This window comes from Heloderma suspectum, chromosome 4, assembly GCF_057233095.1.
Source record: "Heloderma suspectum isolate Gila_16-S chromosome 4, 16-S_ref, whole genome shotgun sequence".
In the NCBI taxonomy this organism is placed as follows: domain Eukaryota; kingdom Metazoa; phylum Chordata; class Lepidosauria; order Squamata; family Helodermatidae; genus Heloderma; species Heloderma suspectum.
The window spans coordinates 115,723,358-115,795,446 of NC_139461.1; the positions used below are offsets into that span (position 1 = coordinate 115,723,358).

The 72,089-nt window shown below is 42.3% G+C and overlaps 1 protein-coding gene across 1 annotated transcript; it reads right to left on the reverse strand.

Moving 5' to 3' along the window:
- Positions 1–11,731: 11,731 nt before the first annotated feature.
- On the reverse strand, positions 11,732–50,124 carry MYLK4 (myosin light chain kinase family member 4). Its single transcript, XM_084848129.1, has 13 exons — positions 49,459–50,124; positions 34,007–34,073; positions 32,128–32,545; positions 30,573–30,835; positions 27,760–27,865; positions 26,134–26,227; positions 24,526–24,635; positions 22,924–23,065; positions 17,430–17,500; positions 15,983–16,111; positions 15,022–15,174; positions 13,570–13,648; positions 11,732–11,779 (listed from the first exon to the last, which is right to left on the reverse strand). Exons 1-13 carry the CDS (start codon positions 50,122–50,124, stop codon positions 11,732–11,734), a joined length of 2,346 nt encoding a protein of 781 aa, XP_084704255.1.
- Positions 50,125–72,089: the final 21,965 nt, after the last annotated feature.

Consider the following 72,089-nt stretch of genomic DNA (forward strand, 5'->3'; position numbering starts at 1 on the left):
TCTGCTCTAAATATTTCTACCGTGAATTCATGCAATATTAGGCCTCACTTACACTAGACATAATCCCAACAACATTCTACTGTTAATGAAAATGATGTGTTAAGATGCAGCATCTTTTCTTTCTGAGGGCAAAATACTTTTTAAAGGCATTTGCAACACTGCTGTGAACCAGTTGCCACTGTCAGCTTCACTGCTGTGAAACAATCACCACTGTTTACCCCTGATAAATTGATCTATCTATCTATCTATCTATCTATCTATCTATCTATCTATCTTTAAAAGCACACCAGGATCAGAGGTATATAGATAAAGATGTCAAGTGTTGTTGCTATCATGTGAATATTGACACAAATTTTCTAGCTCATCCTATTGGCAGTATCGTTTTTACAGAACCATTTTGTCTTTTCTGATATAGAATTGATCAGGGCCAGTGGGAAAGGAGAGAGTAAAACTCCAGTATATGATTTACTTAGCTATTGCATCCACTGCTTTTTTACATCCATCTGATGAAAGAGCACATTATGCTATAGTGCATCTATTAGACTTCAAGACTCTTTATTTTGTTGTGACAGACTAACATGGCTACCCCTCTGGAAATTATTACATTTCCCCCCTGACCATTGAGACAGTAATCAAACATAAAGGTCCATGAGTCCTCACCAACAACTATCTGAAATATGCAAGTTTTCACAGAGTCCTTGTGGGCTTTAGGCTCTAAGCCTCACAAAAACAAGTGCAATCCCATGTTAATTCTTGACTATCCATTGAACATCCATGGGTATCATGTGTTTAGTGTAGAGGTGCAGCTCACATGGATTGTACAAGATCTTGCACAACACAGTATTTCCTCCTTTTATGGGTATTACTTCCAACAATTGTATGTGTATGATGCTTTGCTGAGAAGTGCTGAGGCTAATTAAAATCATGCCTACCTGGAGACCTAAAAGAGGCCTTAGCTCAGTGGTAGAGCACATGCTTTGCATGCAGAAAGTCCCAGGTTCATAAGAACACAGGAACATAAGAAGAGCCCTGCTGGATCAGACCAAGGGTCCATCTAGTCCAGCATTCTGTTCACACAGTGGCCAACCAGCTGCCCACAGGAAACACACAAGCAGAAAATGAGGACAACAGCACCCTTACACCCATGTTCCCCAGCAACTGGTGTGCATAGGCTTACTGCGTCTGATACTGGACACAATCCCTGGTGTCTCCAGGTAGGGCTAGGAAACCTGGGACCTTTTGCCTGAAATCCTGGAGAGCTGCTATCAGTCAATATCAATAATAATGAGCTCTGGTCTGACCAAGTATAAGGCAGCTTCCTATGTTCCTATAGTATATTTTGACCTGTGTGTGTGTGTGTATAATGACTCTGGTTACTTAATGATGAGGAAAATACATTATTATGGAAGACTATTTATATATAAAAGAGAAAAGATCTATTCTATCACTTCACATGTTCTAAGTATGGGCTAAGCCCTAATGAGCTCATTTGGGAAGAGTGACTAAGGTCATAATATCAGCATGGTAACACTGATGGGAGGGCACAGGGTTACTTAGGAAGCAGAAAGCCACTCTAAAATGATTAAGGCCCAACCATCACAAAAAGTACACCCAATTTATTTACAACAGTTTACACAGACTGTATTTGTGCCACCGCAAAAATGCTAACAGTTCAGGTATTACACCCTGCTGGATTCTGAATCTTGACACATTTCCCTTTGTATTTATTAGCAGAATTAGTGCTGTTCCCTAGTTACAAAAACAATAGCTGCAGTCAGTTCTATCCACCTGTGAATATACAGCTGAATGCAAGAACTATAGCTTGTAACGTGCCCTTCACACTCAACTTGCTTTCAGTCATGGTAATTCACATTTTCTAAAATCTCAAAGGAAATCACCATAAAAAATACAAATAAGCAAAAAACAAACAAAACAAAACCCACATACACCAACACGCTCACTCTGTTTGATTAGCCTATTATAAATTCAGAAAAATTGTGGTTTGAAACACAAGAACAAAGCAAAGAAAACAAACTAGTGGTTATATCACTGATAAAATTTAAAAAGTCAACTAGAATTAAGAACATGCTATTCAAAGTGCAATAAATACAGAATATTATCTTATAATAGTCTGCTAGATGTAATTGTCTGTGTCAAGTATTATCTTAAGAAAATCTTAAAAGTCAGAAAATAGAGTGCTTGAACCTCATTCAAGCACCCTCATTAAATCTAATATTTTGAAACCATGACTATTGCAAGCATTATGTACAGGTGGCATTTACAATCCTTTTCAACACAAGCTGAATTGTACTTAGTGACAACAAGCATGCACTTAGTTACACCCTGACTGTTGTGCCGACTGTGAAATACCTGCCAGTCTTTGTCAATGGATAGTTGGAATGGAACTGAACACTATTAGGATTACAACATGCTTTAGTGGGATTCTAAAGGCCAGGTTTACCTTGTTTTATAGAATCAGCTTTCCCACTGCTCCTACTCAGGGGCAGGCAAATTGTGGCCCTATAGATGTTTTGGTCTACAGCTCCCATGAGCTTTAGCTAGCATAGCCAGTGGTGAGAGATCATGGCAGTTGTAGGCCAAAACAGGGCCACAAATCTTTGTTTAAAGGAACAGGGTTGGATCCAGACGTAGACATACTTAGAGTACACTCATTTAAATCAATTGATTGATATCAATGGTTCTACTCTAAGTACGACTATGTCTGGATCCAGCGCATAGTTTTTGTGTGTGCCTAGTTTGCAGAAACACTGTGTTCATTTGCAGTGAATAACCAGCAACAACCTGGCTCTTATGCCACTCTGCTGCCACAGCCTCCTTCAAGTCCGAGAAGGCCTGTGCAAAAATGATTAGGTAAGAGACATAAGGCAGGACATATCTTCTGGAGAATGTTTTATTAATATGTCTCTTAAATTTAAATGGAGCTCCTCTGGAACTGGATTCCTTGCTGTGTAATGTGTGCATTACACACCAATTGCTGCTTTGAACATGTTCACAGCCATGCCGATGGCACAGGTATGTGCAGAACTTGATTTTCAGAACCTTGTGGGGAGGAGATGTGCTCTTGCATCAATGAGTCACATCATGTTTAAGCACGTTGTGTTCTTCCAGTGCTCTCTTGCATTATAAGATGCAGCAACCCCATCAGCAGATTTGGTAGCACAAGTTAGGCGATATACTAGGAATAAAACTAAATGGCTAATGATTTGGGGGTCAGCCATTGGTAAAGGTGAGCATATTCCGTATGCTGCCACTGAGGCAGACTGCAGTTTCAAAATCTCAGTAGCCACCAGTGTATCTACCTAGATCTGATTTGCTGTGTGTGGCCTTCCTCCTAGAGTTATGCTAGCAGATGGCTTGATTCCAAGGGGTGGGTGGGTCTACAAACCTATACTTCTTCACCATATCACAGCCTTCTCTATACCTGACTCTATGACTGAACTCAATGATCTCCTGAACCCAACTTACTGAAACCTCTTTGAGTTGCCTCAGGCTTCTCTGATCACCCAACGTTGAACCTACCCAAATTTCAAATCTCTATCCTGTGAAAAGCCGGGATTACCGGGGTCCTGCCACAATTTCACCCAATGACAAACACAAACGATATGGAGCTGGGGCGGGGGTGGTGGTAATGTTGCACTTTCCAACCAATACACAAAACCCCCAAACCAGTTATCCTTCAAAATGTGTACTACTCCAAACTTTGCTATGGAGTTCTCCAAATAAAAAATGTGTATATTAGGGGAAAATACATACAAAAATGCATATTTTAGTGAAAATAATGTTTAAAATGCATTATATTAGGAAAATATATTAGGGGAAATATGGACAGAAATATTTGGGAATTTTCATGCAATTTTTTAAAAAAATTATCATCGTTCGGGATGAACTGCACTGAAGTTTTGAAAAAAAATGACAAACTGAAATTGACAGATTCACCCATTCCTGCACAAAGATCATGTTCTTGTGTTCTCGTCTACCATGTGGAGATCACCATTAGCATGCAAGCGCTTACAGCATATTTTGTGGGCCAATAAAAGCCACAGAAACATTACAACCTCATTTAGCAAAGATGTCTGAACAAGTGGCATGAATGGACGTGAAGCTACTGGGATCTCCCTGGGAGACGTGGCACTGTTTCGTTTTGAGGTAGATTTGACAGTTGAAGACAACCCTGATTAAAGCTTTGACTGATCCCAGTCTATCCATGATATTGCCAGGGCTCTCACAGTTGCCAATGACAGCACAGTAGGAAATTTGAAAATGAAAATAAACTGCAACTGTTTTTACTTCTGCAGGAGTATTATTTTCTGAAGCAGCAGAAAACACAGAGGGGCTACAGAACATTGACTATAGATAGCTATGATTCTCTCATCAAATACTCATGTGTCCCAATTCTAGCATAACATTTTGAATCAATGGGATGGCTCCTGGACTGAGTCCCGTGAGCGCATATACATGAAAACGTTTCTGCAGAGTTGTCTAGGCAACGAAACAATCATATAAATGGGAGCTACCCAGGAACCCAGTCACGGATCATGGGATTATCTAGCAAGATATGTGGGTGATATGTTTGCATGAACTTTTTTCCTTCTCTATATATACACACAGGAATACTTCCATGAGCCTTCCTATGGAGGCAAAAGATTGTGCCAGAAATGGTTCCGCATCTTACGAACAAAGGCCTGAAATCTGAAGACTTGAATCCATATTATAGTGATTTTCTAGAAAGTTCTGAGTCATCCTTTCTTACCCTTTTTTTTTTTGGACCAAGGCAGTGATTAGAATATTAGGTTCACACAGATACATATACATTTATTGAGCTTATGCGTGTTATGAAGAGTAGGAAAAAACCCTTTATGCTGGCACTGACATTTAGACTGAAATTTCATTCCACATTCAGCCGGCAGGTTTAGTCAGACAAGAGTAGAATATTACAGAAACTAAGACTTGCATTGTCATGGATGTCACTCATAATCTGAACAGCAGTCTATCCCATTGCTGATAGAGCTGATAGCCCTCACGCTTATATGGAAAATATTCTTGTGTTAGCAATAACTGTATTCTTAAATGTCAATTAAACTAAGTCTTGTTTTCTTGGCAAGGCCTTTCATTCATGTAATCCCCAACAAGAGCTTTCCAGTGCCAAAGGAATGAGGACTTAAAGAGGGCAGATAAAGGGAAGATTCATCCTCAAGTTTTTATACAGGAACCCACCCACCCCAAATGGGGCAATTCTTGATGATTTGGGGTAGAGATGTTCTGTTGATACATGAATTGGGAGCATATAATAACACAGCTAACTTAGATTCCCTTCACTATTGATCTGGCAGTATTTATTTATGTATATGGAATCTTTTCTATAATGAAACATGCAGGATACCTTTAACATCTTAATGCTGATATCATAGTCGCTGAACCCTGCTGGAAAAATATCTGCTTCCCTTATATGAAATGTTAAATAATACTTAGCATTTATATAGGACTTTTTGAACATTCAAAGCAGTTCACATGAATTGCCTCAGTAATCCTTATAACAACCCTATAAGGTAGGTCAGTGATGTTATCCTTATACTGAGGCTGAATCTAAACATAACGATTTTACCGTTATCAAACTGCAATGATAACTATTGGTGTACATGACACCAGTGGGAACCAATAGTTATCACTGCAGTATGATAATGGTAAAACTGCTATGTGTAGATTCAGCCTGAGATGAGGGGCTGAGTGTAAGAAGCAGTGGTTTGCCTAAGGCTACCTAGTGAGTTTGTGGCTGAGGTGAGATTTGACTCAGAAACCTCACCCTGTTCACAGCTCACATTCTTACACTGTACCAGCTATCTAAAGCCAGGACAGTATTGTGATTCTCAATTTCCTTAACAGAGGTCATTCCTACATGTTTCATTTAATTTTATGATTGTGTGTGTGCGTGTGCACATTTGCATGTATTAAATGTGTGTAGGTGTCACACATATATTTACTGGGATGACGTAGGGCTTCTCCTCACAGAGGCTTTTTATCCTGCAATTTTACCAGGGCTTCTGCTTCCGGATTCTTTGCAGGATTAAGAACTGCCCTTTACATGCACTTCCCTTTACCCCTTTTATCTGCGAGTTCTATATGTTTCATTATACAGCCACTAGATGGCACTGTGGCATAGCTCCTATTATTGTGCGACTTCCTCTTTTCACGGAGAAATTCAATGTATTGTAATGGCTCATTATCTCTGATCTTTTAAAAAACAGGATAAAGATAAGATAATATGGGAGAGGCCCTGGAGGCTGACGATGTCATGTAAAGGGCCCTCAAACTTCCATGAGTAACCAATCTCAATCACAGGATTAAAAACCCCATCTGAAGAAACCTTTAAATGCTGATGCTTGAAGAATAAAAAAGATTCAAAGGCCAAAGGCTAGCAAATTCTGGGGGGGGGACGGGACGACTTATCTGCATTCAAAATACCTCCTTTCAAATTAGAACTTGCCTAAACGAACCCAGTTGACTCAAAATATCAGAGTACTATGTTAGCAGGCCTAGAAAAAGCATTTCAACCCCCACCCCAAAAGTAAACATCCTTTCCTGCCATTCACACATGCTGTCGTAAAGGACTTTGCTTATTACAGGATAAGAAGAAACCACCTTGGCTTAAAAATGAAACATCACACATATTTATCCCCATTTGCTACCAGCTTGTTTTTCAATGCAGTTTCTTTGAAATCAGCCATCTTCAAATCAAGTTCAAGCTCTACTTGCTGAGCTGCGAAGGAGATTTGATAATCTAAAAGAAACTCCTGCTCTTCTTTCAACAGCTGAGTCTGGAAAACCAGCGATATCACACCAAATGCAAGCAGTGATAAGAACCCCAAGCACAAATTAACACAGCCTTCGAACAGGAACACCTTCCTGGAAACTCTGGCAGCCACTGAAAAGTGATAGAAAGCAAGGGAGGAAAGCAGCTCAATACTGCTGGGACTCAGTCCTTCAGCTCAAGTGGGGTTGGTCCATTAGTGAAAGCCTCAAGTCATCATGGGGAGAAGGGTGAGTTTAAGCACCAGAACTGCTGATCTGTATTTCCAAACGTCACAGCAGCAGTGACTACATAGCAGCTTTTTCTGTAAAGAAACAGAAGAAAAATCAGCAGCATATTTTACAGCACTGCCATTTGGTCAAATGTCACGTGAAAGCCACAATGGCTGTGTTAGGACATGCTGCTAAACCATGGTTTAGCATTATCAAAATGAGCCCAGCATCCCCTGCAGATTGGAAAATTCCACTGCCATTTTGGATTAACCACAGTTTAGTATGTTTTCTGAACCGCTGATAGAACATGGCAACAAGGAGGAGGAGGTGGAAGAGGCCCATTAGGGCTGAAACCCAACCATCTCTCCCCTAATCATCCCTCCCCCTTGCCCCCCCTTGAGGAGTGGGGAGAGGGAAAGGGAGGGGGAAGGAGGTGTCTTCTGCAATTTGACATTGTCATGACAGCAAGGACTAAGCCATGTGTGTCTTTATTTTGTCTCTTTAACCACAAAAAGGGAGATGAGCCTGGTGGTCAGTTGCATAAAGTGGCATGTGTCTGGGGCAGTGGGATTCAAAATGATGATTGTGGGGGGTGGGCACTTCCTTTCTGTTTGCAAAGATTGAGTCGGCATAAGACTGCAGTATCGACTCTGGCCAGTAGAGGGTAGTGTGATGTTAGGGGTTGCACAGGATGGCAATGTCACAAAATGGCTGCCATGCTTCAGAAATCCAAATCCAAATCCAAAGCTTGCACACCCCTACAAAAATATTTTGAAGCACAATAATAAGCACAAATTACTTTTTAAAAAAAATCCCGCTGTGGGCTCTCTGGCAGCCTGACTTAGACTAATTAATTTGGCCTAATGTGGATTTTAAACCTTCTCTTTCTCTGGGCTGGGAGTCTGTAGAAATTCATGAAAGGCTGCTTTTCTGCTTTGTGGCTCTGGGAGATATCATTATTTTCATAAGATGCAAAGGGTTGGATTTTGGATACTCTCAGAACATGCTTCTGGGTTCCAAAGACTACTTTTCTGCATAGCTCTGAGAATATATTGTTGTTGTCATCATCATCATGTCTTATTTTGTGTGCCCATGTGGATTCCCCCCACTTCTTTGAGTCCTGAGCTTAAAATCACTTAAATTTCTGTGCAATGGCAGTTATTCCTAGAGTGGGACAATGTATGTCTCAAGAAGTGCTTTTGTGTGGCTGTGTGACACCCCCCCTTACATTCATGATCTTAATGTTCACGTGCTTCAGTTTCCCCTTTCTGTGGTGTGAGTTGTTGTCCGTTGGGGATTCAAAGACCACTTCATCCCTGGTGACCCCTTGGCTCCATCACTGGTGATCCCTTGGCTCTGCCCCACTAGCCATAGTGGCCACCAGGTGCTTCTGGTTGGAATTTAATTCAATTATATTTTTGTGGGATAAATAAGAGATCACAATGGCACACTTCTAATAACTAACTGGCCATATTTATAAATGGTAAAACACCCAGGCTACAATTCTAAACACACTTCCTAGAGTAATCCCCACTGTACATACTATGACTTACTTCTATGGAAACATGCATAGAACTGCACTTAGTTAAATGAGGATAAAACAAACTCCTGAATACTATGAATCAACAACTCCTATGGAACAAGCAAGAATAATTATGTCCACCCCCACTGCCAGGACCAGCCCAAGACATTTTGCTGCTTGAGGTAAAGGACAAGATGGTGTCCCCACCCATATCATGTACAGAAACTACCCTGTGGTGGACTTGCATTTTTTCCAGTGGAACAACACAATTAGGCACAATTTTTCTATTTGCTTAGGGTGCAATCTTACAGCCAGTCAAAGGCCAGCTGAGTGGCCACTGGTTGGGCATAAGTGCCACTCCACCAGTGGAGATGGAGACCTGCTGTTGGGATGCCTCTTACACCAGCAGAGGCCTTCCCTACACTTGCAGAAAGCTCCATAGGTGTAAATGTCCTACATGCCCCTCCGAACAAGCCCTCAACTATGCCAACCCTGGAGTGGCATTGTTAATGTCCTCCCCTTGATCACAATGGGATGAGGGAAAGAAAAAATAAATGGTGGTAGTTTCACCATGGGATTGCTCTGTTAGTTGAACTAAAGGGGCGATAAAATTGAAGACCTGGCAAAATAAGAATTATTGCCTTTTCCCTGTCTGGATGAGATAAGTATGTCTCTTCCCACAGATTTGACTCAGTATATGACTGAAGTGGTTGGGAACATGTGGTTTCAGTGGCTTAGACAGAGAGACATGAAATGTAACTTACGGGAACCCATTACAAACCAGGAACCTTGAAACTCTGCAGACCAGTCTTTACAAAGCAATACTTGAGCTACAAACCATCCAATTATATTCGTAATCCCACTGTGCAGACTGCATATTACCACATAGGCTGAAACTCCGTTCAAAATTAGCACGCCAAATGAAAAGTGGCAGATTTCATCTCTTTGGTCTCAGAGTTAATATTCAAGGTATTTAACAACAACAACAAGCGGCTATGATAATACAGGAATTCTCAGCCGTTGCAAAATCCAGAAGTAACCTTCTGCAGATATTCTCTCTCAAGTCCCTTGAACTAGTTCCCACGGTGCTTTATTTAACAACTAAACAAAACAGCCCCTCGGTTTCTGCGGTCATTTCAAAACAGGCTGTGCAAGAATGGACGAAGTAGCTTATGATACGATTCTGCCAGGAGAGGGGATTCTGGCGAGCTGATCAAACATACTTCTGCTCAAAAACCAGGAGAAAACAGCATTGCTCTGAATCTCTCAGGGATTTGAGGGCCTAGATGGAGAACCACTAATGGAGCCTTTGCTAATGAAAAGACCAAAGGTCTACTAATAGTGAAAGAGGCCAAAGCTCCTGGTTTAAAGCCAGGAGCTTTGTTTTCAGCATTCAGTGCTGGGAGTCAGTGGTGAAGCTCGGGGCCAGGCCTCAGTGGTCAAAGTTCAAGGCCTTGCAACCTAGGGCCCCTCCAAATGACCACCCAGATAGCGGCAGGTGGGGGGCAGTGGCAAACAGGCCTGGCGTCAGCACCTCGACTAGCATGCAAGGACTTATCAGGGATGATGCTGGTTACTGCAGCATCCTTTCATTCTTCTTATTTTTGAAAACAATGCATAGTCAGGGGCAGTCAGCCAGGTATGTACATGGTTACAGATGCTCGTTTTATTATTATTTTACTTTAAAATATATTATCCTTTTCTAGAACAAAATGGGGCTTATTCCCAAGTAAATGTGTTTAGTATCACAGCAGGAGAAGCAAACTCCATTTATTCCTGTAGTCATGATGGTATGATTTAAGTGAGTTCAAAATGCGAAACTGCACATGCTCAGAGGTTGTTTTGTTTTTAAATTAATATCAGGGTTGGTGCCATAAAAAGTCAGTAAGGGCGCAATCCTATGCATGTTTAGACATAAAAAAGTTGTACAGTCCCTAGCATTCCCCAGCCAGTCATGCTGGCTGGGGGATGCTGGGAGTTGTAGGGCTTTTTTCTATCTAAACATGCATAGGATTGCGCCCTAATTCCTTGCCTGGAGCTAATGCTTATTGAGTCTGATCTTGCGATTGTATTAATGGGTGACATTCCACCAGTCACAGTACGTGGGTAAGAGTCCTTCCTTTCATTTTGTTTAAGCTTTCACTGCAAGTATACAACAATTTTGCTCTCTTAAAGTAAAAAGTCACCAGTCACTGAGGACATCCAGCATGAGCAAATTAATTTGGTTTCTCACAGCATGTTCTCCATCTTACCCGGCCTCTGGCAACTTTGTCATCTATTCTCTCAGTTCGGAATCAGGACTCGGTGCATGGCACAATTGTATGGAAGCACAGAAATGGTTGTGGAATGTGGTCACAGCAAGAGAATCCAGATCCTTAACAACTCCAGCTTTCCTTAAAGAAAAAGACTGGGGTTCTACTAGTGGGCAATATTTGTTGAAACTTAGAAGTCAGAGGAATATAAGGTTTCCAGGAATTGGAGGTAGGTGGTGGTAGTGTTTCAGTGCCCTGTATAAGCTCTTTGAAATTATGCGAAACTGTTAACATTCCAAGATAAATTATGCAGTCCATACTGTGCACATTTTCTATATTTCTGGTAGTTGTAAAATTCAGCTGTTCTTGTGGCTAAATTCAGTGCAGAATATGCTTTCTTTTTCTTTTTTTTAAGCACAGCTTTGCTTATAATCAAATGAGTTGCAGTATGATTGTATGTATATCTTTACTTGCAAGTCAACCCCACTGTGCTCACTTACTCCCAGGAAAGTGTGTCTAGGATTTCAGCCTTAGTATCACTAATCAAACACTAGTACAGGTGGCAATGGCAACTGAACATGCCATACTAATTTGAAGCTTTTTCTTTCTGGTATTTACTGAAAACCAGTGCACATGTTATGGCTACCCTATGGGAGCCACTCTGAGTAATTGCACATGGTTGCTATTTTTTGCTCATCACAAAGATCCAATGATTTTTTTTTCTTTTCTGGCTACTTGAGGCAGCAGGAAGAAACTCACCCAAACCATGTACTGACCACGCTAACTTGCAACCACCACCACTGAGCGCAAGTCTAAGTGACCTCCACATGGTGGCTGCTGTGTGTGCACTAGGCCTGATAGCTGATACCTTCCATAGATACAGTAGAACTTGTTACCAACCTTCCATTTCTCAGAGAGGCTATGGAGCTGCAGATGCCTGAAATCCAGAGGAACTCTTAGCCTTCCTCTACAAAAGCAAGAGAGAGAAAAGATAATATCATAAAATTGTCTTGGCTGGAGTCCGAACATTGCGGAATATTTAAAGCAGAAAACAACTGTAGCTCCACCTCTTTGTATGTATGGGTATTTCTGCGTAGGTGGGCAAAACACATATAAAAGACTCAGCGCATGTAGTAGAGTTTTAGGCTTGGTTCACTTAACAAGGCAATGACAATCTTGACGTGATGGAGAAATGGGTGTACCTCTTATGTGGGATGAAGCCCTTCAGACTCAAGCCAATCATACGTCAGCCTGGGAGTGATGCAGGCAGAACTAGCCCCACGTATTCTCACAGCCCCTTCACACGTTCAGGAAAGAATGCCAGAAGAAGTGTCATGTAAACTGGGGCTTTGCATTATCAACATTCATGTGGAGAGACTGTGTATATCATGGTAGAGATGTGAGTAGTCCCTTTTAATATGAACTACTTCCCACAGCAGCCATTTTGTGAGAGCACCCACATGTTCTCAAAATTCCAAATGTGCCAAGTGACCTAAAAAGGTTGAGGATCCCATACTGAATATTGAAGGGAATTGCTCACATCTCTACCATTGCTGTTTGGGGATATGTCTGATTCTGGACAGAGCCATAAGACAAATTCCCCTTGAAAACCTTTTGGAAGAGAACTTCCTAACCATAATATATGAGAACAACCAGTGGTCCAGATAAACACAAGTTCTCAGGTGGTCCTGATTTTGAACTGTCAGAAAAAACACACACAATTGCATGGCCTTGATCGTAAATGTATGGAAGACTCTCTGTTTCTTAAAATATGGTCTGATCAGCTTTAGAATAATCAGCATAATTAGCACTGCATCACACAAACAGGCCACACACATACGTGAACAGCTTTAAGATACCAGCATTAACACAGACATAAATCCCTTCCCTCCGCATCTGGCTTGCCTGGCTGCAGGGAGGATTTTGCGGGGGGGAGGGAGAGAAAGACGAGCGGAACGCGACCAGCGTTCCCAAGTGGTACTACGGATGAAGGGGGGGGGCTTACTGGACATTTTAGGCCGAGGGACCCCTCCCTTCCACTCCTTTGAAGCATGGCTCCCTCCCTCTCACCCTGTATGCAGTGTGGGTTTTCACTGGTCGTCCTTTTGGGGGCCAAGTAGGGCTTTTTGGTTCATAGTCTGATTGGCCTTGGCTATACGTCTTTCTGCCTACTTCACACTGTAAGTGAGGTCTTGGAGTTTATTTAGGTTGCTGTGGCTTTATTTAATCACTTAGGCTAATTGGTCACATTTAAATAGACAGTTATGTGCAGGCACCTTGGTGGGTTATAGGGATGGTGAGCATTCAGAGACACTGTTTCAGGTGACTGATAAGGCCTTAGGCTTCCAGCTAAGGGTTTTGCGGCCCCAGCTGGGAGATAGGGATTACCTTTGACACCAACTCTACTCATCCACTCTGAGTTTTGTGGCTCGAGGGGAGGTGACAGGGAAAGGCTTCCTGACCCCAAATTGGGCAGTCCTGAGGGGTGGCGATCAAAGACACCACCCTACAGGCAGCAAATGTCTCGCCCAATGCAATGCCAGGCTACGCTGGCTTAGTGAAGATGCCCACCTATTTTTCCCCTTCGCAGATCTGAGCAATTTCAGTAAATGCAGCCCAAATTTCATACAAAATACTTGTGTCTCATCTCTTTATTTCCCCGTCTTTACACCTGCAAAGATGCAGCCACAAGGATTCAGCAGTAGAGTTGACTTAGGAGCAAGATAAGTGATAAATGCAGTATTCAGATCTACAGACCTTAGCTTGGAGTTTGCGATGGAGGTTTTGGTCAGATAGCCAAGGATGCTTCAAAGCTCCAGTTGCACTTATCCTCCAGCTAAAGGAGAAGAAATAGAAATAGAATATAAATATGTGAAACATATGAAATGATTTCAGCACTGGTGTTCACATTTGAAACATGTTCGATGGATCGGTTGCAATGGACAGAAATAACTTGGGTTTTAAACCCAATAAATGGCCCCATGTTTGGTCACGATGATTAGGATCAACTGAAAGGCCATCTTAAGCTTACCGCTGAAGGCAAAATTACATGTTACCTTATTCACACTTAAAAAAAAGCATACTTAAACTTATTACTTTTATTCTGGAGGAAAAGAAGCCATGCAGGACCCCCAATCTAGAATGTGCTCAGGTCCTGTGCCAGTTTCCCACCAAATATCGCTGTCCTCTGGCTGCTATTTGCCCCTGAAGGTGAGGTTTGCAATGTGGAATTCCCTTCCTTTAGAGACCTGCCAATTTTCTGAAAGTGCCATATAATATTTTTTTCTCCAAGTTGGCTTCTGGTGGCCAGGGACAGGGAAGGATCAGGTAGGATTGGAGTTTGCACACTGTAACTGGGATTTTATAATTAGAATACTGTTATCCATCCCAAGCCCTTAGGATTGGGGAAGTGGGGACACTATAAATGAAGTAAATAAATGAAGTATGGTATCTAACTATTAACATGTGCCTTGTTGTTCAGTCGTTCAGTCGTGTCCGACTCTTCGTGACCCCATGGACCATAGCACGCCAGGCCTTCCTGTCCTGCGCTCTCTCCCGGAGCGTGCTCAAGTTCATAAACAATATTGTTCTTTACAGCATCGGACTTTCTTTTCACCACCAGACACATCCACAGCTGAGTGTCCTTTTGGCTTTGGCCCAGCCGCTTCACTCTTTCTGGCGCTACTTGGAAATACCCTCTGCTCTTCCCCAGTAGTATATTGGACACCTTCCGACCTGAGGGGCTCATCTTCCGGTGTCATATCTTTTAGCCTTGTGATATGTTCCATGGGGTTTTCTTGGCAAGAATACTGGAGTGGGTTGCCATTTCCTTCTCCAGTGGACCACATTTTGTCAGAACTCTCTGCCATGACCTGTCCATCTTGGGTGGCCCTGCACGGGCCAGCACGGCATAGCTTATGGCTTCACTGAGTTACGCAAGCCCCTTCGCCACAACAAGGCAGTGATCCATGAAGGGGAACATGTGCCTAATTCTCTCCTATTGGATTAAATGATACCTAAAATGTTCTTAAGTTTGTACACCTCATACCCTGACTTGTTTTACTGGATGTAAATGTTAAAGATCTCCATGTGGTTCTGTGAAGCTTATCAAATGCCACTAATGAATGTAACACTCCATCATCTAGTACTTGTGTAAAAAAAGAAATTTTCAGTGCAGGGGAACAACAGGCTAAAGGTTACTGGCATTACCCCTTTCCCTTGATGAGAAGCTTAGTGATGAAGTCTTTGGCTTCCTCAGACACCTTTGAAAATTCTTCATCTTCAAAGTCCCACCTACAAGCCAGGATGTTGTTCAAAGTCTCATTATCATCATCACCCAGAAAAGGAGATAACCCACTAAGCCTGTGGGGGGAGGGGGAGACAAAATGTATGCAGACTATGTAAATCAAAGGGTAATATGCACCTCACTCCTGAACATCAAACAAAATCTCAGTGTCAATTTGAGCAACAACCTAAAGATGGAGACAGATACGGGTAACGTTTGTATTTGTATTTTATTTTTTAATATAAACCCCTTATTTGTTTCTTCATCCCAGCAGCCCTAGGGACAGTCCTAGGTGTAATCAGAAGCCATCATGATAGCACTTTGCAAAGCCTAATTTGAAGGTCTGCAAGCAATTCCTGCATTCAGTCGTAAGCCTGTGACTAAATGCAGACTCTGGGCTGGACCCAGGATCTGCCTTCTGCAAGAAGAAGGGAGCTTACATTAGAGGGAGGGTTCTGCTCGTGGAAAGTCCCTCCACACGACTTTTGGTGATCCCCCATTCCCCCCCCCCCACACACACACACAAGCCACAGCTTACCCCATTCTGCAAGGTCTCCTGGCTCTCTGTGTGGTATTTTCAGGGGGCTGAAAGGAGGCGTGGGTGGGAATGTCCACTTCCGCCCATGCAGCTGATCAAGCATAAATCTGGGTCCAGCCCTCTATGCCTTCAACAGCAGCCAGATTTTTCCTTCCCCACCTCAGCACATCTCTTTTGTTTACCACTGAACTTGATTAAGGGTTCTAGAGAACCCTTCAAAAGCTTGCACACTCTTTTGTGACCTTAGGGTTGGCCTGATAAAGGTGTTGCCCTAATATGGATTTTGTCACCACATCAAATTGCCATCAGAAAAACACAGTGAGCATTTAGGCCTTAGCCCTACTTACAACATGTAGGCAATGACACCTATACTCCACATGTCGGTAGGAAAGGAGACAAAGTCATAGTTCACAACTTCAGGAGCAAGGAACTCTGGAGTCCCAAAGTTGACCTTAAGCTTCTCCCTTGGTTTATATCTAATAAATAGCAATGAAATGAAATACATGAAAAACAATGGCAGCAAAGAGGACTTCTGCAGCACATATTGGTACTTTTAAGAATTCAGCACTAGAAAGTTTCAAACAAGTAATTGATGGTGGCAGGGAAATGGGCACCTGTTAGGATGGTGTCAGGATACTATGTCAATTTTCCTGCACATTATAGAAGGGAAGAACTCAGCAAGAGTCTGTGGCTTATTGTTATCAGCCCTGTGTTTATTGCAATGTGCAATTCTACCCTTAGGAAGCATAATGAAGGAGAAAGGAACAGATTCAGAACTGTGGGTCACACTATACCTTATGTTAAATGTGTAGCATGTAACTGAACCTATTCGTTTTTCTTTCCTTTTTTTTTTTTACTCCAGAGCAATTGCACACCAGAGCACTTTGGGAAGAGAGGATTAAACCTTCACCCTCCCCCTGTTTGCTTCCCAAAATTCATTTAAAAAAGAAAAAGTCTCCACTGGAGTCAATGGAGCTTTTTCCTTTACTCCCTAGGCCCAAGGGGGGGGGGGAGAATTTTGGAAAGCAAAATGTGGGAGAGGTTTAATCCTCCCCTCCTGGTTCATGCTGGTCCTGATCCAAATCAGGACCATGTGACCTTACTCTAAAGTAAAAAAAAGGAAGAAAGAAAAAGAATAGGCTCAACTACATGCTACACAATTAGCATAATGTGTTATTATAATTTAAGCCTTCTCCAACCTGGTGCCCTCTAGATGTGTTGGACCGCAGCTCCCATAATTCCCAGTCAGCCTCTGGACCTTCATCTGTCTTGTCATGCTTTTGTAATAGTTAAGACTGCTGTTTAATGTAGTACCTTTGTCCTGAACATATGATGTGAAATGAGCCCCATTAAAATCAGCCCATTGGATGTGCTGTGTATCAGAAAGTTAATCTGGAAGAGTTGCATTAATTTTGATGATCTCTCTAGCACTCTACTGCAAAGGTTCTTGTCTCTCCTTAACATCCTGCACTGAATTCTTTGGGAAGAAGCAGAATTCATTGAATTGCTCTTCTAGTTTACTAAGGCATTTTCAAAAACAAACAAACAAAAAATAGTGTTTTCAACCCTTGGTGAGAACTGGAAGCTCAAAAACTTTGGCCCACAAATATATACTATTGGATCCATCATCTAAACTAGAGGGGGTAACTATGTCCAAGGTTGACCACCTTCCGTCTAGTGGAATGATTAATGCTATTGAACCATTCTTCCCAAATATTGCTTCCAATGCAAGCGGACACTGGATTTATCATTTAGGAAAAGAGAGGTGCTGGTTGCTTGATTAAAACAACATACCTCCTTGCCAGCCCAAAGTCGATAATCTTTATTTGATTTGCCTGTCGATTCACACACAGGATATTCTCAGGCTGCCAGAGAGAAAAAAGAGCACACCCATTTATGAGAAATGGTAAATGAATTGCACTGGAATCAGCATTCAAAACACAGCAGAGCATAAAAATATGCATCTCAGTGCTGGCGTCTTGAAGCAGGTTAGGCTCTGTGGATAGCTGAGACTATAATCATGTGGCATTTGAGGCTGGGAATGCTCTGCCCATACAGCTTTTCCCTCGCTGTGGCATTTTTTGTTTGACATAATGCAGCTACTCAAGATAAAGAACTCATTAGCTGAGCTTTCAGAAAGGGAATGCAAGTACTCTGACTGGACCACAGGAAGTCGATGTTGTGATTTGCAGCCCATTATGAACTGACATGGGGACATTTAAGAAAATGCTTTCACAGTTCTTTGAAATTTATCTTTCAACTTTAGACTTCTTCATTCACTGCTCTTCTTAACCCATTATCTGCATGGGATGGGTGAATCTGTGTCTTTCAGTTTCTCAGTTTTCTGATCTTAAGTTCAGTTCATCCTGGACTTTGATTTTTTTTTTTAAAGTTTACATGAAAATTTATATACATTTTTGTATTACATTTCTCCTAATACATGCATTTTTTAATACAATTTTGTGTACAATTCACTTTGGGGGGGGGCAAGGAATTTCCCTAATATAATACACTTTAACATTAATTTCACTAGATACATAGTTTTGTATGTCTTTTTTAAATTGGAGAACTTCACTACTAAATTGAGAGAAGGGTGAATTTCGAAGAATAACATTGTATTACATAGGGCTGTGCATGGACCCCCCCCCGCTTCGCTTCGGATGTCGCTTCAGACCCTCCAAATCAACCCCGCTTCAGCTCGGACTGATTTGGGCCCCCTCTGCTTGACTTTGATCTGGATCCAAAGCGAGATTCAAATATCTGGATCACCATTGACTTGCATAGGAAAACACATATGGCCACAACTTTTTCAGTTTTCATGATAAATACATGCAACTTGGAGTCCTCTCTGCCCCCATGGAAGGGATCCCAACTGCCAAATTTCAGACAGTTTGGCCCAGTATGTTTTAAGCTATGCGTGGCTGAAATTTGATTTTTTCCACAAAAACTCTAGAAGCAAAGAGCTATACCGCTCAGTCTCGCACCTGCTTCTCTTCCTGCCTGCTTGGCCGTCGAGGACCTCTAGCTGTCTGCTGCTCATAAGGAGGAGACAGCTAGCTAGCAGCAGGGAAATGTGCTGTGCTGCTGGTCAGCTGTCAGTGACAGCCAACCGGGCAGGAGGAGGAGGAGGCATGGCACGCCCCCCCCCCACTGCTAGCTGTCTCCTGCTCATGAGGAGGAGATGGCAAGCAGCTGGGGCGTGCACCACACCTCCTCCTCCTTCCGCCTGGGCGATTCACAGAGCTTTTTGCATACAAGTCTATGTGCACACATGGACTTAAAGTATGTGCAAAAAGTGCTGTGAATCACCCATATACTCAAGTTTCATGGTGCTTTTTGCATATAAGTCTATGTGCACGTAGACTTCCAATTGCCATGTTTTTTTAAAATATGGTGATCATGGAGGAGATGGAGGGACCGGGGAGCAGAGGAGGGGCTGGATGGGTGGGTGTCCGGAGAACCTGGACGGGGTGGGTTCTCACATCCCTAAGTAACACCACCAGAATGATCTCTGTCTCTGACATGCAGCCATTTTCTCCAGTTATTTAGTCTTCCCCCCCTCCTCCACCACTGTCTCTGATTGGAGATTGCTGGTAGGGATGTCAGAGAATTCCGCGACGGATCTTGGTGAGGCCGAATGCAAGTGCATTCGGCCCCCTGAAATCCATCGCGGAACGAAGCCCCCGCCTCCCCCAACCCACGAAAGTTGGGCGGCACGAAGCCCCCACCCCACAAAAATAGTGCGAAACGGAGCACTTACCTGCTCCCATTGGCACCGACTTGCGAATGGCGGCCGCCCTGCGGCCGCCATTCGCTTCCTCTTTCATGCTGTGATAGGCTACATAGATACATACGTAGATTATCACAGCTAACGCAGGGACGCCTTTTGTGTAAGGTAATGTAAGTTACATTACAACTTGATTAGATTGGGTCGAGATCGACACTACTGCTTTATAGAGGTATTGAAGTGCACTGATGGAGCAAATTACGCATTCAATATGCTGTTTTTGTAGTGTTATTTCCTGCTTATTATTCCATATTATTTAATATACCATACCACAACACATGTCATCATGTGTCCTACAAGATATAAATGTGCAAGAGGGATATAGCGTTACCATGATGGGATTGGGATGATATGACACAAGGTGCAGCTCTGGCCTGGCTTTCGCTTGCACTAATTGCACTTGTTCTGATGGTAGTTACGCAACTGCTAGCAGAACGACACCAACTCTTGTAATTTTTTCAGTAGTGCAACATGGGATATAAACCTTATTATCTGATATATTAATGCCGGGCAAACCAGCTGCACACTGTTCTTCGATATTAACTAAGAGGGAAGTCTTATAGGTTAAATGCAGCTGGACTGTCAAAAGGCAAATTACCCAAATCCTGTTTTTATGGATCCTGCTGAATAGAATAATGAAGGACTCACCTTTTAAATCATAGAATCATAGATTCATGGGGTTGGAAGGGGCCTACAAGACCATTGAGTCCAATCTCCTGCTCAGTGCAGGAAGCCTGATTTCCAGGCAGTCTCCCATCCAAGTACTAACCAGTACTTAGCTTAGCTTCCGAGATCAGATGAGACTGTCACAGCCTCTGCTGAGATGATGCATGAGTTTGTTTAAAGGATAGCTATGTGAGATTTTTGGTTTGAGCCTTCAAGCGCCTTCCCTTGCACTGTCTCACAAATTTACACTTGCCAGAATAAGGACAAATCATGGATGTCTACAACATAGGAATACCCAAAAGTTAACTCTGGCTGGAATCCACAAACCAGATAAGATACCAAACTTGGGTTTAAAAAGATTTTAGTCCAATTACATTCATAAGACTAAATAGTATTAACTCCAGGTACAGCGACACAAATTAATGAGGCTATGTCTTCCAATGGACTAATTAGCACTTTATGCATGCTTTGGAACTAGACTGAATATTTCATCAAACAAAAGTAAATGTTAAAAGGATAATAAGGTGACATAAGCTAATTTATATGCCCATTTCAGTTTCAGACTCAGTGCTTTCTGCAGACAAAAGCTTGGCAGGACCAATAATTAGATTTTCCTCTTGGCTGAAGGCGAATGAAGTGGTCCCTCTAATTCTAATGTTACAGAACTGAAAGCAGATAGAATGTCCAAGTCATGTAATAGGCATTCATTCTCACCTCCAGTGGTCAAATTCTTTGGGTTCACTCAGTGAACTTCTCAGTGGAAGGAGAGAGAGAGAGAGAGAGAGAGAAAAGAAGCGGCAGCATACGTTGCTTTGGCTTAGGGCAGACTGACATGTTGCATGCACATGACAAAAGCCCAAGGCTGCCATTCCTAGCTAAAAGCAGCTATGGCATCAATGGCTGGGCATCTGGTAGGGCCCATGTCCCAGCAAGGAGCCCACCAACAACTGGAGGTTTCCCAAATTCCTGCTGGGGGTGGCCGGTTGCTACTTCTCCTCCTCTCTACCACCACTCTCTTGCTCACTTCTTGCCTACAGGGCTTATAGTTACCCAGATGTGCCTGGCCTGAGCCCCGCAAAAAACACTTCCATGCAGTCAGCAGCCAGCCTGCCCAGATGTCCTGCCCAGGGGGCCAAACTACATGTCACCTTTCTTCTTTTTAAAGGATAGAGGACCCAATCTGGATCAGGACCCTAGTATAGGCAGGGTTTAACCCTTTGCCCCCACTCCACTTTGGGTCCAATCAGAGCACCGCTGCTCCCACACACACACACACACACACAATTTACATTAATTAATTATGTAATTTACATTACTCCAAAGTAACCAATTAAAACAAACAGATCATGTTTTGGCAATATCAGCTGGAAACATGGGGTTCTGATCTGGATCAGGACTGCAGCATGGGGCAAAAGGTTAAGACCTCCTGCCCCGCATGCTAGGTTCCCAATCCTGATTGGGTCCTCCAGGCTTACTTTAGAGTAAAGAATTAAACAAGGTATATAAAAATGATAAAAAATATGTCTTTTGAGTAACATGCCTTTTGGCCCCAGGAATAGTAGTACCAAGGAAGGGGAACACAATGCAGAACAGGGAGGATGCATGGGATCCTGGCTGCTGGGTATGGAAACACTTAGCCCTGGTCTTGCTACTGGGGCTGAGGGAAGGCCAGCCTCAGTGCCTGGACCTCAAGCAGCTTGGTGGTGGCAACTGATACAGTTGTAGCAAGGAGGCGGAGGAGGAGAAGTGCCCCCCCCCCCAAGCTGCTTCTCCTTGCAGAGTTTCAAATGCGTTCTCCAAGTGGCAAAGTTTGCTTGTCATTCCCTCCCCCTCCCAGACCAACTTTTGCTTACAAAAAGCACTTGCAGGCTTTTGCTACACAAGTTTGTGTGTAATATCTATTTGGTTCAGCCTTGTTCATCCTGCTGCCCACCAGCTGTTTTGGATGACAACTCCCAGCATTCCTCTCCGTTGGCTGTGCTGGCTGCAGCTGATGGGAGTTGAAGTCCCAAATGTCGGGAGGACATCAGGTCAGGGAAGGTTGATTTAGCGGTCCTTCTCCGGGAGCCCCTGCCTAAGAAAGTAAGGTGGGTGGCTACCAGGAGGAGGCCTTTTCTGCTGTGGCCCCCCAGCTGCGGAATGAGCTCCCTAGAGAGGTTCACCTGGCACCTATGTTGTATTACTTCCAGTGCCAGGTGAACACCTTTTTATTCTCCCAGGCATTGTAGCATTTCAGCTTCCTAGTCTTTTAGCTTTGGTGTTTTAAATCTGTATTTTAAATCTCTGCATTGCTGCTAGGTTTTATTCTGGTTGTATTGTTATATTGAGGTTTTAATGTTTTTATATTGTTTTATCCTGTACTTTTTTCTTTTAATTTTTGTGAACCACCCAGAGAGCTTCAGCTCTTGGGTGGTATAGAAATAAATAAATAAATAAATAAATAAATTCATTTAGTCCCTAGAGCTGAGTTCTAGTTATGACAGTCTTTGTGGTCATCAGCTGGATATCCATTTACTATCAGTATTGAAACATGAGATTTTAGCTTAGTAGGGATTAAGGGCAGACGTTATCTATTTCCACTCCATGTGGGTTTTGCATGTATTTAGTCATAAATCCATTCTGTCCAATTTCCACATCAGTCTGCAAATGTTCTTTAAAAATGCATGAAAATTCACACTTATTTTCATATGCCATTTCTAACATAGGCATTTTGTATGCAATTTCCCCAAATAGATACACATTTTGTATGCAACTTTCCCTAATACGCACATTTTACATGCATTTTCCCCTAATTGTCACAGTAATCACATGGGTGGTATAACCAATGCACAGTACCTTCAAGTCTAAATGGAGAATGTACATCTGATGCATATACTGAATCCCTTCACAGATCTGCTTTATGAACAAGATGGTATCCATCTCTGTCAAGTTGCAGTTCTCATCAATAATTCGATCAAACAGTTCTCCTCCCTCCACACTGAAAAGAAAGACGTAATTCAAAATTCATTTTGCAGAAGGTGCACACAGACAAGAGTGTATGCATTCTATGTGAGTGCGTGCATATGCGCACACACACAGAGAAAAACACACGTGAATTATATGTGCAATTTGAAAAAACAAAATGTGCCTTTCAGGATTAAACTGTCTCTATGGTTTAGGGGTGTTTGTGTGTTTAAGAAACAAAGCTCTGGAAGGTGGGGAAAGCATGAAGATTTGGTTTAGATGAGCAGTGGTTCAGGGTGAGTGGAAAATAATAGTCACCAGAGATGGGCTGATTGCTGAGTAGGGTATCTTGGCTTTCCGTGTAATGGTGTTGCTTTCTTCTTCTTTTTTGATACTGTAGTCCCCTAATGTAGCAAGTGACTTTTGAAACGTCTCCGGTTTCTAAAAGTGGCTTGTGATGTAGTATGTGCAACAAGGTCCTACTGTGTCCTACTGCACACAGATACGTGGGATACATGTCTTTCGAAATGCAGTTCATTTTGGGTGCAATCCTATGGGATAGATGCCCATAGGATGAAAGGCACCAATCTGGGATCCCTACACCCACCCTAAACCCTGCTGGCAATAGCTAAGCAGGGTGGGAGGAATAGCAGAGGCACCTTTAGCCTCTCCATCTTCCAAAAATTAATTTTACATTAGATGGGCCTCTGAGGCTGTCTAATATGCTCACCTTGCTGGTGGCAGGGATGGAAACTGAGAGGCCTGATGGATCTATGGCCTCTCCCCTCCCCTGCCCCAACCCACCCATTTGCTCCCCTCTTGAAGTTGTGATGCTGACCTTGGGAGAGGGAGCTGCTGCAGAGCTTTCTGTGGCAGCTGGGAGGAGTGGGTGGTGGTGGTGGGAGGTCCACAATAGGGTTTTTTCCTCCAAGGTCCTCCGAGCTCTGTCTCTGGCCTTGGAGGAGGAGACCTGCAGCATCTGAATCCCACTCAGATAATGTGTATGGGGCATACTTCTCTTAAAACTGGAAGTACTGGCCCTATGTTGCACAGCCAGAATGGAAATAATAACTGCTATACATTTGCCCCACATAGCAGAAAATTAACTGAGATTTACAATCCGCAACACACACCATCAATGACAAATAATGCCTGATAATGATGATATGACTCTTAGGACTCATTCCTCTTCGGCCATTATGTAAACCCTGTAAACCTGTCCCAAGATAGAGGTGTTATAGCAACATGAAGATGCAGGCTGAGAGTGAAGTAATGAATAGTTCGCAGTGGCTCTTGTTGGATGCAGACTGGCGGAATTCACAGGACTTCATCTCCAGCCTGCATCCCCATGCCCCCATAACATGTATCTTGGAAAAGGTCTGCAGCAGCTGGGCACCCTGTTGACACTGTAAATAAGTAGTGGGGGAGTACGAGTACACCAGTGCAGACACAGCCAAGAAAAGGAAGCAAAAGAAATATTAGATGGACACGTACTATTCCATGACAAGAATAATGTCATTTTTGGATTCAAAGGCATCATACAGCTGAATGAGGTTCACATGGTTCAACTGATTCATCACGGTGATCTCATTCTTTACTTCATCCTATGTAGAACGAAAGAACAACATTAAGTTGTAGTAGAGATTGGGTCCATCACTTAACCTCACTGCTGCTACTTCTGGTTTATTTTATTTGATTTATTTGATTTGTACTATGCCTTTCTCCCAAAAATGGCACTCAAGGCAGTTCCCACCATTTCATTTGAAAAGTTCAATCATATACCCTTTGAGTCAAAACTTTAAAAGCTTGTTGCTACTCAAGCATTAGGATGGATTTGAATGAAATACCCATTGAGCTAATTTTATGTAAAATTATATGGGACCATTTACTAGAATATGAATCTGTTAGCATTGGATGTACAAAATGAGCTATTGATAAAGAAAAATGAAGATGTAGCCAGAATGTTAAGTGTCTGGACCCACGCTCTGGTATTCACAAATCCTATACCAGTTCCCAAACACATGGCTGCATACTGTATACAGTTAGGTACATCCAAAATACAATGCAAGAAAAATGCCTGAGCCTTTTCCAGAACAGAATTGTTCAACTCAATCCATATAAGGAGACCATATAGCAATTGAGCCATCTTTGCAAGACAATGAGTTTCAGTATCTCCCTGCAATAGCAAAGCAAGATTGCACACATTCTGTGGGGGAAACAGCTTTGAGCTGCTAGAGAAACCAGCAGAAGGTATTTGGTATATGGAAATGGCGAGTATATAGGGCAGAATCCAATAGGGCACTTATGACCCCTCCAATTCTCTTCTGCCTCACCAATTCTGTTGCACAAGTGGCCCCTACCGCTTGCACAGTGTCGATTTAGTGCTTCTGAGGGCAACCTGAAATGAGCAGAAATGCTTGTTTCTGGAAGGAGGTAGGTCGGCAGAGCTCAAGTAGGGGAGCTCCGCCAACCTGCCTGCTTCCAGAAATGAGTGTTTCTGCTCATTTGGGGGCTTCTGCTATGAAGTGCTAAATCTCCCTTACATGAGTGGTGAGTCCTACTTGCGCAATGGTATCAGTGGGCCCCACCACTTGCAGAAGGGAATCGGTGGGGTGGAAGGGAATTGTACAGAATTGTTCGGAATGCTGGGCAAGATGTACAAATAGCCTGACCTAGTATAAGGCAGCTTCCTAGCAAAAAGTAGGACCAATCCCTGCACTACAACGAGTCTTTGATAAAGATGCTTTTAGGTAAAAAATAACAGCTGAGAAAAATGAACTACATAAGGAAACTTCTGAAATAAATAAATGGAAAGAAATTAGAACAAGACTGATTGTGGATTTACAGGCAATCTAATTATAGTCTATTGACCTGGTGGAACTGGGATTCAGATGGGTGGAAGTGGGGAAGAAATAACTGTCCCCACAGTTGTTTGCACAAATGTGCAAGTACTGGCACAATAAACCAAGGCAGATGGGAGTCGGTAGCACTAACAGCCGCCACTTGGAAGAGCTTGAGCAGGCAAAACAAAATCTCTCAGTAACAAAACAGCATATTCCAGGTTCTGCCACAAGCTGTTGTTCACACTGTAGCTACCCTTACCTTTTCCTTGACACCTCTGGCTTTAATAATTTTGGCTGCTAATTTGAGACCTGTTGACTTTTCTTCACATTTATGCACCTGACCAAATCGTCCACTGGAGAAAGAAAAGAGGAAAACATGGGTGAATCTATCCAGGACCCATTTGGCTTTAAATTGTCTTTGGGACAAGAGAATGGTAACATTAGGACAAACTGATCTAGCAAGTCTCACATTCTAATGAAAGGGGATTAGATACATTCATGGGGGATAAGGCTATCAGTGATTACTAGTCATAATGGCTATATACTACCCCCAGGACCAGCTGTATTTGTTGTTGTTCAGTCGTTCAGTCATGTCCGACTCTTCGTGACCCCATGGACCATAGCACGCCAGGCCTTCCTGTCCTCCGCTCTCTCCCGGAGTGTGCTCAAGTTCATCCAGCTGTACTACCTAGAGTTTAATGATGCTGTTGCCATCATGTCCTGCTTGTGGGCTTCCCAGAGACATCTAGCTGGCCACTGAGAAACAGGATACTGGATTAGATAGGCCTTTGGGCTCTTCCAGGGACCTTCTGATGTTCTTAGCCTGTTCTGTTCACTAGAACCCCATTCCCTGAAGCAGGACAACATATAGCAATTGTTCCTTTTTGGTATTGTTTTTCTGACTTCATGTGGTTGTGCTAAGGGGTTTCTGGAGCTAAGAAGACGACAGAAGGACATCAGGTCTCATCCTCTGTCTCAAAGCAGAATCCTCCATACCTCAACTGTCTGCTCAGTCCACCAATTAATGCATATAATCTAAATCACAAGGGCTGGCAGCATTCAGACATTTGATCCGCTATCTGCAGTCTGTACATTCTAACAGTAGATATACCATGTAGGACAGACAATAATTTGTCTCTTAGTTCTACTGCTGGACCTCTGGAAACCTCTAACAACTCTACCCAAAATAAGATGAAAGATACCAAAGGGAGGCATGCCAGTGTAAGTTTAGAGAAAAACAATGGGCGTTACCCTTAGACTGACCCCTAAATTGCATGGAGTGATTGGTAGGATCTAGGGGTGCTTCTAGATTAGGCTTTTATTGTGAAACCACCCTGCCACATTCATGGAATGTTACGGGGGGGGGGAGCAGATGTGATTGTCTTCCATTTCTAACCCTCCCATATTTTCCCATCATTCTTTGTTTCTTTTTTTCTTACCACTGAAAATCCGTTACGGAGGGAAAGATGGAAGAGCTGCGCACTGTCTTTTTGATTGGTAGTGCTAGGAGCTGTTCATCTGGAAGCACCCAGGGTTGAGTTAAAAATGTTTGTGGACTTTCAAAGGTATCGCTGCCCTAACTAAGCTTGTGAGGAAGCTGTTATACTGCTTTTTACCAATGCCTTGAAAATAGGCCAAAATAGGCCAAAATGAAAAGGAAACATTAGTTGAACATTATTTTTAAAACTGTCAAATATGTTACATAACCATGGATGGTGATTTTGTGCCCTTCTCCAGGTTGCATTTGGGTGGCTTTCCTTATTATTCCACCCTAGTTACTCTACTGCCTAATAACCACTGCAGTATTCTTTTGTTTTAATTTTTTAAAAATTGATAATTTGATGAGATCCCTCCCTGTGCTAACAATGTCTCTAGATGCACTTACCCTCCCAAAATGTCACCCTTGTGGATGTGATAAAAGGTATTGATCCCTGTTCTTTTTGCTGAGACCATCCGGTGATCAAAGGGGGCTGGAGGTGGTGGGCTGTCATCTGCAAATGATAAGACAGAGTGCCTGTTACTGCCACAGACGACACTAAGAAATGTGCTTATTATTATGTGCGTTATGCATCATTTCCAAGAAACAGGCAGTGCACAGACTTGTTAAAAGAAGTAGTAATGCTCACTTATAGAACAGAGCCAGAGGATAACTTCTAATGACCACTAACCATCTAATTCCACTCCAAAAATGTTGAGCAGCCCTGGGTTTTGTTTTGTTTTTATCATAAAAGCTTTCGTACACTTTCCAGACTACATTTCAGAATTCAGGATGGCCACTTAATGCCTTGCCAAAAAAGAGGAAATGCATCACCAAAAAACCCTGAGGACACCGATTTGCATACATTTTGCATGTGCTAATTTATATGCATATGTGCCAATTTGGAAATAATTAACATAATTTAAATATAAATACAATACATCTCACCAGTTTGGGGAAGATTGTGACCAGGTGACCTGTGTGCCTGCTCAGTCTACAGTCTGGGGGCTAACTGTTGAGGGGCAACTTCTGGGTCCCTGCTGCTCTCCCTTCTGCTGATTCTTTATCTTTAAACTGGAAATGGACTGGACAGCTCTCCAAACAGAGGACATCTTCAAATAAAGTACTGTTCTCTGAGAGCCCTTCAAAAAGAGGACTGTCCTCTGTAAATTAGGACCCAGGAGCACTCTGTCAGAATTCCCAGTTCTGCAGTTGAATGCATCAGAAACTGGAAGGTTCCAGGACGTTGTAGAGACTCCGGGAGCTTCTTCAAAATGGCCAGACCCATTGCACACACACAGGGTTGCCATTTAGAGAGGGCAGGAGGGGCAATTGCCCCACCTCCTGTGTTTCGGACTACAAGTCTGAAACATATGCAGCCACATTCCTCTGAGGCACGTCATTAGCAGTTATAGCAAATAACCACAGCAATTGCTTTTAAAAGACATTGCTGTTTTTGAAATTTAATGTTGGATATATCTGAGAACAGGCCTTTGAATATACTGTGATTCTTGGCAACCACCATGAATTCTCTTTGCCTTCCCCCTCATGCTTCCGCACTTTGGATAGCTCCTTTAGAGTTCTGACTGGTCCTGACTGAAACCTGGAACGGATTCACCGCCCCACAGACATTGAGCCACCAGTCTCCACTGCCTCATTTCAAAACCTTAAATCCTACTCCTGCTCCTTGTGCAGGTCCAGTAAGATGACTCGATCATGCTGCATCAATGCAAGACAATTCTGCTCACATGCAGTCAGGCATATTGTGCCTCAGAAGCCTCCAGAACGTGCATGGAACTGGATTCTATTAAACCCATTCTGATATGATTCTGTCCTGGTACGAATGGCATTGGATTCTCCCACAGCATCCCTAACTGGATGGTGGTGCTTGCCAAGTGGCAAGGCAGGACCCACAAAGCTTCTAGCCACATAGTAAGCCTACAACTGGGGATACATGGTGGTGGTGATGACACATGAACACAGGATTTATCATGTGGTGGTCACAGGCTACAGAGCCACCTCTTCACTGGTTAAAGCTGCCTCACGGTAAGCTTCTAGCTTCTACTGCCTGAATCCCACCCCCAAGAGTTCAGAGGTGGAGTTGTCAGACGGGGAAATTCTGAGCCTGTTCTGATAACGTTTTACATCAATCAGGTAGTTTTTGAGAGGAATTTGTGTGGATGCAGATGCATGAAGTCATGTTGTCAGAATACATCATCCACTCAGATTGATCTAAGAGGATCCTAACAACTGAATTTATTGGGAATCTTGGATCCATTTTACGGATTCATCTATGATCGAGTTGTCCTGTCACCTGCACAGGTACATCTGAGAGCGACCAGGGGGAGGCCCTTTCTGTGGTGGCTCCCTGCCTTTGAAATTCTCTCCCCCTTGATGGTGTTTTTGCGCCTGTTGAAAAACACATCCGTTTACCCATGCATTTTCTGATTTTCATATCTAGTGTAGAAGATTTTTTCTTTGTTTTCCTCTTTCTATTTTATTTTGTTGTTTTAATTATTTGTACACTGCCCTGTGTTTTGATAATGAATATGGTATATAAATATTTTCAATAAATAATTAAAAAAGCCATCCTCTGAGCATAAAGAGACAACTATGTGAAATCTTTCTGTTGAAAATGGCCATTGCATCTTTATGTTTTACCACTTGTAAGAACAAATAACTAGGGAAGGATTACACAAATTTTTCATTCTGTGGTGAGATCTTCCTCTAAAAAATAATCTCATCAACCCAAGCTTAATTGCATTCATTTTTCTCAGGATTGTACCTTTACTTAAAAACAAAAAATACAATACAATAAAAATTTTAAAAGGCTGATGTTTTAACATTTAAGGCTCAATCCCATGCATATTTAGACAGAGAAAAGGCCTACAACTCCCAGCATGGCTGGGGCATGCTGGGAGTTGTAGACCTTTTCTCTGTCTAAACATGCATCGGATTGCACCCTTATGTGTTTAGCAAAAAGCACAAACCCTGTTAGGCGGCACAAACAAACACAATCAATGCCAAGCAGCAAAGACACTTCACTTTCTCCATGGAAAGCTTTTTACTTTCACATCCATAAAAGGGATTTTCAGCTGATGTGACTTAATGATGTCACGCTTCTGAAGCTTCATGCAGCTCTATTAACTTGTAGGAAACGAATTTCAGATACATTCATTTTGCTTGGGGTTGCCCTGAATATTTTTACAGCTATGTTGTACCTATTTTAATCATGTCTCCTCTTGATGCCTCTTGTTTAGTTTTGCTCTTGTTGGCTATGGAACCAGATCGTTCCCTTTTTTCTGATGAGGCCGGCTCTGCCTTACTTGGTTTAGTCACTTCTTTCAGTTTGTGTTTCTTTGCCATATCTACCCTGCTCTTTTTGTTGATGTCTTTGGCAAAACCTTCATCATTCACACAACGCTTACTGCTGCTGCTCTGCTCGTCTTTCAGAGGGAATGAGGCCTTTTTGCTGTCTTTATGCCTACAGAACAAAATATGGATTATTCTGGTGCCATCTTTAGAGCAAGGGGGGAGATATAAGTAACAAAAAAGGTCAGGAATTCATTACTTTGTAGAGTTTATGTTTCATGACCAAGACCAAGTACATTTATCATGGAAACAGGTTTAACTGGTGAATAGAACAGGAACTCTCTGTACACCTTTTGACAGCCAGTGCAGTGGAACAGGGTTAGAGCAGACTCAGGACTTTCTGCGTTGCAGGACCAGATCCATTCCGAAAATAACTGGAGGCCTTAGGCACAGCAAACAGTTGGTGTCCTCATCACTGCCTTGAATACTCCTGTGATGTGTTCTTTGCACTTGTCTAGGGAGCACTGTGGAATTCATTCTCGCTTCCACAGTGCTCTCTGGGGAGCTTGATCTAGACATTCTGAGAGTTGAAAAACCTAATAAATTTGCTTCAGTTTGCATCTGCTGCCTTGTTTTCAGCTTCGCATTTTGTTATTATGATTTCAAACTTTTTTGGTTGCATCTATGGGGGAAAAATACAGGGCTTTTAATGAGAGCCAAATGTCACCCATCCCTGCAGTCTGAAGTGGCAGAATTTGCTATTACCTCATGTTTCTACAGGTATATACCAGGCCAAGCACAGTACAATAGTTTATCACTAGTATCTGACTCCTAAAAGGTTAACTCAAAAATTCTCCCAGATTATCTATGGGTTCTGGAAATATAATTGGTTGAATATGAATTTTTCAATTTTTTTTTTTTACAACTTTATGGTTTTGCTCTGTCGTAAAAACATTGGGATATGGTTATTGGTTTACTCGTGCTATATAAATACTATTCTGATGTGTAGGCTGATGAAGGAACCCGTTCTTACAGAACTAGGTTTATCAGAGGGACTAGAAGACAGACATGGTAATGCTGAATAGATGTTGGAAACATGAGATTATACCAGGCCAAAACAATTGCATGTATAAATTCCTATATATTTTGGAGAGGGAGAAGCTAAGTATCACATGATAGGCAAAGGAAGAATATTCAGATATTAGTTTCAAGGGAAGACATGTGTAAGTACTGGAATAATCATCCAACAATACAGCTACCAAGACAACAGGTCACCCGCTTTGGCTATAACAAGCATGACATTTTTATGCCAATATGAAGCTTTATGTGGCCTGTGTTTGGACCTGGGACACTAGACACCAGGCTCCATTGCTGATATACGTAACAACTACTACAGTCCAATAAACACAGCATGACACTCTAGAAATAAACATAAGGTAATATTGTATGATGTTTAAAACCTACTTGACATCTTGATCCTGGCTTTTTGATGGACCATCCACATCTTCTGCCGTATCTTCACTTTGGGATGTAGTTGGTACCACCCTTTCTTCATCCCTGTTAATGTTGGTTCCTTCAGCATCTTTTCCTACTTCCTCTGGGCTTTCTTCTGACCCCTCATGCTTCTTTACATCTTGGCCACTTTGTTTTTTACTTGCTTCCTTGGCATTCATGTCTGCCTGGCTTTTTCCTGTTGTCTTCTGAAGAGGGCTTTTCCAACTCTTGTTATGGCTTTCTTCTGCATTCTGTTTTGACTCATGAGTATGAGACTTAGGGGAACTTCTCTGAACAAAAAAAGTGCCTGCCTTTTCAGCATTCTCCTTGTTGAGTTTATGGACCTTTTCTGTGTGAGAATATGATTCAGTCTTCTCATCAGATTCCTCTGAAACCAAATGGAAAATACCAATGATTTGAATGAAAGAAGAACTTGCACAGCCAACGTCGTTTCAGTTGCTTGCACCTGTTTCTCCTTCTTGAAAGCCAGGGACTTTCCAACAAAGAGGGATTCTAACATCTGAGGTAAACGTGGGTCACAATCCTATGCATATTTAGGCAGAAAAAAGGCCTACAACTCCCAGCACTCCCCAGCCAGCTTTGGTGACTGGGAAATGCTGGGAGTTGTAGGCCTTTTCTTTGTCTAAACGTGCATAGGAGTGTGCCGTTAGTCAACCAAATGTTCCACCTGCTAAGGGCCTAGCTCCACATGTTATGAGGGATGCATTCCTGCTGTCACTCCACATTTCCTCCCATGACCCTCCAGTAATGTTTAGTTAAACGAGACAAGTGTCGCAAACTCATCACATTCCGCATTTTGCCACCTCTACTTCACTTCACTGGCTGTCACAAAGTGTGCTGAAATGCAATGTCACATGACACATCTTGGTTACCTAACAGCCCAAAGCTCTACACAGAAGTAAAATCCTGTTGACTTCAATGGGGCCCACTTCCAAGTGGATATAGCTGAAAATGTAACTGGGGGGGACATGAAAGGAGACACATTGCCATGTGTCATCTGCAATGAATACCTACATCCATAGGTGACTACTGTTGCTGCAAGAACAGTCTAATAGCGAAGGAAGCGGGGACGTTTCACCTTCCCGTTGAAATGTTGTTTATGAGGTAGCTGCATGGAGAGTTAGTTCATGAAAGGTCTAGAACAGGGGTGGGCAACTTTGGGAGGTCCAGAGGCCCTTTTTGCCCCATGGGCCACACCTCCCCCCACCACCACTGCAGTGCCAAAAAATTATCATTTTTAAATGGTGTCCAGAGCAGCCACAGAGCATCAAAAGGGTCAAAATTAGTTTGTTTTCAAGCTAATGGTGACACTTTTAGTACCCTGTAGTAGCTACACAGCACTAAAAAGGTTAAAAAGACTTCAAAATGGCCACTTTGCTTGCTCTGTTGCACTTCTGCACTTCGTTTCTACCCCAGTACCAAAGCCAACTGAAGACTGTCTTTGCAGTGAGCAAAACAACCCCTACAAAGGTTTGCGAACAGAAATTGTGACAACAGATAATTAACTGGATCCAGTATGTATCATTCTGGCACAAATATTTGCCTACTGATTGTGCAGTCTTCTGTTGGGTAAGTAACAGAGCTGAGCTGGTTATAGGAATGTGCTTAGGCACTGCTAGGATGAAAGTTGGCTGTCAATACAACGAGCTGCTCTGGAGGTGTAGACTTGGCACAGATTCCATGGGCAAGCAGCCAAGATTGAAACATTTCCTCCCAGAATGCTCTGGAGTGATCATGCTTCCTCCCCCACCCCCAGTTTGGTTAGTTTAGGCCATGAGGCTGCAAAAACAATGGCAATGACGTCGGGGCGGCGGGGGGGAAATCTAACCTGCAGTATCAGGTGGCTTCTTCTTTTTTATAGATTTTGTTCCCTTTGCAGTCAGATATGACTTTTCCTATGGGAAAAACAAGCAAGCACATTAGCCCCTTAATCAAGGTTTCATAACATATTTCCTTTGCAAAACTTTGCATTTCCTTCTGTAAGCGCAGATTTTCCATGACTTCTAGTCAAACTTCACTCTCTGACAGCATCTGTAATTATTTCCCATTTCCATCACCATTATCTGAATTCTGTGGTTATGCAACTTCAACATACTTATGCTGAACTGACCAATGTTCCATTAAGGAAGGTATTCATGGACTTTGCTTCCAAACAATGGCATCTGCTTATTTGATGGAAGGCATGTGATGATGAAATGTCATCTATGTATTTGTGGTCAAGGACCTTACTCACTGTTTATTATACTTCCCATCATGTGCCTCATCGAGACAAAGATTTTTGTCTGAAATTCTCAATGGAATGTCTACTGTGGGGAAGCCTATGAAAATCTGTTACCATCTTTCTGATGTGAATAACTACAGGCTATGTAAAGTTGCTATTTTTGCTCTGGCAGTGAGCACGCGCGTGCGCACACACACAATCAGAAATAAATTTGAGGCAAAACCCTAAATTTGACAGTGTTTTTTGTGCATAGTTATCTGATGGGTTTTTTTATTAGCTGACTTTCCAAGGTTTCAGCCCCCAAAGCACTGCTAGCTGTATGTATTATACTTCACACTTCTTTCTGTTTTCTGATGACTGACAGTTCTAAGCAAAATTGAACTGAATTCTATGCAAACTTTGAAGTGGTCCACTGAAGTCAACAAAGTTACAGCAACGTACTGCAAGCAGCACCAGACAACGAACATAAGAACATAAAAGCTATGCTGGATCAGGTCAAGGGTCCATCTAGTCCAGCATTCTGTTCATGCTCTGACCAACCAGCTACCCACAGGAAACCCACAAGCAGGACATGAATACAACAGCACCCTCCCACCCAGCAACTGGTTACATAGGCATACTGCCTCTAATATAGCCATCAGGACTAGTAGCCATTTGTGCATAGTTATTCTATGCACAAATAACTATAGCCTTCTCCTCATGAAATTTGTCCAATCCCCTTTTAAAGCCATTCAAATTGGTGGTCATTGCTACATCTTGTGGTAGTGAATTTCATGGTTTGACTATATGCTGTGTGAAGAAGCCCTTCCTTTTATTTGTCCTGAATGTCCCACCAATCAGCTTCATGGGATGACCCCAGGTTCTAGTATTAAGAGAGAGGGAGAAAAATATCTCCCTGTCCATGCGTAATTTTGTACACCTCTACCATGTCTCCCCTTATTCACCTCTTTTCTAAGCTAAACGGTCCCAGAGGCTGTAACCAAATTAAGATTCAGGTGATCCAAACTAAGTTTCAGATAATTAGTTGTTGCATGAGACACTATGAAGAAGTAAGCTAATTGCTTTAAACACAATTATTAAAGGCCTTTACTGATCAAGTAGTCAATGCTAGAGGCTTGCAACCAAAGATCTGGCAGGTTCTTTCAAATCCATGTGTGAAATTTCAGCCTAAATCAACCTCCTTGTTCTTTTGATTCCTTATCCCTCAGGCCCCATGACCTTGCTTCTCTGCCCCATTTCTTTTCTTATTGTTTTTTTTTTCAACATCATCATCATCTACACTTAAAGATTACAAACAAAATAATCTCACACCTACAACAATGGAAATGGATTTTCAGCTGCTGCATTCCAGTACTATATAAAGCAGGCCCATTTTCATTTTCAGAAGTATTTTAATTACAAAGCTCATGTTTGGCCTAGAGTACCCATATTAGTTTACTTAGGGCAGCTGTATTCCATAATGTCAGATGATGTTCTCTTATTTTAAGCATTTAAGAACTCTTCCAGTATTTAGTGTATATTAATCTCACTGTTACAATCATATAAAACAACAATATCCCTTCTTTTCCTTCAGACACTGTCACTTCCAATATTTTTTTTATCTGGAATGTGTAGCATCTAAACCCCATCGTTCTTCCAGAATAACATTAATAGCTTTCTATATTTAGTTCTGTTTCCAATGATAGTGTACAATTAGTTCCGCCCCCCCCAAATCGTGAGAGGATTCTCTCTCAGACAAACTAACTTGCCCTGACTTTACAACAGCAGCACTGCTGTCAAAAATCTGTAATTGACCGTAACCCGCTCAACAATCAGAATATCCACAAACATTCAGCACATCATATCCATTCAGCTAATGACTGGGGAAAAGGCCATTTGGCAATGATAGCTTTTTCAGTCTGCCCAATATTTGAGTCACTGGATACTTCCAGGTGGAAGACTCCTAGCACTACTCATTTGAAGGCATTGTGCAGCTATTCCATCTTTTTCTCCTTAATGGATTTTCTGTTAAAATTTTCTTAACAGAGAAAAGACAGAGGAAGCAGTGGGGAAACATGGGAGGGTTATGAGAGGAGGGCATCGTTGTAAAACTTATGAGCTCCGTAACATCCCATGAATGAGGTGATGCATGATGAAAGCCTCATCTGGAAGCACCCTTACTGTCAGATTTCAATTAGATACACAGTGATAATTAAGAGGCATTAGAAAACAACAGCACTTAAAAGAAACCAATATAATTTACTATCACAGAATGATGATGACACATTTATCAGAGTTCTGAGTATATATGCCTACTGTCTACTGTTTCTATAGTCTACAATGTTGCAGTGACATCTAGAGGTACATTTTACTAACATATTGCTTGCAGAAGGGCAGGACATCAGGAAACCAGAATTGCCTTTCTGGATTAGCCTCAGACAGATCTACTTAGATCAGGATTCAGTTTTCATAAACTGCTGGACAGGTGCTGCCAAACTAACCGTGCCCTATTGTTTGTCCTCCAGTATCCCATATGTGCCTGCCCGGACCTTAAGATCATCATCAGCGGCCCTTCTCCATGAGCCCCTGCCAAAGGAAGTGAGGCGGGTGGCTACTAGGAGGAGGGCTTTTTCTGTTGTGGCACCCCGGCTCTGGAATGAGCTCCCTAGTGAGGTTCGCCTGGCGCCTACATTGTATTCCTTTCGGCGCCAGGTGAAGACCTTTTTATTTTCCCAGGCATTTTAGCATTTTAGCTTTCTAAATTTTTATCTTTGCTGTTTTAAATCTGTATTTTAAACTCCTGCACTGCTGCTAGGTTTTATTGTGGTTGTATTGTTATATTGTGGTTTTAATGTTCTATATATTTTAAATTGTTTTATTGTGTATTGTTTGGTTTTAATTTTTGTGAACCGCCCAGAGAGCTTCAGCTATTGGGCGGTATAGAAATTAATTAATTAATTAAATAAATAAATAAAATATCTGATTGCCTGGGGTACACTGCCAGTAATTATAGCTATTAATGATCACAAGCTTTAAAAATCCCTAGATTGCAACTGAAATGCTACAAATAACAATCTAAGCCTTCAGTGCCAGCCCAAGACATTTTGCTGCCTGAAGGAAAGGACAAGATGGCACCCACTCCCATTCCACATACCAAAAAAAAAAAAAAAAAGCCAACTGGACTGGTAGTTGACTCTTCAACACTGACAATGGGACAGCATCCTCCACCACACTTGAAGGCAGCAGGTTAGCTTAGGGGGCACAGGGCAGGCCATGTGGCCTGCAGCTCTCTCCTCCAACACCGTATGGCCACCTTCCAGCATCAGCCGCCTGAAGCAACTGCCTCACTCTGCCTTATGGTAGGGCCAGTCCTGCAAGATTTAAATAGTATGTCCAACATTAACGTTGGCGTGTGTGTGAATGTGAAGTGTGAAGATTAAAAGGAAAAGGTGAGCAGAAGAAAATGAAACTATTAGCCACTAAGACTGAAAACCTATGCATAATAAATCTCATTGGACTTAGCGTCTCAGTAGACATATATAGGGCCAGGTTTCAAACGTCCAAAGCTACATTCATAAAAGTGCTGACTTGGAAATAAGCTGTATTGAAATAGGTAGGACTTACTTCCAAGCAAGCATGGCTAAGACTGGGCTGTATGTAATCATGACCACATCTTTCTCTCTGAAATACTAACTAAAAAAGCATAGCACGTGGAAATGTTGCCATTAGCTAAGCTAATAGCTTTTCACTTAGCTATTGCTTCCCAATGCCAAATGGACTAAAACTCTATGAAATAAGCATAGTTAGGATGAAGAGCCATTTTAATTCTTGACTTTTTAAAATGGATTTTCATAATTTTCTATTGTGCTTAGGCTGACATAAAACAGATGGAGCCCATCAAAGATACATTACAGGTATTTCCCTACAACTTTTTAAAATATTGATTTTGACATGAAAATGACATAAGCTAGTTGAGATTAAAGATGGGCCAAAGAAATGATGTGCCCTAAGCAGTCTGGCTTTTAATTATTGAAAGCAGCCTTATCCCTCCGATGGTCCTCTCCAAGTTCCAAGAGGAGGCCCAGCTGAAAATAACACCATGTGGATGCTGCACTTCTTCCCTCCATGAGAAGTGGGCCTTTCTCTGTAACGGCCCTGGAACCCTGAGCAGCCCTGCCCCACCCAGGATATTCCTTGTCTTCCTCTCTCTCACCTTTCCGGAGCCGGGTCAACAAACCTCTTATTTGCTATGCCTTTGGGAGCGGAGCCTTTTAAAATGTTTTCTGTGGCTCTTTCTTACATGGTTAAAGCTTAGGTTTACTTGTTTTCATTATTGTCCTTTTTATATTAAACTGTTCGGGGGTTTCTGCTGAAAAAGCCAGTACAGAAATACCGCAAACCAACAAAGAAATAGTAAAAGGAAACGGCATTTAGCTCTGACCATGTGATAGGCTAGGAGCAAGTTTCCCCTTTGGCTGAAACCTGTTCCACCAGTACGCATCCACAGCAATTATTCCAGAAGTCATGCCGTGAATGCTAAATATGTAAGAACTGGTCTTACATAGTAATGGAACATGAGGTTTTCACAGTATTGCTAACATTTGTGTGGGTTCAGAATAGCCACAATTACTCACAGCAATTATCACAGTAGACGGATGGCCTGCCATTTTTGGCTGGAAGGGAGTGATTCATTGCCAGATAATCTTCCCATCTACATTCACTGGGAGAAAAGCTCTGTTGTGTGATGAGCTATACACCACATTCATGACTTTTTTGCATGACATTTGGATCCTTAATTTATAGTATGCATTGGATCATCAGTGTAATGGTTTTCAATATCATGGGTAACATTGTCCTCTGGAAGAAGTGGGTGACACTTGGGTTCAAGTGGTAGATTTGGATTGCGTGTGTGTGTGTGTTTGAGTAATGAGTATGCAATGCAGGCTCATCTCACACTAGCAGTGGTCGACGTGGCAGATCTGTTTCTGGATATACCACTTCAGTCTGCAGGTGAGGCCTTGCTGGCTCCAGCGCTTGGAGGGCCCCTGGGCAGGACACCAATGGGACCCTCTCCTTCAGTGAGCCTAGCTGCTCATCAGCTGCTGCTCCTCTTCCTGGTTATTGCTACAGCTGCTGGCTTGCCAGGCACAGAGCCATGAGCAGGAAGGCCGTGGCGTCTCCTGCTGCCCCTTCTCACCACCACCATTGTCTGGACCAGAGCAAGAGGCAGGGGAATAAGCAGGTTTCCGGGGCCCTGGTCTGTGGGCCCCCCTGCTAGGGTGTGGGCCCTCAGCAGTTGCCCAACTATGCTGATCCTTGGTGCTGGCACAGGATAACATATTCCCCCCATGAAAAACATGCCTGTGCATAGAAAGCTCGCATGTCAGGAAAAAAGCTAGGCTAGAATTCTTCTTCCTGACATTTTTTTTTTCTAGCTGCAGGGATTATTTTTTACGTTGGGGGATTCCATCATGTGAGCCCCCAATCTGCAGTCCCGACACACAGCTTTACCAGCTCATCTGTTGATTGTGAGAACGATGCCTTACCCTAACCCAGCCTTTCCCAACCCTGCATCCCCAGATGTTGTTGGGGTACAACTCACATCATCCCCAGACAGCATGGCCAGTGGTCAGGGATGATGGGAGTGGTAGTACAGCAACATCTGGGGTACCCAAGTTTAGGAAAGGCTGCATCCAACCCAGCAAAATATTTGCTCTTCATTACCACTTTCTCATAAGCATCCAGATCATACTCGATTTGGCAGCCGTGGAGCAGGTTGCCTTCAAAGGGGGAACGGGTGTTGTAGCACACTGAACAGGGTCTTCTTTCTTTAAGCCCTCTGGCTGTTCCTTCCAGAACATAATATTTGCCTTAATTCCTGCTAGGGCACTGTGTTCTGTATGCAGCTGAGGTAAGAGCTGCCTTTAACTCTGCTCATGCCATTTCCTTTTCCAACTGCCCTAGCCTGTCCTGATGCTTGGACAAAACTAATTTGAAGAAATGTGTGCTGAAAAAAGGCAGGAATTAGACATCAAGGTATCGTTAGGCATAAATATCTTACTTTTAGTAGCAATTTGAGATTCAGTCCAAAATTAACTTGCAGATTTTATGAACACCTGACTCCCCCCCCCCTTTTCTTTAAAAGAGCCAATGAATTCCTTCTTTATACGCCACCAGGACTAACCTGGCAATGTTTCTAATATTTCAACTTTCATTTTTAAAAAATTCAACTAATAAAACCCTTTGATTTTCTTCCCACTGCCAGAAGCTCTATAATGAAGGTTTTCATGAAGGTGCCTCGAGCTTTTACCCCTTATCATCCCATCAGGTTGAATCGGGTGCCAAATTGAACTGTTCTGTGGCTTCAGTTCAATTGCACTTAACAGGTCATATATAGATGGAAATTTGCGTTTGCAAACATTACATTGCCTGCACATGAGTGTTTTATAGGGGACTGCCTGAAAATGTCCTCAGAGATTTATTAGGATCAGATATCTCGCTTCTATGTCAGCCCCGTTAATAGTTGTGGTTGAGTTACTTGATCTGAGTGATGATACCAAGCACTTCAGCATGTCACTTCCAGCCAAACTAACATCGTGGATTTTGATATATAAGCACCTTTATGAAGCAGACATGTCTTCCCTGACATTAGGCCATGTGCAACTCTACCAAAGCCTCAATATATTATATTGGCTTTTTCTTTGACATCAGAAAGAACCTGAGATATTACCTGAGCAAATGCCCCAAGGGGTGCTGAAATCCAGCATTCCCCTGTCAGCTTCTTCCCTTGTTCTTGTTGTGACATTTGGCAGTTCCCAATGTTATTCGATTTCATTTGATTTATATATTACGGGGATCCAAGATCAGGGAATACCAGATAAGCTAGTCAAGATGGTGGTGGATACGCATACCCCCTATAGCAGGGATGGACAACAGGCAGGCCACGAGCTGTATGCAGTCCCCCAGTGTGGCCCCCTGCCATGCCTCAAAATTCAGGGGGGACCCTCCCCAAAATCTTTAAATCCCCCCCCCCATAAAAATGGGATCTAGAGCTGTTTGGGTTAGGGATGCTGGAGAAATCTGAGATGGACTAAAATGAGCTCGGATCTCCAAGACCCGACCTGCAGAATCTGCTGTGGACTGAACTCCTCAGGCCACGTGGAGTCTGTGGATTTTTGGATCTTTTTTTCTACTTTCCTAAAATGTATATGTATTTATTTGTAGGAAAATATGCAAGTTTCTGCTGAGGAAAAGTTGAACAGAATGTGGGACAGTACGCTAAATGTTACATACTAAGATAAATTATGTAAATTGTGAACCCTCTTATGGAATTATTTACATATTTGTCCACATAAAGAAAAAAATTCGAACCCATCAGTGAACAGGTGACAGAACAAAAGGCACCTGACAATCTGCAAAACACAGATGGAGTGGATTTTACACAATCCATACATCCCTAGCTCCGGTGGCCACATGAAAACTAGAGCTCATGAAGGAATGCCTCTTCCTAGATCTACCTGCCCATACTAGAAGATCTTCAGTTGAGGGCCTTCTCCAAATTCCATCTCTAGGGAAAGTACCTTATGTGGTTACAAATGAGATGGTCTTTTTGTGGTGGCACCCCAGCTTTGGAATGGCCTCCCTTACAATCATTTCAATGCCAGATTAAATCCTTTGCACAGGCATTTTAAATGGTTATGTTGGTTAGTTTTTGTTGTTATAGTTTTATCACTGCCTCCTAGTTGGTTCATTTGTTATGAATAGGTTTTTTTTTCATGACTGTTGTATTCTGCCTTGGAACCCAACTAGATGAAGGGCAGTATAGAAATATTGTAAATAAACAAATAAAGATAATTACCATAGTTTGGGTACTCTTCTCAATATTTGGCAATTGCTTCTAGCCAAATCACTAAGCAGAGAAAGGGGAAAAGAATTATAGCATAGAACTTATTTATTTATTTATTTATTTATTTATATATACTGCCCAATAGCCGAAGCTCTCTTCCCTTCCACCACTGCCCACTGCCAGGAGAAAGTGCATTCCCACCAAAATGTGAGCCTCACCCAAATAAGCATTAACCGTGCTTTATGAATTGCACCCATTATGTGCATTTTTCCTGCAAAAGGTATCAGCTCAGAGGTTGCTTTAGAAAAAAAAATCCTCTGACACTACCATTTAATATATGGTAAGCACAGGAATATGCACTGTTGGTATGATACATGTCTCGTAACTGCAATCTAGTTTGGAACATGGAGTTTTCAGTAGTTTTGTAGAAAAACCACTGTTTTTCCTCCCTGTGGAGTAGATGATGAGATTCTAATTGCCAGCTGTACTCAGAACAACAGTAAGTACCAGTCCTAACATGACAGGCAGTCTTAGCAGAAGAAACAGACAAACCCAGCTGTAAGGCATTACACAGAATTCCTTTCACTTCTTGGTGAAGAAAAGCTGAATTACAACCTGGTTTTACTTAACATCATACAGATGCATATTTAACAAATCCAGCTGTGGTATACTGGATGTTGCCAATGATGATTTTTAAGGACAGTTAGACTGACCCTGGATTCTGTTAAAAAAATACATTCCTTTGCCTATTTATTTATCAAATTTATATCCCGTCTTTCCACCGAAAATGCGCTCAAGACAGCTAACAATAATAAAATGCAGACTGAAAACAGAACCTTAATTAAAACATAACATAAAAACAAATCAATTAAAATCACAATTAAAACTTTAAAAAAGTTTCATTTCCTTTGTGTTTGTATCCCACTTTTTTATTTCTTCCAGAAGGAAGCACAAAGCAGCTAATAATAATATATAAAAACAAATACAATAATATCAAAAACAACAAACCAAACAATATAATTATCTATCCCCCTTGCTATTTAACATCTATGTGAAATTGCTAGGAGGGGTTATTCAGGTATTTGGGTTGCTGACGACAATATGCTGATGACACCCAGCTCCATCTCTTGTTTTCATCACATCCAAGAGACTCGAGGCAGTGAGTGTTCTGATCTAGTGTCTGGATGTTGTAATAGACCAGATTGAGCCAATAAATCAAGATGGGACCCAGACAAGACAGAGGTGCTGTTAGTGGGTGGCTTGTCTACCCAGCTGAGTAGTAGTTAAGATATTCTTGAGAGGATTATACTCCCCCTAAAGCAGAGGTGGACAACATGTGACTGTCCAGATGTTGGACTCCAACTCCCATTAGCCCCAGTCAGCAGGGCAGGGATGATGGGATTTGCAGCCCAAGAATATCTGGAGGTTGACCTCCCCTGCCCTAAAGGATCAGGTTCACAGTTTGGGGGGTACTCACTAGTCCAACATTGTCACTGGAGGCACAGTTCAGAAAACCTCAATCCAAAATACGCTGGCAAGATTGTTAACTTGGACTTGATGAATTGTTCATAGAATGCCAGTGCTTTGTCATCTGCACTGGCTTCCAGTTCGTTTCAGTGCTCAGTTCAAAATATGGTATTTAATCTTTAAAGCCTTGAATAGTTTGGGGCCAGATTACTTGAAAGAGGGCCTCCTCCCACATATACGAACCCAGATGGCACATAGTGGCACAAAGCATATTGATGGCGCACAACATTTAGAAGCACTGAAATGGACAGACAAAGCTGAAGGAACCAGGAAAAACCTGGAATTCTCCTACGGGGAATGCAGCATCAAAACATAATGTCCAGCAACATTTCTGAAAACCTGGGCCAAGAGATGGGTCATGTGAGCCGTTGCTCCCAACTATGAAAGTACAACTGAATCCTTACTGCTAAGTTTCTTGACGTATGCTATAGATCCACGCACCCAATCCCACAACTGAAGTCTTAAGCTATCCGAACCTGTACTCTTGCATTTTTGGACCCAGTAGCTTCTTGGTGCATCCTCAGCCACAGGTACAGATATAGTTCTGCAGGAGTAGAACAGGTCCAGCCCTCCCAAAGCACAATGTCTCCCAGAGTGTGTGGCCTGAGTTGGCTTCCTCACTCTGCCTAATGCTACCAAGGAAGCTGCTGACATTCTGAATTGGTGCCTGGAGGTGGTCATGGGCTAAGATGAGGTCCAACAAACTGAGGCTCAATGCTGACAAGACAATGCTGGACAAGGAGGGGACAGACTCTGGAATAGGTATGGGGCAATACTTCCCCTGAAGAATCAAGTCTGCAGTTGGCGGGGGGGGGTACTCCTGGACTAGCTTTACAGCTGGATGTCTAGGTGGCAGCTGTGGCCAGAAATGCCTTTGGCTGGCTGAGGCTGGTGTAGGGTGTCCACTTATATGTTTCCAAGAGGACATGCATCACGCCCCCCCAAAAAAAAACAAAAAATGAAAGAGGGCACTAGTTTGCATAAAGAATGCATATGCTAATCGATATATATAGACACTGATTTAGAAAGGATTTCTATAATTTAAATAGAGATACAATACATGTCACATCATAAAGGGGGAGACTGTAACCAGGTCACCTGTGTGCCTGCCTTCTGAGACGGGTTCAGGTGCTAACTGTTGATGGGCAACTTCAAGACCCCTGCTCTCCCAGCTTCTTTCCGTTCTTTGTTTATACCAGACTTGGACTGGACAATCCTTCAAATAGAGGATGGCCTCTGTAAAATAGGGCACATGGCCACCCTAGGCTGGTGCATCAACTGCACCCATTCCTGAGGAAGTCAGATCTGGTCACAGTAAACACATGCTCCATCCAGGTTGGATTATTGCAACGTGCTCAACGGAGGTATCTCTGAAGAGTCTTGGAAGCTTCAGTTGCCCCAGAATGCAGCTGCAGGAATGCTGATGGGTGCTTGGCCATGGGATCATGTTACACTGATCCTGAATCTGCTTCTGGGCACAATTCCAAGTGTTGGTGATTACCTTTAAAGCCCTAAACGGCTTAAGGGACCTTCCATATCATCCTACCCGCTCTGTCAGATCAGAAGGAGGTGGGCTGCTCTGAGTCCTATCTAGGGTAAAAAGCACATTTGAGGGTGGGGGAGCTTCTCAGTGGCTGCACCCAGATTAGGGTATGGCTTGCCCCATGAAGTGCGGTTTGCCCCCTTCATCACTATTTTTCACCAGTTGCTGAAGACTGTTTTATGCTGGTTGGCTCTTGGCAGATAAGGCTTTTATGTTTTTGGCTGAATCTACACATAGCAGTTAGACTGTTATCCTAAGTATTAGTGCCCACTGGTACCTTGTGTACCAATAGCTATGATAACGGTATGATAACGGTATGATAACGGTATAACTGCTATGTGTAGATTCAGCCTTGGTTTTAACTGCTGAGCCTATGTCCTTGCTTGCTTGTTTTATATTGTTGTTTTCATGGAATTGTGACTTTTAAATGATGTTTTAATAAATGTAGTTAGAATACATGTATAAATGTTTAATAATTACAAATAAATAATGATAAGTCTGGCCCTGCATCTAGGTGCCTGTCAGCACACAAAAGACTGAAGATGATCACATCCATGCAAGGAATTTGGCAGCACTGCTACATGTTTGAGCTAACTGGTTTGAGCAACTGACAATAGTTAACATGTATATATTTAACTAAGACGGTGCCACCTTTTCCTTTGGCCCCAAAGCTAATAAAAGTTGAACATAATGTAGTTAGATACATATTTCAAAATATAAAGTACTCAAGAGCTGGATCTTATCCTTAAATATCTGCAGCTATTCATATTTTTCTTGCAAGCTAAAAGGACAAGAATATTTAGTGTGGATACCTATTGTGCAGGTAGTTCAAGTACTTAAGATTCTTTCTCAGGGTATATTGTTTATCTGCTTCACTTTATCTGCTCAAAACATATTGGGTAATTTGGGCAACACCCACCCACCTACCTTATGCTGCTCCCTTTGAATTTGCTGCAACCCACTTCTTTCTGGTGTTCAGTCTAAATCAATTTGAATTCCATGGGGTCACTTACAGTGATTTTAAGAATGAAATATGGATATTTGATTGAAACCCTCCTTTAAAAAGGTAGGAAATTGTCAGCAGGGTTTCTGCTTGTGCCCTGAATTTGGGGTAACATGGCCACTGGCGCATCACCCCAAAAGAGGAAACACATCACTAAAAAAAAGACATTGCTTTGCATAAAATTTGCACATGCTAATTTATTCATAACTATTATTTATTTATTTATTTATTTATTTACTGAATTTCTTAATCTATAATTTAAATAGAAATACAATATGTCTCTCCATAATGGGGGAGACTGTGATCAGGTGAACTTTTGTGTCTGCTCAGTGTGCTGTCTAGATGCTACTGCTTATGGGCAATTTCAAGGCCTCTGATCTTCCTTCTTACGGTTTTTGATCTTTCAACCAGACTTGGACTGGTTGTTGTTGTTGTTGTTCAGTCGTTCAGTCGTGTCCGACTCTTCGTGACCCCAAGGACCATAGCACGCCAGGCCTTCCTGTCCTGCGCTCTCTCCCGGAGCATGCTCAAGTTCATATTCATTGCATCGGTGATGCTATCTAGCCATCTCATCCTCTGCCGTCCCCTTCTCCTTTGGCCTTCAGTCTTTCCCAGCATCAGGGTCTTTTCCAGGGAGTTTTCTCTTCGCATTAGGTGGCCAAAATATTGGAGCTTCAGCTTCATTATCTGTCCTTCCAATGAGCACTCAGGGTTGATTTCCTTTAGGATGGACTGATTTGACCTCCTTGCAGTCCAGGGGACTCGTAAGAGTCTTCTCCAGCACCACAGTTCGAAAGCATCAATTCTTCGGCGCTCAGCCTTCCTTATAGTCCAGCTCTCACAGCCATACATTACTACTGGGAAAACCATAGCTTTGATCAGATGGACCTTTGTCGGCAAGGTGATGTCTCTGCTTCTTACTATGCTGTCTAGGTTGGCCATAGCTTTCCTCCCAAGGAGCAAGCGTCTTTTAATTTCATGGCTACAGTCACCGTCTGCGGTGATCTTGGAGCCCAAGAAAGTAAAATCTGTCACTGCTTCCATTTCTTCGCCTTCTATATGCCAGGAAGTGATGGGGCCAGATGCCATGATCTTCGTTTTTTTAATGTTGAGTTTCAAACCAGCTTTTGCACTCTCCTCTTTCACCCTCAACAAGAGGCTCTTGAGATCCTCTTTGCTTTCTGCCATTAGGGTGGTATCGTCTGCATATCGGAGGTTGTTGATAATTCTCCCAGCAATCTTAATTCCGACCTCTGATTCATCCAACCCAGCATTTCTCATGATGTACTCTGCATATAAGTTAAATAAGCAGGGTGACAATATGCAGCCTTGTCGTACTTTCCCAATTTTGAACCAATCGGTTGTTCCATGTCTGGTTCTTACTGTTGCTTCTTGACCCTCGTACAGGTTTCTCAGGAGACAGGTAAGGTGGTCTGGTACTCCCATCACTTTCAGAATTTGCCACAGTTTGTTGTGATCCACACAATCAAAGGCTTTAGCGTAGTCAATGAAGCAGAAATAGACATTTTTCTGGAATTCTCTTGCTTTCTCCATGATGCAGCGAATGTTGGCGATTTGATCTCTAGTTCCTCTGCCTCTTCGAAACCCAGCTTGTACTTCCGGTAGTTCTCGGTTCGCATACTGCTGAAGCCTAGCTTGTAGGATTTTGAGCATCACCTTGCTGGCATGTGAAATGAGCGCAATGGTGCGGTAGTTTGAACACTCTTTGGCGTTGCCCTTCTTTGGAATTGGAATGTAAACTGACCTTTTCCAGTCTTGTGGCCACTGTTGAGTGTTCCAGATTTGTTGGCATATTGAATGCAGCACTTTAACAGCATCATGCTGGACTGGACAGCCCTTCAAATAGAGGACACCTTTAAATAAAGGGCTATCCTAATGCATATGACTTTAAAATGTCTCACTGTTGAGCCAAGGTACTTCAAAGCTGTTATCCTTAAACAGCCTTGTTTCCTTGATAGATGAGACATGATCAGAGTAAACATATGTAATTCAGTAAAGGCTAAGGGAGCCTGGATGGCAGCAGGACAACAACTTGTGAAGAGTTTCCTTTCAGTAATGTAGGGCATAGTTTCCCCATATAGTTTAGATCACTTTGCAAGCACCATTTTAAAATAGTGATAACTAGATGGAAAAATAACTTGTGGTGTAAAAGAACGCAACCATGAAAAGTATATATTTACACGCCATTTGAGGATATCAAGATTGACCCATTTCATTATGCAACAATATTTTAATGAACATTTAGGCTGTATATTGGTTAGATCTTGACTGAGGGTATTGCTACTGTTACCTTTGAACACTCTCAATTTGGAATGAAGTCCCATTGATTTAAGCAGGAGAAAGAGAGAATGTTAAGCATGTGCTTAGCTCTTAATATCTTGTTACATAAACAGGACAAAAGAAGGCATCTTGTTACATATACAGTGGTTATCTGTAATGTTCCTTTCAGGTTTTACAAAGAATATAACCTGCAAACAAATTGAAATTGCAGCTAGTGACTCGAAAAAACTGAAAATGTGGAGTTTGTTAGTTCTGATTATTAAAAGTGCAAAAGCTTTGACAATGAGATAAAACACCACTTTATATATTTGATATCTGGCACACACAAACTGGTGGGAGATAATTCATATTATTTTAGTGTTGTAGTAAAAGTTCTACTCAAGTGAGTTTTCAAATGATTGGGAGCTCAGGAATAAGTTCTAGTGTTTGGTTAAAACCTGATTGCATTGAAATGTATAGGAACTTTGTCACTGAGGACCATGGGAACACGATTTCCCCTTAATGATGGTTTCTAAAATGAGCAAGCTCCATTAAGATAATGCCTGCATGTATCATAATGCGATTTTTCATTGCTCATATTGCTTCTAATTTTATGCATTTTAAATTTTTTTAAAAGCTGAATGATTTGCTACAGCAGCCATTCCCAGCCCGGTGCCCTCTTGGACTACAACTCTCATCATCCCCAGCCAACATGGCCAACTGCCGTGCTGGCTGGATATGATGAGACTTGTAGCTCAATTCCTCTGGAGGGCAGCAGGTTGGGGAAGGCTGTGTTACATACAATTAACAACAAAGCAACATCCACTGAGCACAAAGAAGTAGGAAAAACATTATGCATCTAACAGCAATCCTGGACTCACCTTTTCACCCCATTTGCTGATCAATGCATCCTTTTTGTCTGAGAACATCTGCATCCTGAAAAGATTTCCCATGTTATCTGTTCCTAAGTACCCACCAACTCTAAGGAGCTTATGAGGAGCCTCATTTCTCTGCATTAGATCATTGACTGTAGAGGTCTTTAATTTCTCAGACAAAGAGCTGACAAGCTGATGCACCCCCAGCACAACTTGTTCAAGCCCATCTATCCTGCTGGCTTGATGCTCAGTGCTCTTATTCATATTGGAGAGCTTCTTGTTAATTTCCATGCACAAGATCTCCATATCAGAATGATTTGACTTTTCAGAGGTTGTGGTGGTTGGTCTGACTCCAGAGTCTCTTCCTTTTCTTCTCAAGAGCTCAATATTCTTTTCCATACAACAGATTTCCTGCAAGACACAATCCAACTTCTGAAGAACATTGTCTTGCACGGTCAACAACGTGCTTATTTTCTGATCCAGGGAAGCAACCTTCATTTCGAGCGCGCTCATGTTTTCAGGCGAGCTGTCATTCTTGCCGGATAAAGGGGGAGCAGGTGAGGGCTCCTCTTCATTCGAAGGACGCTGGTTCTGTAAAACATTAGGGTCAAATATTTTGGCCAAGGAGTGCACCACTGATGAAGATGCGGTCTTTTTGCTGGAGGTCGACATTGCATCTGTTTACCTAGATGGACAGATGGTGGATGAAAAGTACATCTTCAGAAGCTTTCCCACACCGTTTCTTAACAGACAGGTGCCTGGTTTGTTAAACCAGGCTCAGTCCATTCAAACAGAGTTCCAGAAGTTCAAGAGAGACAACCAGAAGCATTAGGAACAAGAACAGCCCATCCTCTTCGTTTGAAAAAACCACGCTAAAATATAATGCAGGTCCACACAGATATTCGCCAAGCATCCAAAATGCACTGGCAGTTGGTGACGTCAGACGCCAGGGAGGGCAGAAGAACGATTTGCACCCAAGTGGAATTTGACACCATAAAGGCTACAAGACATCTGAGAAGCCAGAGATGCGAGAGGCACTTTGGCAGTGGTGTGGCCAGTTGGATCCCTGATCTGAACAAAATAAGAACCTCCTAAAGGGGAAGTTAAATTTGGGTGCCTGAAATGTTTACAGCTTAATGTTAATTGTTTGGATTAAAGTGCCAGCTGCTTTGCAAAACAAAAACAAGAAAAATGCACACAGAGAATTTGAATTTAAGAGCACGTTGCACACAAATAGTTGCAAACAGGGTTAGAAATGTGATGGCCTTTCCCCCCATTCTTCTCTGCTCAATAATGACTATTGACAACAACCAAATTCAAATGGCAGAAAAGCACTTTATTTTGTAGTTGTTGTCTATCCTGCCCTCTCAGGGCAGCTAACAAAATTAAAATTGCACAAAGCAATGACATTAAATCAAAACAAAATACAAAATAACTGTGACAAATATAAGAACCATATAATGACAGGAGTCATAGAAAAAATGATAGCTGGTTCTGGCGTCTCTTTCGTCTGCGGTTGGCAGCTGACATTCTAGCAGTTTAAATCTGCTGAGTATAAAATAGCCACGTTCTGCACAAAACTTTTCCATGCCCTGTGTAACCCATAAGGTAAATTTAGAAACCGAGAGATGACTTGACTGGGCTCTAATCCAAAGCACTGTGTATCCGGATAATGCTTTAGTGTGATCAAGCTTCCCCATTGACTATAAATAGATTCTCCTGATATTGAAGTGAATGGAGAAGCCATTGTGTGCATAGGTGCTCTTATTATATTTAATGAAACATACACATTGAGCCAATGCATGTGAACTAACCAAGACTGAGATGCGATTAGCTACAAAAGATGCAGTTTCAAAAACGTATATATAATCTTCCACAACAATGCGCCTATGTTCCTTTCAGCACTATTCTGCTATACCACAGTGCCACCTAGAGGTTATATGGCAGAAAAGCTCATGGTATAATGCTTGGATCTTAATTCTGAAAAGAAACCGAAAGCAGATACAGAGCATTAACAGGTAATTAACAGCCTCGTCTAGAAAAGCTCACTGACCAGAAAATAGGGTGCCTGAAGCTTGCGACTCCTGGCTGGAGGCTGTTGAAATTGCTCCATCCAGCTACAACAGTATCACCCGTAGGAATACAGGAGGGCATTCGGGATTCCAAATCGGTCTATGCAGGGAGCTGGAAGGGCTTTATCTAGTTGGGTCCATGTAGCCGTATTTTTGTGTACTCAGAAGTAAATCCCATTTTTCAATGAGTCTTATTCCTAAATAAGCATGATTAGGGTTACAGGCCTAGAGTGAACAGCAGGTGTGTCGGTGGGTGATCAGGAGCAAGATGAATGGCAGGTTCCCTTCCAGGGCAAATAGCACCTGGGGGGGGGGATTTTCATCATGACTGGGTCAAAATGGTTAGCCATACCTATTTACCAGATTTAGTCATGCCTACAGTAGACTCACTGAAATCAGTGGGACCCTACGTAGACATGTCTTGCTCAAGTCCCATTGACTTCAATGGGTCTACTCTATGTATAACTAAATCTGGATCCAACCCCCCATGTGTTGCTGTCACAATCTTAATTACACTCCCCCCTGCCCCAAACCTGTTTAAAAGAAAAGAAAAGAAAACAAGACATGTGAAATATGATCACACATGTCTTGCATTGTCTAATTTGGCCCTTAGGGCTTCAAAGGTTTTGAACTCCCCATCTGATCCCCATAGTTGGAAAGGGGAGTTCCACATGGCCCTGTTGAATATAGCTCTGGCTCGATTTCCAGTGTTGACAATTCTCTGAAAAGCAAACTCTTTCTCACACTCTGGTGACAGCCATGGTTGAAAACAAAATGTCTGGTGAATAAGCTGACTTTTTTTTTTTTTTTTTTGGAGACACGGGATGACAAGCTCTGCTCAGCCATGACCCGGGAGTAAGATCCCTTTTGTACAGAGCAGACAACTGCAAGATTTAACACACAAATATGGTTAGCAATGCAGTCATGATGCTGATTTAAGTGGCTTTGATTTAAAAGCAGAGGAAACCAAAAGGGGGATTTTTTTAAAAAAATCCAGAGTTTAGGGATCCCTATTTCATGGAAAGAATAATAAATAAGACGTCCCTGAAAAGACCACAAAAGCCAGAAGCAGAGATGCTCTAGCAAGGAAGAGTTATGTTTAAAAATGCTTGGGGATTTCCAAGCCGGGTCTGGTAAAAGAATAGCTAAATCCTCTTGACACTCGGACATCTGCAAAAAAACTCATTCACCACAAAGCACCAGGAGAGGTGTTTGCACCATCTGTAAAACAACATAATTCTACAGGAACATCTATCTCTGAGGCATTTGTGTTAGAGTTTAGGGATCTCTATTTCATGGGCTCACAAAGGATATCAGTGAAAAACGGTCACATGTAATTCTAACACAGTCTCTCTCCCCGCCCTGCTTCTCAACACCAGAGGCCAAAGGTTGGTTGTATGTCAGCAGCCATGAGGTAAGACTGCTACTGTGGTGGACTCCGCAACATGGTGAAGAGGTCCCACTGAAGAGCAGTTTTTGATGGGAACATGATGGAAACCTGAGAAAGTGCAGGCCCATTGCTTTACACTTCTAAGTCAAGATAGCGACAAAATTAATGTAGGGCATATTTGTAATTGTTGCAGTGATTTATGGGTCAGGGAGGTGTGAGAGGTCAGAAGGGAGAGACTCCAGATGCATACCTCTGAATACTGTGATGCGGCCCAAGATAAAACAGCCACAGCTTCACCTGCCTGTTTCCTCTCTGGCCCTGTCCTCTGCACCCCACACGTTTGCTGTGCAGCTAGGGTGGCCACTTGTGAAGCATCCAAAAAAGAGGACACCAATCACCAAAAAAGAGGACATTTTATTTGCATAAAATTTGCACATTATAATGTATATGTACAGATGCAGATTTAGAAATAATTCTTATGATTTAAATAGAAATTCAGTACACATCCCGCCATAGTGTGGAAGACTGTAACCAGGTGACCTGTGTGCTTTGCTCAGTCTGTTGTCCAGTTGCTGTTGATGGGCAGCTTCAAGGTCCAGCTCTTCCTTCTGAAGGTTCTTTCTCTTTAAACTTGACTTGGACTGGACAGCCCTTCAAACAGAGGAAGCCTTCAAATGAAATACTGTTCTCCAAGAGCCCATCAAATAGAGGACTGTCCTCTGTAAAAGAGGACATACGGGAGTTCCATTTTCCAAAGATTCTTGATTTTATATTGTACTCTGATTTCTGATTGCAAATTTGCTGAAGGGTCGGACTGAGCATCCTATGATTCATGGCAGCTGGCATCAAACATGATGAACAAGAACTCAAATAGAAAGATTCCAGTAGCAGATTCCAACACTGGCTTTTTCTGGCTGCATGCCACATATTTGGATATTCATTCATAAACAACTGTCACTTCTGTACTTTATCACTTTTGTATATCACAGTTCTCCAAAGCTTAATATTCTCGGTTTCCCTTATTTTAGATGATTTATTCTTTTTCTTACTTCCCCCCAAACCTTATACAAATGGATGCACTTGCCATAGGAACATAGGAAGCTACCTTAAACTGACTCAGACCCTTGGTCCATCCAGCCCAATATTGTCAGCACTGACTGGCAGTGGCCCTCCAGGGTTTCAGGCAGGATTCTTTCCTAGCCCTACCTGGAGAAGCCGGGGATTGAACCAGGGACCTTCTGCCTGCAAAGCAGGGGCTCTATGACTGAGCTACAGCCCCTCCCTTGGGGCTATTTGTTGCTTGTGCATCATGCTTGCAGAGCACATCACCTCATCTTGTGCATAGGTAATACTATGGGAAGATCTACACTACAAATGTATCAATTTTATACCAGTTTAACTGTTGTTTCCTCCTCCAAAGAATTCTGGGAACTGTAATTTGCTAAAGATGCTAAGAATTTTCTGCTAAAAATTCTTAACCTGTTCCCCCCACCTCCCACCCTAAGCAGGATTCAGTTCCAAGAGGACAAGAGGAAATGACTATTAAATCACTTTTAAAAAAAAGTATTGTCCAAAATTAATTAAATAAAAAAGGAAGTCTGTAGCGTAGAGAAACTTGATTTTACATGCTTTAAACATAATTTTAATTACATATAATCAAATGTTAAGTTATGTTCCCCAGCAGTGAAGTGTCTCTCTCATCGTTATCACTGGAATGCTCCATCTTTTGGATCTTTCTGTTTCCATATTTAAACACTTAATATGATATGCCAGTGTGGTGTAGTGGTTAGAGTGTTGGACTGGGACTCAGGAGATCCAGGTTCTAGTCCCCATTCGGCCATGAAGCTCCCTGGGTGACTTTGGGCCAGTCATTGACTCTCAGCCTAACCTACCTCACAGGGTTGTTGTGAGGCCAAAATGGAGAGGAGGAGAATCAAGTAAGCTGCCTCGGGTTCCTTGGAGGAAAAATAAGATAATAGATAACATAAAATAAATATTATAAAATAAATATTAAGAAGTCATTTGTTTGCTTGAACATTCTCCAGCAGAGGTCTTCCTTCACTGCCTCCATGTCTTCTCCTTGTGTGTCCATTTTCCTCGACTGTAAGCCTCCATGCAAAGGGCTGTGCTTCTCTGGCTGTGCTCCTCAGTATATAAAGGAGCAGATTCTGGTCTGGACTCTTAGGGATTATTTCAACCACATGTAAAGTTCTTGGTTCTGAATAATCCAGTGTTTTTCAATCCAGCGGCATCCTATATTGCAGGCCTCTGCTTCAAAAATATGTGGAACAATTGCCAAAGGTGTTATCAAGTAGCTACTGCTCTAGTGACACAGCTGTTAACACAGATTAACAAGCAGCAAGAATCCGAGTGGTTCCCAGAAAAAAACTAATAGCAGAAAAAGAATAGTATTTTCCCATCCATTCAAGAGCCTCTTTAGTTGATAGCCCCCAGGCTTTCCTTGTGTCAGCTCATCTATTTGAGATCCTCATCCCAGGTTCAGAAAACCCTCAGGTTTTCCTTACTACTCTTGTACATGCAGTTGTTGTTCAGTCGTTCAGTCGTGTCCGACTCTTCGTGACCCCATGGACCATAGCACGCCAGGCCTTCCTGTCCTGCGCTCTCTCCCGGAGCGTGCTCAAGTTCATATTCATTGCATCCGTGATGCTATCTAGCCATCTCATCCTCTGCCGTCCCCTTCTCCTTTTCCCTTCAGTCTTTCCCAGCATCAGGGTCTTTTCCAGGGAGTTTTCTCTTCGCATTAGGTGGCCAAAATATTGGAGCTTCAGCTTCATTATCTGTCCTTCCAATGAGCACTCAGGGTTGATTTCCTTTAGGATGGACTGATTTGACCTCCTTGCAGTCCAGGGGACTCGTAAGAGTCTTCTCCAGCACCACAGTTCGAAAGCATCAATTCTTCGGCGCTCAGCCTTCCTTATAGTCCAGCTCTCACAGCCATACATTACTACTGGGAAAACCATAGCTTTGATTAGACGGACCTTTGTCGGCAAGGTGATGTCTCTGCTTCTTACTATGCTGTCTAGGTTGGCCATAGCTTTCCTCCCAAGGAGCAAGCGTCTTTTAATTTCATGGCTACAGTCACCGTCTGCGGTGATCTTGGAGCCCAAGAAAGTAAAATCTGTCACTGCTTCCATTTCTTCCCCTTCTATATGCCAGGAAGTGATGGGGCCAGATGCCATGATCTTCATTTTTTTAATGTGGAGTTTCAAACCAGCTTTTGCACTCTCCTCTTTCACCCTCAACAAGAGGCTCTTGAGATCCTCTTTGCTTTCTGCCATTAGGGTGGTATCGTCTGCATATCGGAGGTTGTTGATAATTCTCCCAGCAATCTTAATTCCGACCTCTGATTCATCCAACCCGGCATTTCTCATGATGTACTCTGCATATAAGTTAAATAAGCAGGGTGACAATATGCAGCCTTGTCGAACTCCTTTCTCAATTTTGAACCAATCTGTTGTTCCATGTCTGGTTCTTACTGTTGCTTCTTGACCCTCGTACAGGTTTCTCAGGAGACAGGTAAGGTGGTCTGGTACTCCCATCACTTTCAGAATTTGCCACAGTTTGTTGTGATCCACACAATCAAAGGCTTTAGCGTAGTCAATGAAGCAGAAATAGACATTTTTCTGGAATTCCCTTGCTTTCTCCATGATGCAGCGAATGTTGGCGATTTGATCTCTAGTTCCTCTGCCTCTTCTAAACCCAGCTTGTACTTCCGGTAGTTCTCGGTTCGCATACTGCTGAAGCCTAGCTTGTAGGATTTTGAGCATCACCTTGCTGGCATGTGAAATGAGCGCAATGGTGCGGTAGTTTGAACACTCTTTGGCGTTGCCCTTCTTTGGAATTGGAATGTAAACTGACCTTTTCCAGTCTTGTGGCCACTGTTGAGTGTTCCAGATTTGTTGGCATATTGAATGCAGCACTTTAACAGCATCATCTTTTAGGACTTTAAATAGCTCGGCTGGAATACTGTAATCTCCGCTAGCTTTATTGTTACTAATGCTTCCTAAGGCCCACTTGACTTCACTCTCGAGGATGTCCGGCTCAAGTTCAGTGACCGCACTATCATGGCTATCAGGGACATTCAGATCTTTCCTGTATAGTTCTTCTGTGTATTCTTGCCACCTCTTCTTAATCTCATCTGCTTCTGTTAGGTCCCTGCCTTCTTTGTCCTTTATCATGCCCGTCTTTGCACAAAACGTTCCCTTGAGATCTCCAATTTTCTTGAAGAGATCTCTAGTCTTTCCCATTCTGTTGTTTTCCTCGATTTCTTTGCATTGTTCACTTAAGAAGGCCTTCTTGTCTCTCCTTGCTATTCTCTGGAACTCTGCATTCAGTTGGATATATCTTCCCCTTTCTCCCTTGCTTTTTGCTTCCCTTCTTTCGTGAGCTACTTGTAAAGCCTCATCAGACAGCCACTTTGCTTTCTTGCATTTCTTTTTCTTTGGGATGGATTTCGTTGCTGCCTCCTGAACAATGTTACGGACCTCCGTCCATAGTTCCTCAGGCACTCTGTCTATCAGGTCTAATCCCTGAAATCTATTCCTCACCTCCACTGTATATTCATCAGGGATATGATTGAGGTCATACCTGAACGGTTTAGTGGTTTTCCCGACGTTCTTCAATTTCAGCCGAAATTTTGCAAGAAGCAGCTCATGATCTGAGCCACAGTCAGCTCCAGGTCTTGTTTTTACTGACTGTATGGAGCTTCTCCATCTTTGGCTGCAAAGGACATAATCAATCTGATTTCGATATTGACCATCTGGTGACGTCCATGTGTAGAGTCACCTCTTGTGCTGTTGGAAAAGAGTGTTTGCTATGATCAGCATGTTCTCTTGGCAAAACTCTATTAACTTTTGTCCTGCTTCATTTTGTACACCAAGGCCATGCCTGCCTGTTATCCCGGTGATTTCTTGACTTCCTACTTTAGCATTCCAATCCCCTATGATGAAGAGGACGTCTTTTTTTGGTGTTAGTTCTAGAAGGTGTTGTAGGTCTTCATAGAACCGATCAACCTCAGCTTCTTCGGCCTCAGTGGTTGGGGCATAGACTTGAATTACTGTGATGTTGAATGGTTTGCCTTGGATTCGTACTGAGATCATTCTATCATTTTTAAGATTGTACCCCAGTACTTCTTTTCCAACCCTTTTGTTGACTATGAGTGCTACTCCATTTCTTCTAAGGGATTCTTGCCCACAATAGTAGATATGATGGTCACCTGAATTAAATTCGCCCATGCCTGTCCATTTGAGTTCGCTGATTCCCAAGATGTCGATGTTCAATCTTGCCATCTCATGTTTGACCACCTCCAGCTTACCTTGATTCATTGATCTGACATTCCAGGTTCCTAAACAATATTGTTCTTTACAGCATCGGATTTTCTTTTCACCACCAGACACATCCACAGCTGAGTGTCCTTTCGGGTTTGGCCCAGCTGCTTCACTCTTTCTGGCGCTACTTGGAAATACCCTCTGCTCTTCCCCAGTAGCATATTGGACACCTTCCGACCTGAGGGGCTCATATTCCGGCGTCATCTCTTTTAGCATTGTGATACGTTCCATGGGGTTTTCTTGGCAAGAATACTGGAATGACTTAGAAAACAACTTTTTAAAAATAAATGCCTGAAACGAACGATGATAGACAGGTTTGACTGAAACCGAAAGCCATTCACGGTGCACTGGCCACAGAAACCCGACAATATTCGTATCTGGCTTTCAGTTGAGAAATCCCTGCTTCAGGACCAAACTAGACAGTATCAGAACTGCATGCCTGCATTTCCTGTGACTTGTTCTTTTTTTTTAAAGAAATTGGTGATAACAGCAGCTTCCCCCCCAGGGCAAATAGTAGGTTCAGCAGAGTGATTTTTCAGCAGGATCACAGCACAGAGGGGACCCCCCTTCCAATGAAGACTAGACTGAGTTTTTATTTTGCACATTATTCAGTTCAAGGTGTCTTTCATTAATTGCAGGGATATTTTAACATTTCTGTTTCCATTTAGGTTTTCTTATAGCAGGTTTTGGGTGGCCCCTCTCCTCCCTCGGTGCTTTTTAGTCACACCATTCTTGGGCAGTGCCAATGGAACCTTCTGTCCAGGCTGCTTTATTTGAGCTCTACACTCTCAGTTCTGGAAGTTTACATTTTTGAGCACCTTGTCCAGGCAGCTTGTCATCACTGGAATCATATTTTTAAACTCCCCTTTGGTTTTCTGTCATGGACAGGTTTTTAATAAACCTTGGCTCTCAACAAGTACCTTCCTGCTTGGCTGCACAGTCCAAGGCCAGCATAGGGGTGATGTGTGATCATTCCACACAAAACGTTTGTTGGAAAATGATTCCAAAATGCCCAGAGAACCTAGATAGAAGACATCCCACAGAACCGCATGCTCTCAGCTATCCATAGGGAGCAATCATAGAATCACGGAACAGTAGGGTGGGAAGGGCCTATAAGACCATTGAGTCCAACCCCTCTGATGCTTTAATAGAAATTGGCACAATGAGCCCACCTGGTCAGAATAGTCTGTTTCCAGTGACAAGGTTTTCTGCTACCCTTGCAGACTATATAGAAATTAAGAAGATGGGAAACCACCTTTCTCTGCCTGTGTTGGCTTCTAAATGACATGGAATGTGACTCTTAAGCAGCAAGACATGTCCACACAAACACACACACACAAAGAAAATGCGCAGGAGTGTTGTAGCGGTGCACTCTATGAGTGTGCATCACATGTGCTGTTCAGAATATTTCTCTCTCTCTTTTTTTAAGCCCCGCTGTGTAGCTAGGGGACTGTACATTCACTGGGGGTGGTTTTGAGGGCATCAGGCTCTGTCCACATTACATGTCCAGGAGTGCCCATGCATCTGTGTACATTTTGCCCACAAACAGTCTTCCCCAGCAGAATTTCTTGGGCCACAAGGTAAACTTTATGGATACACCTCTAATAAACAAGCAAGACAAAGAATTTGGTTCCTACCAGCTGCGTCGGCGCTACTGCAGCTACCAGCCGCTCTCAAGAGGGAGGCGTTTCTCACTTCATTGTTGAAACAAGCTCATCTGTACCTTGCTACTTTTCACTACTTTGGCTGATGTGAACTATGAGTCTCTCCATGCCTTCCCTTCCACTGGGAGCACTGCCCCCCTAACTCCCCCACCCCCCAGGCATAGGTGTATGGGTTTGAATGATGGATTTGACTGTGTGTGGGGGTGGGTGGGGGGGAATGTACAAGCCAGTGAGCCAGCCTTGCTGCGCATGGGGCGGTGGTGTCATCAGGGCAGAAGTTTAGGGAAGATGTTCAGGGCTCTACTTGGTATAATGAGCACGAGGACCCCCAGACATAGTAAGGGTGACCTTCCACATTTTGAAGTATGTGAGGTGATTGCACACTGCCATCTAAAAAGGGGGAACCCCACAGGATGATGTATGTATGTATTTATTCCTTCCATTTATATCCCACCTTTCTTCCATCATGGAACTCAGGGTGGCTAAATGTGGTTCCCAGGCGGTCTCCCCTCTAAGCACTGACCAGTCACAGACCTGCCTAACTTCAGCAAGGTGGCTCTCTCATGTGCCTTCAGACCCTGCCTGGGACCATTAAATCCAGAGTCTAAAATGACCTAATTGCGAGAAGGCATATTACAATGGTCATTCTGAGATTGTATTCTCGCTCATATGGGAAGAATCTTGTATATCTGACAAACCTTCCCTTAGTAGCTGGTCTGCAAGTGTGTGTCATGGAAGCAGCTTCATAACATACTCCCCAACATTTTACAGATGAAAATAGGGTCACACTTGTAATAGCCCAATTCCCGTGCCAAGGATAATTGTCTGACTGACTTCCCTGCTACACACAGCTTCTGTGTGCCACGTTCATTTACTTTGCAATCACCTGCCTTCTATCGATGTAAAGGCCTCAAAAACATAATTGTCATACAATAAATACATAAGGAGAGCCATGCTGGGTCAGCCCAAAGGCCTATCTGGTTCAGTCTCCTATTTTCCACAGGGGCCAGCCGGATGCCTCTAGGAAACCCACAAGCAGGACATGAGTGCAACAGCACCCTCACGTTCATGCTCCCCAGCAACTGGTGTTCAGAGGTGCACTGCCTCTGATATTGATGGTAATATGTAGCCTCATGATACTAATACTGTATATAGCCATCATGACTAGTAATCACTGAGAGCCTTATCCTCCACGAATTTATCTAGTGCCCTTGCAAAACCATCCAAGTAAGGGGCCATTACTACATCAGGGGCCTTGAAGTTGCCAATCAACAGTTAGCACCTGAACAGTTTGGAGACTGAGCAGGCAGGCACACAGGTCACCTGGTCACGGTACCATGGGATATGTTGACTGGGTTCACACAACATGCTAACCCACACTCAGTGGTTGAGTGGGGGTTGTTATTGAACCATGGGTTGTTTGTGCAACTGTGGGTTAGCATCTTGTCTGAACCCAGGACATTTTCCACAGGGTGGCTTGTTAACCATACAGTGTGGCTTATTTTTATTGAACAAGCCACCTTGAAAACCTGTGGTTAGTTGTTGGGTTGTTCAGGGTAGTTAACAAGCCACCCTGCAGAAATGTCCTGGGTTCAGACAACACATTAACCCATGGTTCAATGAACATCCCATGGTTCAACAACAATCCACACTCAACCACTGAGTGTGGGTTAGCATCTTGTGTGAATAGCCCCATTGTATTTCTACTACAATTTAGTAATTCTTTCTAAATTAGTGTCTATACCTATCCATTAGCATATGCAAATTTTATGCAAATTTGTTATGCAAAAATTTTTATGCAAAAATCCTTTGTTTCCTTTTTGGTGATCCATGTCCTCTATTTTGGAGATGTGTAAATGGCCACCCTAATGATAAAACTACTAGAAACTCACCATAGCTCTCAGAAGCAAACTGTTCCAAAACCTTTGCTCAGGTCCACATAGATTAAGAAATTAATCTGAACCTGTTGACTGCAAATACATCTTAGAATCTCTCATGGCAAGAGTTTAAATGATTGCATAATTCCTGGAAGTAAGTGGCATGCTGTGTCTTAAGTGATATATGAGTGTGCTGTCCATAGGGCCATCCCAAAAGGTCGTCTGGAACTTCTCATCTATCGAAAGGAAATGACAGAAGTTTAGAGTACACACAGAGAAATCGTTCTGGCCTTACGCTCAATGAGGCAGAGATGGGGAATTTATAGGATCAATGTGGCCTCCGTGCACAATGATTCTACCACCTGTTAATCAATTATGAAGCCTGACCTCCCTTACCATAAGCTAACTGGCCACAAGGTGTTCTGCAAATCCCCTTGGTGATCAATCATAACAGGACACTGAATGTTCAGTTACCATTGTATGTCTGGTGTAGTCTTTTGTTTGAATTCTCTCTGCAATGGCAGAAAACAGGAAATAGTTACCTACAGTGGCTCATTATAATTGGCACGTTCTTCCCCGGCGTTCGTGAGACCTTTATTGGCTGAAATTTTCTTCAAAGGGTGGATGCAATGCTGAGTGTTAAAAGATGTGTTCAGACAACTCCCCTTAAAAAGCAATTCACTTGTTCTTTCAATTTCTCAATGCTTCTTTACAATAAATTATTTCCATCAACTCACGCCAGTTTATTGAAAAAGCTTGACTGTTAGGCTTACATATAGGAGCACATCACTTTCCTAGTCCGAATGAGACACAGCTGACATACACATCTGCTGCTCACATTTCTCCCTTGTTATCTTTGCCTTGCCTCCCTTCCCATGTCATGCTCTGTGGTCTCCCTCTACTCTTAACAGGAACTTTTCTTACACTTTGCAACTCTGTGAGGCTGTTCACATAAGATGCTAACCCTCAGTGGCTGAGTGTGGGTTGTTTGTTGAACTGTGGGTTAGAGCGTAGTCTGAACCCAGGACATTTTCTGCAGGGTGGCTTGTTAACCACCCTGAACAACCCAGCAACAAACCATGGGTTCTCAAAGTGCCTTGTTTGTGAAAAATAAGCCACACCGCATGGTTAACAAGCTACCCTGTGGAAAATGTCCTGGGTTCAGACAACACACCAAGTCAAAGTTCAACAAACAACCCATGGTTCAACAACCCACACTCAACCACTGAATATGGATTAGAGTGTTCTGCGAAGCCAGTCCATATTCCTACAATTCACTCAAGTGGCACAGGGTCCATCCCAAATGTTTGAGTTGTGCTAAGTACTGCTTGTAATTCTGTTCACCATTTCTGCAGGGCCAACACCATAAACTGGTCTTCCCCAAGCTGGGGCCTCCAGATGTGCTGGACTACAGTTCCCATATCCCTGGACAAAATGGCCCTGCTGGTAGTGAGTGATGGGAGTTGTAGTATGTACAACCCATCTGGAGGGTGCCAAGTTGGGGAAAGCTGGCCCTAGTTACTCAGGACCAAACTAACCCATGATGTAAAATGCATCTTTGCATTCAATATGCAAGTTTTTAAAAATGCAAATTCCATCAGATTGGGGATACAGGTAGGGTGATAATTAACAGGACCAGAAGAGGCATGGAGGGAAAATTGAATTCTTTCTGCCCCTGCTGCAGTCTAGCCACCTTTGCCAGAATTTTGTCCCCCAGCAAAGGACTTCCAGGGAGGTGGGGTAAAATTCTAATGATTTTTTTTGGGGGGGGGGATCTTGCATTTATGCAGTGGGCAGTGGTGAAGCTTCCCCCTATTTTTCTTGACCTTTTCAATGTCCCAACATGGGTTGCCACACCCTTTCAGAAATGTCCCCAGTCATTTGGAAACAAGGCTCTGTGATTATGCAGTGTCGTTCTCGGGGGGCATTGCACAAAAAAAGATGGTTGCCCCTGTGAACAACATGATATCATCATGTACCATCTTTCCCAGGAGGTTATTCTGGGGACATTTTAAAAGGGCATGGTAGGCTGCACTCAAGCTGCTGCTGGGTTCACTGATGTGGCTTTTCAAAAGGTACAGAAATGGAATAAAATGTATGTATTTATTTATTTACAATTCCGAGGTTGGTAAAATGAGTACCCAGCTTGCTGGGGTAAAGGTAGTCACGACTGGGGAAGGCAATGGCAAACCATCCTGCTATAGTCTGCCATGAAAACGCCAGCGCAAGCGGCGTCCCTCTAGTCTAGGGGTCAGTAATGACCCGGTGCTTGCACAGGAAGGACCTTTCCTTTCCTTCCCTATCTAGAACAGATTTCAGAGCAGTGAACACAAGAGATAAAACAGTAAAATGATAAAAAGATTAAAACATCAGATTAAAATTATGCTATTTTTTAAAACAAAATACCAGTAAAAACTGTGACTGGCCAATTAAGGAATGCCTCCTGAAACAGTGCTGTTTTCAGGAGGCACCGGAAATAGCACAGTGTTGGTGCCTACCTGATCTCCAGGGGCAGGGAATTCAAAAGAAAGGAGGCCACCACACTGAAGGCTCTTCCCCTGGTGGACTCTAATTGGGCCATAGGTCCATGTGGCACCACCAGGAACGTGTCCTCCGATGACCTCAGTGACCGGGCAGATTGGTAAGGGAGAAGGCGCTCCCTCAGGTATCCTGGTTCCAAGTTGTTTAGGGCTTTATACACTAGTATTAAAATCTTAAACCTGGCCTGGTAGTGAATAGGCAGCCCCCACAATTCCCCGCAAACACACCAGGAACATTCCTTCATGGAACTTCAGCCCACCCCTAGAAGATCCCTTCTCTGAAGCATTAGGAGCAAATTCCCCCCTTGGCACCAGAATTTTACTCAGGACCACAGCAGGGGAGGAAAGGGTTAACCTGCCTGCTGTGATCCCAAATGATCAGTGCCCCCAGCACCAGGTGTCAAAGCTGTGGCGTCTTGAGAATTCATTCAGACCAATTGGACATTTCTTGCAAAACCAGTTTAACAGTTATCAGTGAAAGTCTTTGTGAGTTACAGGCAAAGAGTGGACAATCAGGACTTTAATGAGAGGTTTTATGTACGGTTATAATCGATGATGTCTATTATTCCCTTGCAGCCTGTTAGTCTTAACTTACTCCCCAATGTCCATTATATCTGGCCCCATCTGAAGATTCCTTCATAAGCTTAGCAGTCCATATAGCGCTCTCTCGCGCTCTCTCTCTCTCTCTCTCATTTTAAAATCACTCCTTTGCAACAACAATATAAAAAGAGCTGAATTTCTCAAGGCAGAGAAATATGATGTGATAAATTATCCACTAATAGTGCACAAGCCTAGTTCCAAGAAGCCAGTTTGAAGGGAAATTCCTGATGTTCTGAGGCGAAAGCCAGAGGTGTCAGGAGGGGGATGAAAGAAGCACTGTCTCCAGGTGCACCAGGACCTGTACCTCATTTCATGTTCAGGAGACTGCTTCAAATCTTTGGTTGCAATCCAAAGCTGTTCTGGCAGCTAGCATCCTGTATTAAAAATTTATAAACCACAGAAGGCCTTTTCTTAAAAGAAAGTTAATTCTGGATGGATAGCCTGAAAAGATTTTAAAAGGGACAGCAGTCAGAAGCAGTTATGTGGAAAATTGGACGCGAGTGATGGCTTCTCACTCCATCGGAATCAACCAAAAATACAGCAAATGTGATTTCCATGAGAAATAGGAAAGCTATACTGATCAAAATTTCATTTGGAAATCTTCAGATCAGAGCTCAGAAACAGCTCTCAGAAAGATGCCCTTTTATAAGGAATCTTACCTGTCTTCTAGTAGCATTATACTGATGGATATTGGTTTTGGTTCTTTTCATTCATTTTTAAAACTCTAACTTACAAAAGTAATACTGTCTGTGCATCGTTCTTTAAATGTCCGATCCAGACACTCACAGCTAGTGATTGGTTTCGTATTTTGTATATCATTGGTTTATTCTGAGGCTCGATTTTGTTCCAAGAGAGGGAGAATGTTCATAATTAACCAGAGGCCTTTGACTCCACTCTTGTTCACTTTGGGATGAGTGATTATGTAAAGTGTCCCACCCATCATCTCATGAGGTGAGGAAATTTGCTTCAAGCTGTTCACAACATTGAGAATAGACTCAGGCGGTGATAAGCTGAATGCTCCTAAACCACCCTTGGATTCTCTGCCAGCAGAAACAACAGCTGTTGAATTTGAGTAACAAACCCATTCAACAGCCTCTAAAGCTTCCTCACTGCTCTCTGACAATATATATATGACCCAGCCAAAATTAAGCACATTTAAGTCTAATTCATGATTTCACTGAGGGAATTGGGCCCATCCTTGACTCTTCCATTGTACTCAATGGCTGTCAAAACAGCTTAGTTTTGGCTGGATCATGACCCATTAAACAAGCTCATTATAATAGGTAACTATGTAAAAATTTTATCAACCTCCTCAATAACATTTAGACCAATGAGAATGATAAACACAACAAAAACATAGAGACATTAGGTTGGATCCAGACTTAGTCATACTTACAGTAGACCAATTGATTACAATGGGATTTAAGTTAGTCGTGATTTCAATGGGCCTACTCTAAAGATGACTAAGGGTGCTTCCAAGCAGAGGGTCCCTAGTGGCCAATTAATAAGCATTGTGTACTTATTCTATCTTTTCCTACTTAACAGATTATTTTCTGGTAAGATGAAAGATGGAAGAAGTGGTAGGAAAACATAGGAGGGTTGCGAATCTACAACAGTGTCTGGACTTCCTGTAAAATTCAGTGTTTCAAGCAGGGCAAGTGCAGGATAAAAGCCTCATCTGGAAACAACTTTAGTCTGGATCCAACCTACTATTCAAAGCTCTTCTTCCATATTGATCCCTGAGGTAGTGAGGTGATTATAAAAAAGGCCTCCATATTGATGATGGCCCCCACTTCCTTTAATTTGAAGATAATTTCCATTATCTCCTGAACAGCCCTGAACCACAATCCTACAAAGGCTATATTCTGAATAGGGATGTTAGAGAAATCCACAATGGAACCAATGAGTTCGGATTTTTATGAATGTGACCCATGGATTCTACAGCGGACCAGCTTTCCCCCTGTCAGGTAGATTCCACGGACTTGCAGACCTTTTTTTTTTTTTTACTTTCCAGAATTTTACACAAATGTTGTTGTTAAAAAATACACACATTTTTTTAATGGCCAAAAATGCACATTTCCCCCATAGGCTAAAGCATGAAAATGTGCATTTGGAGGGAATTTGCACATATTTGCACTTGCGGATTTGTGCAAATGTGGAAATGAAAAAAATCCAATTCCATCAATGGGCAAACAATGGAATGAAAGGTGCCTGACAATCCGTGAAACACAGACGCAACGGATTTTACACAGTCCATACATCCCTAATTCTGACTACTGCTGAATCAGAGCATGCCAATATTAGGAAATGAGTATTATGGGATGTAGAGATAATAGCTCCAGTCAAACAGAGAATTTATTGATATGATTTTATTGAGCAAGTTAAGGAAAGATGGCTTACTGCAGTTTTATGTTGCATCTAATTGTAGAGTTGCATCTAGGCATATTTAAAGCAATTACATAAGTCAGAAGGCTGCTAAGAAGGTCTAGACTTAAAAGCTCAAAATGGACTTTGGCTACTTTCAGGCAAACATTGTCTGAGTTATTGTTTGGTAAACTGAATTGTCTTGTTCAGGCAACTTTCCCCTTTAAATAGTGGGTTGAAAGATTGTTCCTGGAAGCCATTCTTCTTTCACCCCTGAAGTGCTATCCAATTTGAATAAGCATTCATTTGAATAGGAGAAGTTAGCCTGATTGTGCTTGCATAAAAACAGGAGCACAATTTGGAGTACATAGAAGAGATCTCAGAATAACATTTGGCATATTTTCCCTATCAGAAATACAACAACTGTCATTGGCAGGACGGGGTGAAGGACAGGAAAATATGTACCTTGTTATGAACAGGCCATTTGGTTTTGGTTTCATATGCATACATGAGGCTTCATTGCTTTTTAATTGCATTGAGGGTTTTTTTCAAGCTACAACTGCTTTGTATCAACAAGGAAAAGACCAAATACAGGTTTTTGGCAAAAATCCCTAAAGTTGTGTTTGGTAGAGAGGAGCATATACGATCCCCTCCTTTTGCTATTTAGTAATGCATATAATCAATGGCTTCTGGAAAGATCATATTCAAGCTGCTAAACATTTAAACAAGCTCCTTGAAGCATTCTTAAAACCTGGTGATTACAAAGTGGGTACATATTGTTCCAATTTTAAGATATTAATTAAAATATCCCTAGTAAATAGGTTTTACAATGAATGTATTATTATTATTTATATAGCACCATCCATGTACATGGAGGACAGATTCCTACCTAAAGGACCTTCTGTCTGATTGGATTGTTGCCTCAGTCAGTAGTTTGAGGGGGAAAGGCAAGGCTGGCTGCATTTTCAATACCATACATTTCATGGGACTGTTGGGGATATTTATTTATAACTAGGGCTGCTGCAACCCAGCAAAAGGAACATTAAGCAATTAATCACATGGGTTGGAGGATGCATCTTTTTAGATGAGGCATTCCTCCTGTGTGTGAGAGAGAATACCTCTTTTAAGATGATGCTTATCATATGGCATTTTTAAAAGTACTTATATTACAAAATATCAACAACCTCCGATACGCAGACGATACCACCCTAATGGCAGAAAGCGAAGAGGATCTAAAGAGCCTCTTGTTGAGGGTGAAAGAGGAGAGTGCAAAAGCTGGTTTGAAACTCAACATTAAAAAAACGAAGATCATGGCATCTGGCCCCATCACTTCCTGGCATATAGAAGGGGAAGAAATGGAAGCAGTGACAGATTTTACTTTCTTGGGCTCCAAGATCACCGCAGACGGTGACTGTAGCCATGAAATTAAAAGACGCTTGCTCCTTGGGAGGAAAGCTATGGCAAACCTAGACAGCATAGTCAGAAGCAGAGACATCAAAGGTTTGATTTGCCGACAAAGGTCCGTCTAATCAAAGCTATGGTTTTCCCAGTAGTAATGTATGGCTGTGAGAGCTGGACTATAAGGAAGGCTGAGCGCCGAAGAATTGATGCTTTCGAACTGTGGTGCTGGAGAAGACTCTTACGAGACCCCTGGACTGCAAGGAGGTCAAATCAGTCCATCCTAAAGGAAATCAACCCTGAGTGCTCATTGGAAGGACAGATAATGAAGCTGAAGCTCCAATATTTTGGCCACCTAATGCGAAGAGAAAACTCCCTGGAAAAGACCCTGATGCTGGGAAAGACTGAAGGGAAAAGGAGAAGGGGACGGCAGAGGATGAGATGGATAGATAGCATCACGGATGCAATGAATATGAACTTGAGCACGATCCGGGAGAGAGCGCAGGACAGGAAGGCCTGGCGTGCTCTGGTCCATGGGGTCACGAAGAGTCGGACACGACTGAATGACTGAACAACAACAACAACATATTACAAAATATAGGTTGGATTCAGACTCAGTGACACTTAGAATAGACCCACTGATTTTAATGGGTCTACTCAAAGTGTGACTAAGACTAGATCCAATCTTATATATGCTGCTCAATTAGTCATGGCCATGTTTTTAGTTGTTTAAATTGTTTTCAACCATTAACTTAAGCTTGCAGCCCTACTTATAGCCCAGTTGATGTGTGATAAAGAGTAAACTGAATAGTTGTATGCTAACATCAGGGGAAGGATGATCTTTCTGCTCCTCTGAGAGCTGAAAGTGATTTATTGTCATGGGAAGGCCCATACTGTAAGATGTCTTCTACAATATATTGCTAGAAGTAAACTGTTTGTTTACCTTTGTAACTTACTTGTGGGATTCTAGGGGGCTGTTTTCCCCCTGCTGTAGTTCTTATTTAATGAATTAAAAAACAGACACATGCATGATGGGTCAATTAGTTGGTCAATTAATTGGCAGAGTGTGGTCCAGCTCCTTATTTTCATATAAAGGTTTCATGTGTGAGGAAGAAGGTTGACATTTCCTTCTCTCTGGGAATGCAGGACAAAATGTTCCTTCAAATAATTATTTTACATTACAGTTCTTCTAGAGCATAGTATATTTGTATACAGGGCTGATCAACCTTTCATACAATTAGTGCATGAATGATTCAATTAATTACTGAATTACTTCCACCAATACCTGGCTGCAGTTTCCAGTAGCATCATCACGGCTGCTGCAAAGTTTGCTCTTTTGACCTGTCTATTCCTTTTCTAATTTCTATTCTTTAGTTCTCTGGATATCCTTATGCAATTGCTCCTTCTCCTTCACATTCAAGCTGGTAACACACATCTCCTTGCTTGCAAGTACCTTCACAGCCTGGATATCATATTAACCCCTTCAACTGAGGGACAGTATTTATTCAGCAGAATCAATGTTGGAATATTGTCTGATTCCTAATCTAAAAAAGCTCTTTTCACATAGAAAACGAGCAAGTTACAAAGAAGGGTTTGGCTTAGCCCCTTGTCTCACATGTGCTGTTTCTTCTGTGTGCAGTGAATGATATTCATGGGGGAGCATTCAAGCACACCTGCAGCCTGAAGAGATACATACTAGGAGGAAATGTACCTCTGGATTCTGCTGCATAAACTGGTCCTTCCAAGGCCAAGCTTCCTTACTACAATCCTATTTCCTTGTGATACTCATTTCATTTCATATTCATACCCCACTTTTTCTTCCCACAGGAAACCCAAAGCATCTGACAGTAACTGTATGCAAAACAATCCCTCCAAAAATAACAAAATTACAAGCAATATATATAACACCACAATGGGTTGGATCATGCTTGGAGTGGACCCATTGAAACTAATGAGATAAATTAGTTAATGCATCTACTCTAAGCATGACTAAATCTGGATCCAGCCCAATATATATGTATCTAGATGAGTCTTCCCCAACCTAGTGCCTTCCAGATTTTTTGGACTATAACTGCCAATTGACCATTGGCAATGCTGGCAGGGGCTGATTAGAACTGAAGTCCAAAACATCTGGAGGGCACCAGGTTGGGGAGAGGAGTTCTAAAAAATAAATAAAGATGTTTACCTTCTTTATCACCTGATTCTCACACATACTACAGTGTTCATATTCTTAGGCAAGCTTTTGCAACATGATAAGCATGAAACAGAAGAGAGTTTCAATATAAGTGATGGGAAATCAGATTTTTAATACATGTCTCTCCTTAAAAAATAAAAAAAGCATCTGAGACAGAGCCCTAGCTAGATCTGGTGTTGATCCAGTACACACAGCTGGCTTCCTTTACAAACTAGTAAAACAGTACATAGCTTTTCTTCTGTCCCAAGTCACTACACCTCTACCTCTTGGTAACTATAATTCACCGTAACGTTCTCTGTCAAAGTCACATTTCAAAAATGTTGCAACAAACACCTTAGGGATTGACACAAATGCCATTCATAGGTGATAACCACACAGGGAGGAAAACTGATGAAAGTCCAGGGAACTAAACACTACAACTTGCAAAATGTGTATAGAAAAATGGGGAAAACACAATCTCATTTTTAAAATTGTGAGATCTGATATTTTTGTGGTTAGTACATTTTAGCACACATTTTAGTGAATGGCTTGGGGTAGGCAATAAAAGAGGGCTAAACAAGGTGTTACATAAACATTTCCTTTTAACTTGTATTATAATTTCATAAGATGCAGAAAATTACTTCAGACTTTTCAAACATATATATTAATCCATTTATTTTAATATCAGTAAAACATTTACAATTGTTTTAAATAATGGCATGTAACAGTGGAACAGGAATCACTGGTAATTTTGCACACAAATGCACCGACCCCCTTGGCTAGTTATGAGTCTGCCACCTAGCTATAGGGTTCTGTTATGACACATTCAGATTTTACTTTTCCTCTAAGAATACTGTTTTCCTTTAGTATCATTCTTTATCTGGAGCTGCCATATCCAAATCTCTATATGTTATTCTGTGCTCCCTCTTCCCACAAGTGGTACAATGTTCAGGGCAATCTTCATGGGGTAAAAACAAACAAACAAAAACTTGTGGCACCTTAAAGACTAACACACTTATTATGTATTAATGACTAAATTCCACTTCACCAGATGGATGAAGTGTTATCCTAAGATGGCAGGTGTCTGGGATAACTTTTCATGCAAAGAAATAGCACTTGAGTGATATGATGTCTGCATTAATATTGGGCTGCATTAATAGAAGCATAGCTTCCAAATCCCGGGAAGTACTAGTTCCCCTCTACTCAGCACT

Bases quoted from the DNA above. Each gene is read 5' to 3' on its own strand.
- MYLK4 (XM_084848129.1), bottom strand. From the start codon at position 50,124: ATGTCGACCTCCAGCAAAAAGACCGCATCTTCATCAGTGGTGCACTCC. The intron at 34,074-49,458 runs GTGAGTCCAGGA...TTTTTCCCATAG, and splicing joins TCAGCAAATGGGGTGAAAAG to GAAAAGTCATATCTGACTGC. The intron at 17,501-22,923 runs GTACTGTGCATT...TCTCTCTGGCAG, and splicing joins TTCTCCATTTAGACTTGAAG to CCTGAGAATATCCTGTGTGT.